The sequence below is a fragment of the Apium graveolens genome, chromosome 10, assembly GCF_009905375.1.
Source record: "Apium graveolens cultivar Ventura chromosome 10, ASM990537v1, whole genome shotgun sequence".
In the NCBI taxonomy this organism is placed as follows: domain Eukaryota; kingdom Viridiplantae; phylum Streptophyta; class Magnoliopsida; order Apiales; family Apiaceae; genus Apium; species Apium graveolens.
In genome coordinates, this window is record NC_133656.1 from 188,333,896 (window position 1) to 188,405,984 (window position 72,089).

At 35.8% G+C, this 72,089-nt stretch overlaps 2 long non-coding RNA genes and 1 other non-coding gene across 4 annotated transcripts; all 3 read right to left on the minus strand.

Moving 5' to 3' along the window:
* Positions 1-8,870: 8,870 nt before the first annotated feature.
* On the minus strand, positions 8,871-21,634 carry LOC141693826 (uncharacterized). 2 transcript variants are annotated; one of them, XR_012563288.1, is made up of 5 exons: positions 20,785-21,634; positions 20,090-20,229; positions 19,931-19,996; positions 9,081-9,220; positions 8,871-8,987 (listed from the first exon to the last, which is right to left on the minus strand). It is a non-coding gene; the product is annotated as an uncharacterized LOC141693826 (long non-coding RNA). The 2 variants fall into 2 exon arrangements; XR_012563287.1 differs by lacking the exons at positions 8,871-8,987; positions 9,081-9,220 and having other exon boundaries at positions 19,747-19,996; positions 20,785-21,439.
* Positions 21,635-30,680: 9,046 nt separating this feature from the next.
* On the minus strand, positions 30,681-32,764 carry LOC141693462 (uncharacterized). Its single transcript, XR_012563128.1, has 2 exons — positions 32,366-32,764; positions 30,681-30,795 (listed from the first exon to the last, which is right to left on the minus strand). It is a non-coding gene; the product is annotated as an uncharacterized LOC141693462 (long non-coding RNA).
* A 4,524-nt stretch (positions 32,765-37,288) lies between these two features.
* On the minus strand, positions 37,289-37,395 carry LOC141694212 (small nucleolar RNA R71). The gene has a single exon (XR_012563537.1). It is a non-coding gene; the product is annotated as a small nucleolar RNA R71 (small nucleolar RNA).
* Positions 37,396-72,089: the final 34,694 nt, after the last annotated feature.

Genomic DNA, 72,089 nt, shown 5'->3' on the forward strand with positions numbered 1-72,089 from the left:
TAAGATTCAAGGTGCAATATTCCATCTGAATCCGGTAGCCATTGAAGTAGAGAACTTAGGAGGGTTCAAACCCGGAAGGGTACCGACTCTGAAAAACAAGTCATGATGAGAAACCTGAAACGCATTTCTGTATGGATTTGTGGGGGATTGTTAGAAAATGGAGTTATTAAGTTCATAATTTTATTATGTTCTTGTTGTTAATTCCATAATCTAATGATTGGAAGTTGGTTCTAGATATCGGGACTTAAACTTTCATGTATGGGTTTAAGAATTTTCTTAATGAAATCCATAAGAGAAATGAAGTTGAAGTTAGTAGCTTGGAAAAGCTTGTTTTGAGAATGTGTTTGTCCCACATAGAAAGAAATAAAAGGGGTGTTGGCTTTATATAGTATAACACACATGGGTAGTGCATAACTACTAAGGTGTGTTATGGTGCGTGGTGTTCTCACGAGCCCACGCGCGCGCCGCCGCCGCCGCCCCGCCCCGCCACGGCTCGGCTCGGCTCGGCACGTCACGTCACGTCACGTCACGGGACGGGTCGGGTCGGGTCGAAGGGCGATTTGGGCGAATGTCTCGGCGTCTCGCGTACGCGAGGCGACCTGGGCGGGGAATTTTATTTCGTATCGATTTAATATAATATTTTAATTAGAATTTATTTATCAGTTGGGCTGGGTTGTGTCTGTTGGGCTCAATTGGACTGGGTCGGATTGCATAATTGGGCTAAGTCAGATACAATGAACCTGGACTTGTAACTGATGATATATATTCAGAAATTAAAGTATATATATATAAAACGGATGGTTTAATGTGTGGATTAATATATATCAGCTGTTACATTATAATAAATCAGCTGTTACGATTTATTTTAAATGTGCAGTTTAAATTCATATATTAAATTTGGGGTGGTCAGTTACACTTAGCCTCTAGTATAAATAAAGGACTAAGCTGCTGAGTTTCACACACCACACCCTACATTCTCTTCTCCTCTTCCTCTCTGCTCTCTCTCCCAAACACAAGTCAGTCAGCAGTTGGTTTTCCGGCGAGTGAGGAGCTAGTCGTGGTTGAGCTTCGAAGGTGCTGTAATTCAAAGCTCTGAGCTGTTTTATCCTGGAGGAGGTGTTGCAAGCATCCCCAGTGCAGCAGGTGGGGGCAATAATCTCTTCAAGAGCAGTCATGTCTTCGTATAAGGCCTGACGACTCAGCTGTTCTTGTAATTTTCTTGTTGTACATGTTTTGCCTCAAGCTATGGCTACTGGTACAACTTCTTTCCTTCCTCTAGTTTTACAGTCACTGACATGCATGTATTTTACCTTCACGTTTTGTTTCAACTTGCTTGGCCTTGGCTTGTTTAATATGATATATAACTGCCTCTATGTTGCTATAATAATCAGTATTTCCAACAACAACTCAGGGCTAGATAACAAGGAACCAGCATCAGACGTGAGCTTGAGATTTAATGGCAAGGGTGTAGAAGCTTTCCGTGGTAGATCATATGGGCAGTCGAGCAAAAGTTCCTTAGTGAACTTATTTTGACTAAGAGTAATACCATTCGTGTAATAACCAACTTGGAGCCCTAGAAATAGTGTAAAAGACCAAGGTCCTTAATGCTAAACACACGATGAAGATGATTTTTGATAGCAGTAATAGAAGAAAGATCATCACGTGTAACTATGAAGTCATCGACGTAAACAACCATAATTGTAACCAAAGAACCAGACTGTTTAGTGAATAAATTGTAATCATTTTTAGATTATATAAACCCCTGAGTTGTAAGGTTAGAAATGAGCTTTGGAAACCATTCACGGGAGGCTTATTTAAGCCCATAGAGGGACTTTATCAAACGATAAATCAGACCAGGTGAGACATGTAAGCCATGTGGTGGCCTCATATAAACCTCCTCTTTGAGATCACTATGGAGGAAGGCGTTGTTAACGTCTAGTTGAAATAAATCCCACTTACGACTAGCTGCTAAAGCAATTAAACAACGAATTGTGACCAATTTCACAACAGGAGAGAATATCTCTTCGTAATCTATACCGAATTTTTGATTGAACCCTTTGGCGACAAGAAGATCTTTGTAGCGTTCTAAATAGCCATCTGATTTAAGCTTAACTTTGTAAACCCATTTATATTTGATGAGTCGTTTACCAGGTGGAAGAGGTACCAGATTCCACGTATGATTGTTATTCAGAGCAAGCAGTTCTTTATCCATCACTTCGATCCATAATGGACCAGTAGAAGCCCCTTGAAAAGATGTAGGTTCAGTAATATTACAAAGTTGAGAAATATGAGCCTTATGAGCAGTATTATAAGATTCAGATGAGACAAAATTACAGTGATGAGATTGAGCAAAAATAGTAGCAATATGACAGTGATAATCCTTTAAGTAAGAAGGAGGAAGACGGTGTCTAGTAGAAACACGAATTGGTGCTGAAGGTTGGAAAACAATGCTAGAGGTCGAGGATGTATTAGAAGGAACACTTGAAGACCGGGTACTAGAAGAGCGAATAGACTGTATAGGTGATGGAAAAGGATGAACATTTATGGAGAGATTATCATGTTGGATAGAATTATTTAGTGAAGGAGGTGGAAGGATTATGGGTATAACAGGTAAAGAGTCGAAATCGACTGAAGAAATAGTAACATCAGGGAGAAAAATAGAATCCAAGTACATCTGTGAAGAATATGGTGATGAAATAATAGGAAATGGGAAATGTAACTCGTGAAAATGAACATCTCGTGAAACCAAGACTTGATTATTGATCAAACTCAGTATCTTATAACACTTCTGAGTATAAGGATAACCAAGAAAAATGCCAGGATTAGCTCGTGGTTGAAATTTAGAACGATTAACGTTGGATGTGGAAAAATAACATAGACAACCAAAGTTTCTTAGATTGTCAAGAGATGGAACAGATTAATATAATTGAAAGTAAGGAGAAGTGTTACCAATACTATGTAGTGGCATACGGTTTATGATATAAGTTGCACAAAGAATGCCATCTCCCCAGTATTGAGGTGGAAGTTTGGACTGCAAAAATAAGGCACGAGCTGTTTCGATAAGTGACGATGTTTGCGTTCAACAACCTCGTTCTGTTGAGGGGTATGCACGTAACTGGTTTAATTAATAATTCCTTTAGACAAATAAAATTGCTTTAAAGCACCTGTTGTAATTCAATGGCATTATCTGATTGAACATAAAGAACTTTTGCTTTAAATTAAGTTTCAGCATAGTAAACAAAAGACTCTAGGATAAAAGGCACTTCGGATTTGTGCTTCATCAAGTGAACCCATGTGTAACGGCTTAAATCATCGATAATTGTCAAGAAAAAGGTACAATTTCTCAATATTTTAGTCTGATAGGGATCCTAGATATCAATGTGTAACAATTGAAGTACATTTGTTAATTTAATAGAGCTGTGAGGAAATGATTGTCTGCATTGTCTAGCGACTGACAAATCTGGAATATTACAGAACTTGAAATAGTAGTAGTATGAAGCTCATGTAATGACATCTTGATCTGGGAAAAAGTTAGGTGACCAGGCCTCATGTGCCACAATTTGAGTGTTTCTGAATTCGGAGACAAAGAAGCGGTGTAGAGAACATGAGTCTCTAATTCTTATTGCTGATTGTTGGGGTATACAGTATATAGTCCATCACCTAGTTTACCAAGAAGCATCAGAGGTTCTTTCTGAGAATGAACCTGTAAAACACATTGCTGATCAGAAAATATCAGTTTGCAGTTCAGGTCCTTGCAAAGTTTGATGACAGAAATAAGATAGAATTTGAAGCACTACGCCATAAGTGGGCTATTGTAATGCAAGTGTTACAAGGAGCGTTGCATTAGTTAAGAAATTTTTATCCTATTGTAACACATCTTTATTAATATTACAATAGCTATAAAGTTAGTGTTACAGAGAAATGTCGGTTGCACAATATATAACATCAATACCTGGTGTTACATTCGTTACCTTTTTAATTTTTAAAAAATTAAAGTGAAAATAATATCATTAATTAGAATTAAAATTATATTCCGATTTATTTGTGAATGAGAAACATAATTAAATTTATAAAAGTAAATTATATATAAATACAGAAGTTACTTGTTTGTTTTAATTTAATAAATAATTTTTAATAATTAAAATTTAAAAGTAAAATAAAAAAATGAAAAAATGATGCACGGTTTACTAGGTGAATTATTGGGAGGAATTCTTTCCCCGAGTGAATTATTTGAGTTAGACCTAACTCACTCACACAAACACCCTCTCTTTTGCAAAATAAAACATTCTCTCTGGTCGACACTCTTTTTTTACTCTCTCTAACCTCACCAAACTCATTGCGCTCTCTACAACCTCGTCGTATGTTTAAGAGCTCAACTAATTAATGGGCTGATGATTATTTTTCATATTAGGGTTTTGATTTGAATTCAAAACAGGGTTTTCTTCAATTTTGAGTTCAAAATAGGGTTTTGTTCTATTTACTTGAACTTCAACTATTTTTTTGTAGGGTTTCTTCAGATCTTTGATTTCAGTTACTATACATCTCTTTTTTATTTCAATTTTGATTTAATATGTGTAATTCCATTCTAAATATGTCATATTTAGTTATTCAATTTGATTTAGTTCTCTCTCTCTCATCACAATATAGCTCGCTATAATGGAGAGTGACAAAGATGAAAGAGTCACCCCATTTCAACTTCAATTTGACAAACCAATTGCTCCTCAGGTCTTTCTCTCTCTCTCTCTCTATCTATATATCTCTCTCTCTCTATCTCTCTCTCTCTCCATGTACTTTTTATGTAATGTTGGTGGTTGTAATGTGCAGTGATAATTACTAATTACTTAGCTATCTACAATATTGGAAGTTAAATCTAGTTTAGGGCAGAGGTAGTTAAATCTAATTTATAATATTAGGTTGTATTTATGTGGTTATGATGTAAATAATGTCATTGGTCCTTGTCGTTATTTGTTCTAGTGATGTAGCGGCGTATTTTAGTCATCAGAACATCTTAGTTGATCCGTTTATTAGGCATGATTCTCATTTCTTGTTATGTTGGAAGCTCTATTTTGTGTATGGCCTCACAAGAGACTAAGTGAGAGGCCAATCAGAGAAAATGAATAAGTGGACTAAATTAAATAATTGTTAATTTTCCACCTTGTAGATCTTACGTGTCTTGTTACTTGTTATTTGTTTTTAGAATTGACACACATGAAACCTATATAGTTTGTTTTCATTTTTATTGTCTAGGTTAATAGTCCTCAGCTTAATCATTATTTAAACATTAAAAGTATAAACTATAAGGATTAAATGAGGGCGCGACTGAAAAAAGAGAAACAGAGAACCAAAGTTTTGCATTGGTATGATTAAAGTTCTGTCATGTACCTGTAAATACTTGTAAATATATATATATATATATATATATATTGATTTAAATCTTTTGCGACCACTATTTCTTTTTTTAGATTATCGATCACAATAGTTTAATTTTATGATATATATTGCATCCCTAAATGGTTGCAAAGGTTCAACAGTAAGAACTTCGCTTCTGCCTATTTTCAAATTGTTCTAAATCTTTTAGGTTTCACAATATGAATTTCATAACTCCTGACTTAGAACTCTATATAATCGCTATCCTTTTTGATTACTTTATCTGTAGCTATGTAATCCAGAATTGTATCTTGTTGTTTAAATATCAGGAAAGTGATCTTGTAATCCAGAAATTTATCCAGAAACACAATCGACAATGCAGAGTACCTCCAATCATAACAACTCCCTGGCTTAATATTTTGAAACTCCCAATCTATTTGTTATGATATACATGCAATGTAAGATAAAAATCATAGGTAAGTCACAGGCCACATCAGCAACCTAATAGCTGCTGATTATAAACAAAAACAGACCACCTGTTCCTTTCAACTATTATTAAACACAATTTCAAAGCATAGTTAAATGATTTTTTTACTACAAAATTTAGTTTCAAATGAATCATTTGTAATCTATTCAAATTCATGAAAATGTGGGGGATTGAGTATGTATTTTATTTTATATTTTCATGAAAATAAAATCACCTTCAACCTCTAAAAATAAAATAAAATTAGATGTTTTACTGTGAAAGAAAAGTAAGAAATAATTAGATGAAATAATTTTTTATCTTTTATTTTACAAGGAGTTGTTATGGTTGTTTTATCTTGCTGTTTTGATTTATTTGCATACATATCTGTTAATCAGAATTGTCCATCTGGTCTGATTTGTGACGAACTTGTGCTCCACCTGAGGTGCAGCTTAGTCATGTCAAAATTACTTATGCTGCAATATTTTGCACTTACATTTTGACTATAAGATTGCTTTTACCTTTGTTTAATATTTTTTCGTTTCTTATTTTTCAGACTGCAGCAAGTTACCATACTATAGCAATTGCACTCTCCTTGATGGAAGCTTATCCTTTGAGTTTTCAACACGAGCAAACAACCTTGCAGATACTAAAAACAAAGTTGGGCCAGATGAGCTGCGCTCACAGGTACCTGCCATTCTTTTAGGTTCATTGATATATGCACATCTAGTAACCATTGATGTATCCCTCTTCCTTCCTGTCAATGGTTATACGTGATCATACATAAATATGACTTCCTTATATAATCTAATGACTTCCTTATATAATCTATGGATATATATAAAAGTTAGTAACTGTGGATACACTACACCATAGAATGCATATAACAACAACAAAAATTTATTGCCTAAAGGGCTTATGTTGCAGTAGAAAATATGGCAACAAATATGGAAAATTTTGGTGTTGCATCCGGTGGTGATGCAATAGAGGTCTTATCGCAACGTCTTAAGCCATGTATAGCAAAACACAACCTCATTGCAGTAGACAATATTTAGCAACACAATTTATTTTACAGCAACACAATTAAATCATTGCAATAGCTGTTTTTGTCAATAAAATAATCACCTTAAGGCAACATTATTTGGTCCAATTGCAATGAAGTTTAAGGTAAAATTTGTCAAATATTGTAACATTTTTGAACCAATTGCAACATTTTATAGTTCATTTAATTGTTAATGGCAACATATTTGGATACAATTGCAACAGTATTTTAAAAAAAAATAGGATCTTATTGTAAGTAAGCAAGCCAGGCATTTTTTATGCCATAAAACCAAGCAATTTCATTTAAAGGTATCATGACCAATTCAAAAGCTGCTCTCAGGTTATCCCAACATCATCAAACAAACATCATAATTTAAGTCTAATAGAAAATGACAATAGCTAGCTAAACCAAATTCGCAAGTGAATTTAGTCGCATACATGAAGAAGTAAACCAAATTCGCATTCAAATTTAAACAAAGGTAATCTAGCTAGCTAGCAAACTGCGGATAACTTAAACATAAAACATCAGTCGGCCCCTGCAACTTCATCTCCATCTCGCTTGCATCTTCGTTCACTTTTTCTCCATCCTCTGAATAATCTTCATTTCAAAAGCGAAGTAAATCCAGAGTTAGCCCAAAGGAGACACCAATATAATGGAGCTTTTCAAGTCTTCATTCACGAAGATGCACAAGCAGAGGAGGAAGGTCTGTCCTAGGTTTAATATTTTCTTCTAGTAATGAAACCTGCATGGACACAACAGTTGGCATCATATCCAAGATGCGAATTCACAACATTTAGAAACATACCAAATAATTCATATAAAAGGAATCATTAAAAGCAATCTAAAGAAATTAAAAGAATACCCAAAAGAGAACATAGGTAATAGAGTGAACCTGCTGTGCAACATCAGTAACTCTCATATCTGAAGGTTCAGAGGCAAATTCATCATCAACTTCATATATACTAGTGAATTGTCCCTCAAAATACCTACAAACAAAAAATTGGTCAATGTTATCCTTAAATACATCAGCCTACAAGTACTGAAAGGATGTGTCAGCCCTTAAGGCATATGAAAGCATCTAGACTGCACAATTTCAACAGCATTTGGACATGATTTAAGAGAATAGAATAACAATTGAAACTAACAAATATAAGATACATAGAATGGTGTCATTATATATGATCAACTTGTTAAAAGAACTTGCAACTTGTTAAAAGAACTTGCAACACAATTTAGATGTGCCAGCCCTTAAGGCATATGAAAGCATCTAGAACTTTCTATTCCATGTTAATAAAACTAAGAAAGCCCCCACATATTGAGCATATGTATCACAGAGTGATCTAGCATATGTATCACAGAGTGACTTGAAAGCCAAGTGGGAAACAGAGAAGCTGATGCTAGATGACAGAGTGAATGCAAAATAGGTTAATAACTAATAGCTCCAATCAACAAGTAAAATAAGGAAAGCATTGCAAGCACTATAAATTTCCCATTTAGCTGCTAGCCTGCTTCAATTTACTTTTTATTATGTACTCTTTACCATGTACTTTATTTCCCTACTGAATGTAACTGGTAGAACCAAATGAACACTTCAGCCCCTGTAATTTTAAACTTTAGAGTTTCCAGTTATAAACTATCGCCTTGTTTGGTTGAAGAGAATGCAGTGAGGAAGGAAGGGAATGGAACATGGTGAACAATATTGTAGGAGAAAGAACTGATGATAGAGGGAAAAACGACAAAAGTGATGGAGTCATATTTTATTATGATAAAGTTTGTATGGAAATAAATAAGTAGCATGAAGCATTCCTATTCAAATCAGTGGGTTTGAGCTCTAGTTTAGATAACTAGAAACATAATACACAGAGGGATGGAAATTATATATATATTTTACCCATAAGAAAAAAAATAGCATTCACCCCAACCAAGCAAAAAAATTGCCAAATTTGGATATCACATCCTCTACAGAGCATAATTAAACATTCCAACAATGAGTTGAGTAGCGAAAGATAAGGCCAAAAGAAAAGAAATTGAATTTCAAAAGTTACTTATATCTCGCACAATCTCCATCGTGTCTTTAATTTCTTTTTTATGGGCCGCAATCAGGGCCGCTTTTTCCTAGATTGCAAAAGAGGATTAAAACATTTGACATAGTTTGTGATGAATCCTTAAACATTTTTATTAAAGGAAAGTCCCATAAATATAACTAACCTCAATTATTTCATTATTATTCCATCTGTAGGGGGTTCAGTTTCAAGCTACCCGCATGTTACATTAGTTGTGTATGCTGTGTTCTGCTGCTGGTAAGGTGCATTGGATTGATCAAAACTGGTGCCATCTTTTCTTAGCAGCTTATCAGGTTTACAAAAATTAACAAAAAAAATGTAAACATCAAAATACTTGAGCATAAAAACATTAACAACAATATAGAATAGCCAAACATACCCATACATATAAATATATATGTAGACACATGAATTGAGATTAGAGTAAAAACAAGTTTCAAGATTGAGCAGAAGATGAATCCGAATGGAAATTTGAACCAGTCAGATGTGAAGATTGAAACTTTATGATAAGGCGACGTAGAGGACAACAAGGGGGGTTAATCATCAGACGCAAGGAGAGTTGAGGGACAAGGACAAAACAAAAATGTAAGGGAGCACAATTCTAAACATGTCACTTCAATAACACATCCAACACAAAGGCACCGTCAAAACAATATACAATCATAATTAGAACAAATGTAGTTATAAACCATAAGAACCCTAATTATGAATTAAAATAGTAATTTGAGAACAAGATAGAAGATTTGAACATATACAAAGTAATTAAGATTTTAAAATTGTTATTCGAACAAAGAAGAACATATTTATATATACAATCAATTTGGGGGAAAAGGATTTGGGGTAAGATGTTTTACCCTTTTGTAGCTTAAATCTTCTTTTTGATCTCAATAATAGATCTTGATTGCTTGAATCTTCTTACTGTCTCTCGTTCTTTTGAGCTTACGTTGTTCCTGCGTGATGGTGTCTGGGCCTGTGTTGTATTTTGTGTTTACTTATTTTTTTATTTTTTGATAGCCCGACAAAACTTTTTAAGTCAAATAATTTAGAAGCCCGCCAAGATTTTGGGCCCAAATTTCCGATATACCGCAACGCCTCTAAAAATTCATTGCAATAGAATGCTAGTTTTTAATTCCTTCCACTTTTTATACTTCATTTGCAACGCTTTTAAAAGTTCTTGCAATACATGTAATGTATTCTCTCATTTGCAACATTTTTTGACAAAATTTTAGAAAGGCGGTTGCCATAGCCAATATATGGTGTAGTGATAATCCCAATTATTTCCACTGCTTATGTACAATATGTTAGTGTATACTGAAAATATTTATTTGAAGTATATACATTTATTTCTGGCCAGTTTATTTGAGAATCATTTGAATGTTTACATGTTGTCTAATATTATATATTGTGAACAATCTAGTATCAAATGGGATACATAATATTAGATTGTTAAATACGGTTATATAATATAATAAGGTTCACAGCACATGTGGTGTTGGACAATCCACTGGTATGGCTGTAGTATTATTTAGATTAGTTTATATTGACTAATAAATAATACTAGTATACTTTGTGTATATTGAACAGGATCAAATTTAGAATTGTTCCCTTAATACTGATTAAGAAGGAGAAATAAGATTCTATGTTATTATTAATGCTTAGGTTCTTAATCCGGAAATAGTAATTGACACGTGTATATTATTTACATGCTTTGATTTATATATGAAATAATTCTTTTGAATTATATCATTATATTTTGGGTGATGAAATTATATACATGGTGGATATTATTTATTGAAGGAATCCATGTCCTGATAATATTCGGGTTAATAATGTCCCCTTTAAAACTCAAAAAGATTTAATTATGTGAAAACCCTGCAGGTGGAATTTATTCTGGCATAATTAAATAAAGGTTGAGTGGATGATCAAGGATAAAAGATATTAATTAAATAAATTATCAGTAATTTATTTAATTAATGGACATATGATATTTTAAACATGGGGAATTTAATAAGCAAATAATATTGGAACCGAATTAATTAAATTACGGTATTAGGAAAGGTAGTGCAAATATTAATTCTTTGGTGGATTGAATTAATATTTAATTACATTGGGCTAGGCTCAAGTTTAATTAGAAGGCCCAACCTAATTATCCATGGTCCCTATTGTAGCCTATATATATTCTTATTCTCTTCTTGCTTGGAATTGTGTGAAAATATATTGTAGCCACCAAGGAGCAAGAAGAGAGGATAACTTGAGAAGACGGAGGCCACACTTCGCTCAAGGGAATTTGGGAATACAATAGAAGAGCGTGGAATCAACCATTAACAAAGTAATCCTCTTTTCGTAATCTTTATCGTAAAACGTAGTAACACCCTAAGTCCGTGGTTCCCAACAATTGGTATCAAGAGCCTGGTAATGGGTTCTATGTTTTATGATATAATGTCCATGTCGTAATTATATATGCGTGTATATAGTGTTTTGCTTGTATTGGTTTTGATGCAGGTTGTTAATCCACTATTATGGCCATGTATATATTAATTATTTGTTTGGATCCCACGTGGTTTAATCGTGGTTAATTTTTGTTTTGGTTTCCACGTGGTTTAATCGTGGTTGTAATTTACACGAGGGTTGATCGTGCTAGAATAGATTTTACAAAATTAATTTTGTATTAGATCTATTTTTTTGTAATTGTTCCGGGTATTTTGTAATAGTTATGTGCGATCGGAAATCAATTCCGGTAGTTTTTTTGTTCCGCTGTGCGATTACATGGGGCTGCTGGGGTGCTGGGGCTGCTGCGGCAGCGGGGGCTGCTGGGGCTGCTGGGGGCGTCGGGGCGCGCTTGGGGCAGATTTTTTTTGAGAGCTGGATTTTTTTTCAAGGGCCATAATAGTGGAAAATTTATTTTAATTTTTTCCATTAAATTTTAATTATTGCTTTAATTTATTGATTATGTGTGTCGTTAATTATGTGTGTAATTCTTTTAAAATTTCATGTTTAACTTAATTAGGATGACATGGACATAAATTTTATTTATTGCTTTAATTAAATGTTATATGTTGCTAAAATTATGTGTGTATTTTGACTGCATGTTTAGACATAATTATAACAATATAGGGTCCCATTTAATTTTAAAATTCCTCAATTTTAATAAAAAAATTCTAAGTGGGAGAGTGAATTAATATGAAATTAAATCTCATGGTCTCCATTATTGGTTGTAGGTAATTTAACGTAAAGACGAATATAAATTATATATACGTCACCCACCGTGGCATGTAATTTATGGTGTCTAGAATGTTATAGAAATTACTAGAACAAACTTCTTAAATTAATAAATTTTAAAAGGAATAAATACCGATTTTCTTTATTTCTGATTTGGGGCGATTTTGTCAAAAATGGGTTCATCGAACTTGTAAGGCTGTGGGTTTTAAGCGAGACCGATGTGACTCCTCCACTACTTGGAAATCAAACCATTGATGAATATTGAATTGAAGTATTCTATTCAAGGCAAAATTACGAATATTGGAAGGTATACACGCCACCCATCGTGGCGTACCAAGTTCCATAGATTTCGAATAATTTAAGATTTGATGATGGTATACACTTAGCTATGAAAAATAATATAGTCCACCCCAACGTGGCATATTGTTTAGTAATAGGACCGAAGTAACATTTAAACAAAATTTGGTGGTATACATGTCACACATCGTGGCGTACCAGAAACTTATGTTGTTTAGATGTTAGTGCATTTAATTTTTAATAATTGTTAGAGGAATCAATAGATCTTAATAATTAATGCACCCTTATTTATGTGATGTTTTATGCATGATTCTCAGGATAAAATGGGCTTTAATCCACTATTCACCATACTTAAGGATAACAAACTTACCGGACCTAACTATATTGAATGGAAACGAAATTTGGACATTGTGTTGACTGCTGAGAAGTACAAGTTTTGCATTTATGAACCCAAGCCTGAACAGCCTGCTGCTGATGCTCCTGAAGATGAGATAGAGTATTATAAACGGTGGATTAAGGCTGATGAGATGTCGCGATGTTACATTCTAGCAGCAATGTCGGGTGTTTTGCAGCATCAGCATCAGTCTATGGCCACTGCTTCGGATATGCTCTTTAATCTCAAGGAACTTTTTGGAGATCAGAATAGGGCTGCTAGGCAAGTAGCCATGAAGGCTTTAATGAACACTCAGATGGCTGAAGGCACACTTGTAAGGGATCATGTTCTCAAGATGATGTCGCATCTGAATGAGATAGAGATCCTTGGTGCTGAACTTGACGGGGAAACCCAGATTGACATTATCCTTATGAGCTTGTCCAAGAGTTTTGAGCAGTTCCGCTTGAATTACAACATGAACAAGAGGCAGTATAGTCTCGCGGAACTGCTGACAGAACTTCAGGCAGCTGAAGGATTATTTCGGCAGAGTGTTCAAGTGAATGTGGCTGAGAAATGTTCTTCCTCTAAACCGAAAGGTATTAAGAAGAAGAAAAAGGCTCAGACACAGAAAGCTGTGAAGGCAGTGGGAGTTCAGGGTGGTGTGAAAAAGTCTAAGGGAAAGTGCTTCAGATGCAAACAGTCAGGTCACTGGAAACAGGATTGTCCTCTTCCTAAGAAGATAAACAATACTGGTATGTCTCTTTCTCTAGTTACAGAAACATTTATAGCGGCTATATCTACGAGCACTTGGTGTGTAGATACAGGAGCCACTGATCATGTTTGTAATTCTATGCAGGGGTTCCAACTATCCAGAATGCTTAGAGATGGTGAGATATACGTGTTCATGGAAGATGCTACGAAAGTAGCAGTAGTTGCAGTAGGAGTTATTCATTTATCTGGATTTTGGTTTTGAACAATTGTCTTTATGTACCTTCTTTTAGAAGGAATTTAATTTCGGTTACTAAACTTGCTTTGGATGGTTATAATGTTTGTTTGGATCGTAATGTTTCTATTATGATGAATAAACGAATTATATGTTCTGGTACATTGCAAGACAATTTGTATATAATTAATCCTAGTCAACCTGCACTGCAACTGCAATTTAGGGAATTGAACAACACATCTTCTAACTCTACTAAAAGAAAGGAACCTTCTAGTTTGAACCAAACATATCTTTGGCACTTGAGATTAGGTCATATTAACTTGAGGAGGATTCAAAGACTGGTAGTAGACGGGCCTTTAAGCTCATTGGCAGTGGAGCCATTTCCAGTTTGTGAATCCTGCTTGGAAGGTAAAATGACTAATAGGCCTTTCAAGGCAAAAGGGAACAGAGCCAAACAACTGTTAGAATTGGTTCACTCTGATTTATGTGGACCCATGAATATCCAAGCAAGAGGTGGTTATGAATATTTCGTCACTTTCATTGATGATTATTCTAGATATGGGTACGTTTATTTGTTGCACCGTAAGTCTGAGTGCTTTGATAAGTTCAAAGAGTACAAAGCTAAAATAAAGAAGCGACTTAATAAAGTATCAAGTCACTACGATCAGATCGTGGTGGCGAATACTTGCTTGGAGAATTTAGGGAATATTTATCAGAAAATGGGATAGAATCCCAGTTAACTGCACCAGGCACACCCCAGCAGAACGGTGTAACAGAGAGAAGAAACCGGACTCTTTTAGAGAGTGTTAGATCGATGATGAGTTATTCGGATTTTCCCAAGTCGTTTTGGGGACATGCCTTAGAGACAGCAGCTTATCTTCTGAACTTAGTACCTTCTAAGTCGGTTCCTAAAACCCTCTTAGAATTGTGGACCGGGGATAAACCGAGTCTAAGACATATTCGAATATGGGGTTGTCCAGCACATGTGCTGAACAAGAACGCGACTAAGTTAGAATCTCGTACAGAAATAAGGTTGTTTGTAGGCTACCCCATGGGAACGAAAGGATATTTATTTTATAGTCCGAAGAATCGGGATGTCATTGTTAGCACCAATGCAAGATTCTTAGAGGAGGAATATATAATGAATCACAAACTCATGAGTAGTGTCGTTTTAAGAGGAACTAGCGGGAGGGACAAATAATACCCATGAAGCTGTAGTACAAGTAGAACAACCACAACATAATGTACAACCTGTCACTAATACCGCACCAGTGCCTCGTCGTAGTGGGAGGGTTGTTCAACAGCCTGATAGATTCATGTTTTTGGGTGAGTCTTCAGACTTGGTCTCTGGTGAACATGATGATGATCCCCGTACATACGAAGAGGCAGCACAAGACAAAGATGCAGATCTTTGGCAAAAGGCGATGGAATCTGAGATAGAATCAATGTATTCTAATCAGGTCTGGGAGCTCGTGGAACCACCCAAAGGTATAAAACCTATTGGATGTAAGTGGATCTACAAGAAAAAGAGGGGATTAGATAAAAAGGTGAAAGCCTGGAAAGCAAGACTTGTTGCGAAAGGGTATACTCAGAAAGAAGGTATCGATTATGAGGAAATCTTTTCACCGGTAGTCATTCTTAAGTCAATCCGTATTCTTTTATCTATAACAGCTCATCTCGATTATGAGATTTGACAAATGGATGTCAAGACAGCTTTTCTTAATGGAAGTCTTGAAGAAACCATCTATATGCAGCAACCAAAAGGATTTATTAAGGAAGGCCAAGAGCATCTGGTATGTAAGCTTAAGAGGTCTATTTATGGACTTAAACAAGCTTCTAGAGACTGGAATATTCATTTTGATCAGGCAGTCCAGTCATATGGATTTGATCAAAGTCCAAGCGAATCGTGCGTGTATAAGAGAAGTGAAGGTAATACAGTGGTTTTTCTAGTACTATATGTAGATGATATTTTACTCATTGGAAACAATGTTGAGATGTTGTCATCGGTAAAGGCATGGTTGTTCAAACAATTTGACATGAAGGGCTTAGGTGAAGCGGCATACATCCTTGGGATCAAAGTTATAAGGGATCGCAAGAAAAGGATGTTGGCTTTATCTCAAGAGCCCTACATTGATGAAGTATTAGCTCGTTTTAACATGCAGAACTCCAAGAAAGGTTTTCTACCTTTTAAGCAGGGAGTTGCTCTATCTAAGAAGCAGTGTCCTTCGACACCTAAGGATATAAAGAGCATGAAAGCAGTTCCTTATGCTTCAGCATGTGGAAGCTTAATGTATGCTATGTTATGTACGAGGCCTGACATCTGCTTTGCTGTAGGCATGGTTAGTAGATATCAGTCGAACCCAGGTCAGGAACATTGGAGTGCAGTAAAAACTATACTCAAGTACCTGAGAAGGACTAAGGAGTATATGTTAATTTACAAGGCCTCAGATCTATTTCCTTTGGGATATACTGATTCAGATTTCCAATCAGATAGGGATAAGAGGAAATCAACCTCGGGATATGTTTTTACTTTGGGAGGTGGAGTCGTTATATGGAGGAGTGTAAAGCAGAATTGCATTGCAGACTCCACCATGGAGGTCGAGTACGTGGCGGCCTCTGAGGCTGCCAAGGAGGCTGTATGGTTCAGGAACTTCCTTTTGGACTTAGATGTGGTACCTAATTTGCCTAGGAGCTTGACGGTGTATTGTGATAACACTGGTGCTGTGGCAAATTCAAAGGAACCGCGAGACCACAAAGCAGCTAAACATATTGAACGTAAGTATCATCTCATACGAGGAATCGTAAAGCGTGGGGATATAGTTGTGGCTCACATATCATCAGAAGACAACCGAGCAGATCCTTTCACAAAGAGCTTGCCAACCAAGGTTTTTGACAAGCATGTGGAAGCGATAGGAGTCAGATGGATGGACACATAGATTTTTATGTAATATTGGATTAAATAAACACTGATGTACACATAGAATATTTTGAGTATAAGTGGGAGATTGTTAGTGTATACTGAAAATATTTATTTGAAGTATATACATTTATTTCTGGCCAGTTTATTTGAGAATCATTTGAATATTTACATGTTGTCTAATATTATATATTGTGAACCATCTAGTATCAAATGGGATACATAATATTAGATTGTTAAATACAGTTATATAATATAATAAGGTTCACAGCACATGTGGTGTTGGACAATCCACTGGTATGGCTGTAGTATTATTTAGATTAGTTTATATTGACTAATAAATAATACTAGTATACTTTGTGTATATTGAACAGGATCAAATTTAGAATTGTTCCCTTAATACTGATTAAGAAGGAGAACTAAGATTCTATGTTATTATTAATGCTTAGGTTCTTAATCCGGAAATAGTAATTGACACGTGTATATTATTTACATGCTTTGATTTATATATGAAATAATTCTTTTGAATTATATCATTATATTTTGGGTGATGAAATTATATACATGGTGGATATTATTTATTGAAGGAATCCATGTCCTGATAATATTCGGGTTAATGATGTCCCCTTGAAAGCTCAAAAAGATTTAATTATGTGAAAACCCTGCAGGTGGAATTTATTCTGGCATAATTAAATAAAGGTTGAGTGGATGATCAAGGATAAAAGATATTAATTAAATAAATTATCAGTAATTTATTTAATTAATGGACATATGATATTTTAAACATGGGGAATTTAATAAGCAAATAATATTGGAACCGAATTAATTAAATTACGGTATTAGGAAAGGTAGTGCAAATATTAATTCTTTAGTGGATTGAGTTAATATTTAATTACATTGGGCTAGGCTCAAGATGTAATTAGAAGGCCCAACCTAATTATCCATGGTCCCTATTGTAGCCTATATATATTCTTATTCTGTTCTTGCTTGGAATTGTGTGAAAACATATTGTAGCCACCAAGGAGCAAGAAGAGAGGATAACTTGAGAAGACGGAGGCCACACTTCGCTCAAGGGAATTTGGGAATACAATAGAAGAGCGTGGAATCAACCATTAACAAGGTAATCCTCTTTTCGTAATCTTTATCGTAAAACGTAGTAACACCCTAAGTCCGTGGTTCCCAACACAATAAGCATCGCCAGTCAATGGCTTTGTGTAGTTCTGATTGCGAAAACCTATTGTGCAGGATGCTGCTGCTTGGCTTGAGTACTTCGAGTCAAAGCCTTTTTAGAGATGTTTAATAATACATTTGTTAAGCGAGAACAAGTAAAAAAATTATAGTTGATAAATAATTTTCTAGAACTGCAATAACTTAATAGTAGCATTATACAAACAAACCTCTAATTTTTTAAATTGTGCAGATACTTAACAAATGAGTTTTTGACATGTGACATGGCCGTTTTTTGTACTAAATGGGGGAGGCGGATGCAAGGAAAACTGACCTGGACGTAAATAGAGCATTGTATGAGCTAGCTAGTAGTTTGATGCCAGAAGAACTGGATAACAAAATTAAGGATGTATTTCAAGACATTACATTGTGGCTGGAGGTCTGAAGGTGATGGTAGAGTACTGATGGCCGAGACTTGTTAACAAAATTTTAGTTCAGAAAGTAACAACTGGAAAATGGTCGGGAAGTATAACAGGACATAAGCAACATAAAAAAAACTTGGATGGGAGATATTTGTATAGGTGGAAAGGAAGTCAAATGCAGCAAAGAAATATAGACGTAGCAAGGCTTTTCTTTTTCTTTTTCTTCTTATTTTCTTTAAATCATAGAAAACTTATGTAAAACATCTGAATATGTAATTTTACTTGTTGGGTTGTTCTTAGTTGTGTTCAATTAATTTCATTTGCTTTTCTTATCAATACATAAAATTTCAATAAAATCTAAAGATAGGATACCGAGAATAAGATTTAAAAATAATAATAATAAATAAAATTAATATACCCCATTATTCGTGGGCCCCATTTATGCAATCTTGATCAAACTATTGTATCACTCATTTTGTGTTATATTTGGTCTTTTAAGTGTTACAGTAGTTGCCTATTGTAACATTTTCTTCTCTGTTATAATAGATCAGTGAAGTGTTACATTAGGGTGTCTATTGTAATGCTCATAAACGTAACGCCCCTTGGTGTTATAATAGACCTAATATAACGATTATTGGGCCTATTGTAACACCATTTAGGCAATACAATAGTCCACTTATGGCGCAGTGAAGTCAGGTACATGTAGTACATCTGTCAAACTGATTTTATCATTAAAAATAATTGTTCCTCTATGTAGAACTGTAATTTTACTTGTGTCATTATATATGATCAACTTGTTAAAAGAACTTGCAACTTGTTAAAAGAACTTGCAACACAATTTAGATGTGTCAGCCCTTAAGGCATATGAAAGCATCTAGAACTTTCTGTTCCATGTTAATAAAACTAAAAAAGCCCCCACATATTGAGCATATGTATCACAGAGTGATCTAGCATATGTATCACAGAGTGACTTGAAAGCCAAGTGGGAAACAGAGAAGCTGATGCTAGATGACAGAGTGAATGCAAAATAGGTTAATAACTAATAGCTCCAATCAACAAGTAAAATAAGGAAAGCATTGCAAGCACTATAAATTTCCCATTTAGCTGCTAGCCTACTTCAGTTTACTTTTTATTATGTACTCTTTACCATGTACTTTATTTCCCTACTGAATGTAACTGGTAGAACCAAATGAACACTTCAGCCCCTATAATTTTAAACTTTAGAGTTTCCAGTTATAAACTATCGCCTTGTTTGGTTGAAGAGAATGCAGTGAGGAAGGAAGGGAATGGAACATGGTGAACAATATTGTAGGAGAAAGAACTGATGATAGAGGGAAAAGCGACAAAAGTGATGGAGTCATATTTTATTATGATAAAGTTTGTATGGAAATAAATAAGTAGCATGAAGCATTCCTATTCAAATCGGTGGGTTTGAGCTCTAGTTTAGATAACTAGAAACATAATACACAGAGGGATGCAAATTATATATATATTTTACCCATAAGAAAAAAAAATAGAATTCACCCCAACCAAGCAAAAAAATTGCCAAATTTGGATATCACATCCTCTACAGAGCATAATTAAACATTCCAACAATGAGTTGAGTAGCGAAAGATAAGGCCAAAAGAAAAGAAATTGAATTTCAAAAGTTACTTACATCTCGCACAATCTCCATCGTGTCTTTAATTTCTTTTTTATGGGCCGCAATCAGGGCCGCTTTTTCCTAGATTGCAAAAGAGGATTAAAACATTTGACATAGTTTGTGATGAATCCTTAAACATTTTTATTAAAGGAAAGTCCCATAAATATAACTAACCTCAATTATTTCATTATTATTCCATCTGTAGGGGGTTCAGTTTCAAGCTACCCGCATGTTACATTAGTTGTGTATGCTGTGTTCTGCTGCTGGTAAGGTGCATTGGATTGATCAAAACTGGTGCCATCTTTTCTTAGCAGCTTATCAGGTTTACAAAAATTAACAAAAAAAATGTAAACATCAAAATACTTGAGCATAAAAACATTAACAGCTATTCTACCCATACATATAAATATATATGTAGACACATGAATTGAGATTAGAGTAAAAACAAGTTTCAAGATTGAGCAGAAGATGAATCCAAATGGAAATTTGAACCAGTCAGATGTGAAAATTGAAACTTTATGATAAGGCGACGTAGAGGACAACAAGGGGGGTTAATCATCAGACTCAAGGAGAGTTGAGGGACGAGGACAAAACAAAAATATAATGGAGCACAATTCTAAACATGTCACTTCATTAACACATCCAACACAAAGGCACCGTCAAAACAATATACAATCACAATTAGAACAAATGTAGTTATAAACCATAAGAACCCTAATTATGAATTAAAATAGTAATTTGAGAACAAGATAGAAGATTTGAACATATACAAAGTAATTAAGATTTTAAAATTGTTATTCGAACAAAGAAGAACATATTTATATATACAATCAATTTGGGGGAAAAGGATTTGGGGTAAGATGTTTTACCCTTTTGTAGCTTAAATCTTCTTTTTGATCTCAATAATAGATCTTGATTGCTTGAATCTTCTTACTGTCTCTCGTTCTCTTGAGCTTGCGTTGTTCCTGAGTGATGGTGTCTGGGTCTGTGTTGTATTTTGTGTTTACTTATTTTTTTATTTTTTGATAGCCCGACAAAACTTTTTAAGTCAAATAATTTAGAAGCCCGCCAAGATTTTGGGCCCAAATTTCCGATATACCGCAACGCCTCTAAAATTTCATTGCAATAGAATGCTAGTTTTTAATTCTTTCCACTTTTTATACTTCATTTGCAACGCTTTTAAAAGTCCTTGTAATACATGTAATGTATTCTCTCATTTGCAACATTTTTTGATAAAATTTTAGAAAGGTGGTTGCCATAGCCGATCTATGGTGTAGTGATAATCCCAATTATTTCCACTGCTTATGTACAATAAGCATCGCCAGTCAATGGCTTTGTGTAGTTCTGATTGCGAAAACCTATTGTGCAGGATGATGCTGCTTGGCTTGAGTACTTCGAGTCAAAGCCTTTTTAGAGATGTTTAATAATACATTTGTTAAGCGAGAACCAGTAAAAAAATTATAGTTGATAAATAATTTTCTAGAACTGCAATAACTTAATAGTAGCATTATACAAACAGACCTCTAATTTTTTTAAATTGTGCAGATACTTGACAAATGAGTTTTTAACAAGTGACATGGCCGTTTTTTGTATTAAATGGGGGAGACGGATGCAAGGAAAACTGACCTGGACGTAAATAGAGCATTGTATGAGCTAGCTAGTAGTTTGATGCCAGAAGAACTCGATAACAACATTAAGGATGTATTTGAAGACATTACATTGTGGCTGGAGGTCTGAAGGTGATGGTAGAGTACTGATGGCCGAGACTTGTTAACAAAATTTTAGTTCAGAAAGTAACAACTGGAAAATGGTCGGGAAGTATAACAGGACATAAGCAACATGAAAAAAACTTGGATGGAAGATATTTGTATAGGTGGAAAGGAAGTCAAATGCAGCAAAGAAATATAGACGTAGCAAGACTTTTCTTTTTCTTCTTGTTTTCTTTAAATCATAGAAAACTTATGTAAAACATCTGAATATGTAATTTTACTTGTTGGGTTGTTCTTAGTTGTGTTTAATTAATTTCACTTGCTTTTCTTATCAATACATAAAATTCCAATAAAATCTAAAGATAGGATACCGAGAATAAGATTTAAAAATAATAATAATAAATAAAATTAATATACCCCATTATTTGTGGGCCCCATTTATGCAATCTTGATCAAACTATTGTATCACTCATTTTGTGTTATATTTGGTCTTTTAAGTGTTACAGTAGTTGCCTATTGTAACATTTTCTTCTCTGTTATAATAGATCAGTGAAGTGTTACATTAGGGTGTCTATTGTAATGCTCGTAAACGTAACGCCCCTTGGTGTTATAATAGACCTTGTATAACGATTATTGGGCCTATTGTAACACCATTTAGGCAATACAATAGTCCACTTATGGCGCAGTGAAGTCAGGTACATGTAGTACATCTGTCAAACTGATTTTGTCATTAAGAATATTTGTTCCTCTATGTAGAACTGTAATTTTACTTCCATATGGTATTGTTATATGAACATCAGAAATATATGTGTAATTCATAAAATGTCCTATATCTGGACAAATATGGCCGGTGGCACCACTGTCCACTATGGAATCTGGAAGAAGTCATTAGACGGATACCTGAAAAAAGTGCATGACCAGAAGTAATCTCTTTGTGTTGATCAATAGAAGGAAACTGCTTATTGAGCAAATCCAAAAGTTGAGTGTATTGTTCATCTGTGAGATTACCATGATGAGTGTCAGGATTAGAGGCCTGTAAAGAATTAGAAACATTAGCAATACTTTGATCACAAGCATTGGAATCTTGATTCTGATTCTGAGAAAGGGTTGTAGCAACAGTAGGGGACATCCTTTTGTCCTTGAATCCTTTAAATCCTGGTGAAAACCCATGAACCTAGAAGCACCTATCAATATTATGTCCCTGCACCTTGCAATGAGTATAAAAATAATTAGCACCCAGCTTAGATGGCCTTCTAAGTGTGAAGGCTGGATTATGGGGTGTGAATGTTGGATTCTGAGGCCTTAAATTATACTTGGAGTTAGTCTGTGGTTGTCTCTGAAAATATTTATTGATACTAGAACCAAAAAACTTATGAGCATTGACATAGATGGCCTATAATGTCTCATGTCAGCAACAAAAGCCACATTTTTAATGTGTGAACTCTGGGAAATGTCTTTATGATTCTCCTCCTGAGCTATCAGCCTATAAGCTTGAGATACAGATGGCAATGGATGTATCATCATAATATAACCTCTGACTACACTATACTTGTCATTCAATTTAAGCAAAAACTGCAATATCCTCTGTTCTTTTTGTTTCTGTATGAACTTATGCCCCAATTCACAGGTACACTTTTCACAAGTGCAAGTCGGAACAGGTTCACATCATCAATGCTATCTCACACAGTTTTGATCTTAGTGTAGAATTCCGAAACTGTTTGATTATTCTGAGATATATCTATCAATCCTAACTTTTTCTTCGCTGATAAAATCAACATCATAGATCTCTTCCAGTTATTAAAATTGTTTTCATTAAATTTGACTGAAACTAGCTGAGTTATATTTGCATCAGAATGATGGATGTAATATATGCTTGAAGGATCTAAGTTAGAAAGAGGCTGAGTTCTTGTATTATCAGTTTAAGTCGACATTTTTGCATAGCTAAATGATACGTATGAACTCGAAAAGTAATTAACAACCAGATCAATCAACTAATTAGCCGAATCGAAATATATCACAATATCGCAGCAACAACAAACAAATCAACAGTTTTCAACAATCAAATCACAATCTCGCAATCGAGCTGAACGTATTAATTGCAATATAAAGAAGATAAAACCTCACAAAAATGCAGATTCCAATGAAAAAATGAAGATTCCAGCGAAAAAGTGCAAATTCAGGTGAAGTCGACGATGAACATCGTGAAATCAGTCGTTGATGAAGATCGTAATCATTATAACCTGCTCTGATATCATGTTATCTTTGTTGAAATCAATCTCTATTCAGTAAAGAAATTAGATCAATGGGGTTTTTCTTAATTGAGAAGATAAAAGTGTATATTCACTCAAATAGTTTGTTACAAGAGAGAGAAAGTGTGCTAAAGTCTTTCAATGGAGAAATGTTCATCTACCTCTAGACTATATACTGCTATCTAACTTCTATATTTCTAAATCTATCTATCTAACCATATGCAGTTAGTTACATTACTATAAATGGAATGTTTGGTTGGTGTCAAGTGGGATATTTAAATCGACTATTCTGATTGCTAAAATATTGTGAATGATCTATGCATGTACTCTGTTCCTCTGCAGTGTTAGTGATGGATGATTGAAATGAGGTATGCTCAGTATGTTTCGCAGAGAAGAATGAACTTTCTTTTATGGGATGAGGGGCATGTATATGTTCAAATAAACAATACTTTTTATATTGTACCCAACAATTCTCATTTATCTGCTACTTGTAACAGTATACTATAAATATGGAGTATTTATAGGAAGATATCATATATGGTATAAACATAATAATTTTTTACACGAGCAAAACAAAATTACGGTTGTTAGGTTGATAATAGGGTTGAGTAAAATCGAACCGAAACCGAAAAATCGAACTAAACTGACAAAATTCGGTTCAGTTCGGTTTGAGTTTTTTTTAAATTTCGGTTTTTCGGTTTTTCAGTTTGAACCAAAATAAAATCGGTTCGGTTAGTTTTACAAACTATTAGTTCGGTTTTAACCGAATTATATGCACATATATAATCATAATATATATATAATATAATATAGAGTAATAATATAATATAATTCAGTAAATATATATAAAATTGAAAATACAGTCGACCAAAACCAGAAAACCCAGATTAAGAATAGAGTAGCTAATCTTAAATTACAAACACGACCAGTACATAGACCCGTTGCCGTCGCTAACTTGCTGCACATTCAATTTCAACACCAATTTGATTGTTTTATCCAAGTATCAATCCAACAACTTCACTTTTGTGTTGAATTTATGTGAATTGATAACCGCATGCATGTTATAATCTGTAAAATTATTAGGATATTTAAGTTTGTAATTTTGTGCGGATGGTGGAGGTGTACTAAAAGAACAATCTGCATTATTTTATTACATCTTGTAAATGTTTGAGTTTATCTTGCCTTTTATTTACTTTCAATTTCAAAGTTGTAAATGTAACTTCATTTATAATGGTAAAAATAGGTTTTTTAAAAATTTCGGTTTTTAAAACCGAGCAGGATAAACCAAAATAATTCGGTTCGGTTTATAAATAAGTTCGGTTCGGTTTGGTTTGAAAAAAAAATAATATTTCGGTTTTCGGTTAATTCGGTTCAGTTCGGTTTCTGACCGAACCGACCGAACGCTCAACCCTAGTTGATAATATAAACTTGTTCAGATTGATATGTATAAAATTTTCCCTTAACCTTCTTTGTTTAAACTACTGTTAGTTGTTAGGCACTTCACACTACAATGGCCATTCTATATCACCTGCGATATTTGTTTCGAAACTAGAGAGCCTCGAAACATTTCATATAGCTCTTGAATTTAATTAGGATGGTAAAAAGCCTGAAGTGTTCAGTTTGGCTGATCGTTATGACAGATCAGATGGTATTCATATGGAAGATAATGCTTGCATTGCAGGTGAGGACGGGGAGTATCTGGTCTTTGTATCCACCAAGGATCCTGCTAAACGTCGTCGTCAACCATGGACTGTCGTTTACAGAACTAATCTCATTACGGGGACAACTGATCGCCTTACCCTTTCACGCAAGTAAAAACGAATTTCAAATTTAAGTTAGGTATAACTTCAATTTTGCACTCTTTGAATTTTTATACTGGACTTGATCAAATGAAAATCATGTTATATGTTAATATTTGGGGTAGGAGGGACCGAACTTGAGTTCTACTACAACTAGTCTTGTCATACCATGTTAATTTAACATTTTTCCTAAAAATCTCAACGTGTTAGGTATTGGACTTGCATGGATCATATTCTATCACCAACATAGAAAACAATAAACTGATCTGATTATGATGATCAACGATTTGCATTACCATGACTACTGATTTACACTAGTTTAACTGCTGCTAATATTTATAGGCTAAGAAGATTATAAATTTATAGTGAACATGACATTTCGTATGATTTACACCCTGTAATTTACAGTTCAGGCTAATTTGAGTCCCTGGGCCTCGGTTTCACCATGTGGAAAAAAGATAGCAGTGGCATCGTGATAGTTTCTGTATCTTAGATCAATTTCTCATGAATGTGTCTTATGTATTAAGAATGAAATGATATTATCTAACTTTACATGTTTGTTGTGTACAAGATGAACAATAATGAAAATTAACTAACTAACTGACTGATTGTTTCTCTCTGATCTACTATATATTAGTATTGGAATGTTTAGTTTATTATGACAGCTGGTGGTTTTAGAATGACAGCTGGATAGTATTGTCTTGAATGACACATCAGCATTCTGTATTACCAATAGCCTCCCTCAAGTTGGAGGATGGAAGAGAAGCAATATCTGACATTCCCAACTTGGATATAAGTTCTTTGAAATGAGGAGAATGAACCACCTTAGTGGGCAAGTCATCAAGCTGGCGACGAGTAGGCAAATATGATAGCTGAAGAAGACCTTCCAGGACTTTGTCACGAGTAAAGTGGCAAACTATTTCAATATATTTAGTCCTCTCGTGATAGACGGGGTTCTTAGCAATGTACAAGGCATAAATATTGCCACAATGAAGAGTAATAGGAGTTATATCAGTTACACCAACTTTTTGTAATAATCGAACTAACCACGTAATTTCAGAAGCTGTTGAGGCCATAGCCCGATATTCAGCCTCAGACGAAGAACGAGAGATTGTGCCTTGTTTCTTTGATTTCCATGACACAATTGAATTTCCAACTAAGATAACATAGCCAGTTAAAAGAACGTCGTGTGTCAGGACACGATCCCCAATCAGAATCAGAAAAAGCTTGGACTTTGAGTGTACTCGAACCTTTAAGAAAAATGCCCTGGCCTAATGAATGAGAAACATACCGTAATGTATGATGTAAAGCTTGCAAATGAGGAAGTCGAGGCTGCTGTATAAACTAACTTAAAGTTTGCACAGCGTAAGATAAATCAGGGCGTGTATTTGTAAGGTAGTTAAGCTTCCCGACTAAAGATCTGCAATGTTCAGGAACATCAAGTAAAGAGCCGTCAGTCATATTGAGTTTTAGGTTCAAAGGTAGAGGAGTAACAACTATCTTTGATAGCTCAAGATGACAATCTTTAAGCAAATCTCTAGTAAACTTTTGTTGTGTTAACAAAATGCCTTCCTGAAAATATCCTACCTCAATGCCTAAAAAATAGTGAAGAATGCCCTGATCTTTAATACTGAAAACACGATCTAAATGAGATTTTAAGGCATCAATCTCAATTAAATCATCTCCGGTGACAATAATGTCATCAACATAAAAAGCTACAATCGTTGTGTGCATACCAGTAGTCTTTAAAAATAAACAGTAGTCATTTTTGGACTACTTATAACCCTGAAAAATAAGCTCATGTAATAGCTTGGTAAACCATTCTCGTGAAGCTTGTTTGAGACCATACAAAGACTTTTTTAAACGACATACTTGATTAGGTTTATGTGGCGCACCATCTGGAACTTTCATGTAGACTTCTTCTAGTAAATCACCATGAAGAAATGCCTTATTAACGTCCAGCTGAAACAATTTCCAGTTACGACTAGCTGCTAAAGAAATTAAGCACCTAACTGTTGTCATTTTAATGACTGGTGAGAAGGTTTCACCGTCATCCACTCCAAACTGTTGATTAAACCCTTTTGCAACTAATCAGGCTTTGCATCGTTCCAATGAGCCATCTGCCTTTAGTTTTACCTTAAAAACCCATTTGTTACCAATTGGTTTCTTGCCTGCAGATAAATCAATTAAATCCCAGGTATTATTATATGCCAATGCCTTTAATTCTTTATTAACCGCTTCAAGCCACAGAGGATGTTGAGAAGCTTCTTTGTAATTCTTTGGCTCAATGAGAACACCGGTTTGAGATAAGAAGACTTTATGTAAAGTGGGAAAAGATTCATATCTGACCAGATTGCACCAGTGTGGTGGTGATGCCAGGGGGGACACATTACATTTGTAAGATTCTAAATAAGATGGAGGTTTTCTAATTCTGGTTGATGTCCTAACATGAACAATTATAGAAGAATTAGTGGAACGTGAAATGTGATCAGATGAATCAGAGTGGTGTGAAAAATCAGAATCATTCTGAGAATTAGAAAAATCATGAATTTGTGAGTGTTGAGATTGTTGAATGGTGGAAGAAGTATGATTTTGAAAATCAGAATTAGTAGTGAAATCAACAAACTGCTGACTATCAGTATCATCATCAAAATAACCATTAGGAGAAGAGATTTTTAGAAGAAAAATAGCAGTTTTATAAGGATGAGAACTAGTTTTTGAAATCAGATAAAAAGGAAAATGATGTTCATGAAATGAAACATCTCTTGACACTGTAATTTGTCTAGTCTGTGAGTCAAGAACTTTATAAGCCTTTTGAGAAGGTGGATACCCTAGAAAGATACAAGGGGTAGACCTAGGATCAAATTTAGATCTAGAGTGTTTGAGAGTGGACAAATAACATAAACATCCAAAGACTCTAAGGTGACTTAAATCTGAAGGTTTATTGTATAGCCTCTGAAAGGGAGTCATGTTATCAATGCTTTTAAGTGGAATTCTATTAATTAGATAACATGCACATAAAACACATTCACCTAATTAACTAGAAGGTAATTGAGATTGAAAAGCTAATGACCTGGCTATTTCCAAAAGATGTCTATGTTTACGTTCCACCACCCCGTTTTGTTGGGGAGTATACCTGCAACTTGTTTGATGGATAATCCCTTTTGCTTGATAAAGAATCTGCAAATCTCCTTCTGTTAATTCTTTTACATTTTCAGACCTGATCCACTCAACCTTAGTATGAAACTACACTTCAACATAGTTAACAAACTTGCTAAGTACATAAATCACATAATATTTAAACTTGATTAAATGAATCCAAGTGTATCGGCTAAAATCATCAACTATAGTCACAAATTGAGTACAACCATTATGGTTTTTAGTCCTATAAGGACCCCAAATATCAACATGAATCATTTGAAATACAACTGTAGTCTTGATAGAACTTATAGGAAAAGAGCATCTAGTTTTTTTAGCTTTTGGACATATTCACTACTAGAAAAAGTAGGATATACATCGCCTCTTTTACATCGGTTGCTTATTTCAACGATGTAAAAAGTATTTTAGACATCGGTTTTGAGCAAGCGATGTCTTTTGTGCTTATAAACATCAGTTTGTTAGAAGAACTGATGTTAAATGTCTGTTAAAAAAAATTCAGCAGCGCGCCTTCCCCATTCCCCCTAGCCAAAATTTCATTCCCTCTTAAATTTCCCCCGTTTTGCCTTAGTTTATTTTCGACTCTTCCCCCTCTTTTCAACTTTATCCTCAAATATACATTTAAAAAAACACAAAATCAAAAATCAAAGCTATCAAAACTCTCTCTGATGGAAGAACATCTCTCTCTCTCTCTCCATCACTCTTACTTCCCCTCTCCACCCATCTTTCTGAACTCTCAACATAGAACCCTAAATTCAAAACCTAACTTTCCAAATTAAAACCAAGAACTAACAATTAAGATCCCTAATTTGAATTATATCTTTCAATTACATGAACCCTAACTCTTGTTTTCAATAAATCGTTAGATTTGTGTTAACTAGGTGCAAATTTGTTGAGGAGATATAATCCTGGTGTTGATTTTAATGCAGGGAGAGGAATTGTTTATGTTCCTGGCAAAGGTGATCTTTCAGTTTTTGTGAGCTTGAATTTTGTTTTATGTTAATGTTGATAGAATTAAGCATCTGGTTTAGAATTATAGTGCTTTGTGTAAAGATTGATTTGGTAGTAATTAGTCTATATGTATGTCGTATTTTTCCTTAGAAGCTGGTAATTTAGTCTTTATAATTACTGATAGTTTTAAAGATATTTGCAAGTGCAAATGAATTCTTGGTAATTATTTTTTTTTGTTTATCTTGAATGTGTATTTCTAAAGTTGTCTTTTCGCTTTTACAGATCAAAATGAAACTTTTGTACCCTTCAAATCCAGGTAGCTTATCTATATTTCTGATTTGAGAGTGCTATATATTATAACTAGCTTTGTCATGGTGAAGTTTCCGTTAAATTGACATCTGATTCAGTTTTGTTTGTTTTCCTTTTTGCAGCAAAGGAGGTCTAACCCTTATGCTGGCTTTTGTTCATTTACTACATATGAGATTTAAGGTAGCATGGAGTCTTTATGATGTTTGAGCTAATGTTTGATTTTACGGAACCGGGGCTTTCCACCGGGGGCATAGCTGGCATTGCTGTAGCAGCAGTAGGATTGCTGTTACTTGTAGGTTATTTCGGATTTTACAGGAAGAAAAAAGCTGAAAAAATCAGACTCTCAACAGCAAGTGAAGATCCTTTTACCCATGGTATTCTCAAGTTTTTTGTTCTCTTTTTTCCACTCGTGTTTGTCTATTAACATTAAATTACGGGTTACCAAACTGGTAAACAAATTCTAATTCTGCACACTCTTTGGCTAAACAAACTGGTTGAACAAATTTGAGTTGTGGAAACGATAAATGACCAAGCCTTAAATGCCATAATTTGGCCTCTTATGTAATACCAAGACAAGCTTTAGATTGCTGAGTAGACATCTGAAAGAATTGTAAATGAGCACCATCAGTAGATTCAACAGCAAGTACAGTGTATAAACCACTCTGCAAGTCACCAAGATGAAGTGGAGACCGACTCTGAGAAAGGTCCTGTAAATAGCATTTTGTGTCAGAAAAGTAAAGATTAGATTGCATATCTTTACAAAGCTTGTGGACTGATATCATCTTATACTTGAATTCACGAACCAACAACACATTATGAAGTGTGATCTTGTCATTTAGTCTAACAGTTCCTTTATGTGTAACCTTAATTTGTCTACCATCCGGTATAGTAATGTGACTACCTGCATCACCCACTACTGTAAATTCTTTAAAATCAGATATGAAATTACTGATATGATCTGTTGCCCCACTATCAAGAAGCCATTCAGAAGAAAAATGTGACATTAAACACACTTTACCTGCAAGTAAAGCATGTCCTGCAATATCAAGAGAATTTGTGTTTTGATCCATATAACCAATGTTCTGCTTGTTGATGAGTTCAAGAAGTTGATTGTATTGTAACATAGAAATGGGAGCAGAAAGATCTTGTTTGGTAGAATTTTCTGAGTCTTGAGTAGTAGAAGTAACATTAGCAGTAAATTTTCTCTCTCTGTTATTCTTGAAACCAGGTGGATAACCATGTAGCTTAAAACACCTGTCATTGCTATGCCCAACCATCTTGCAGTGAGTGCAAAAATAGGTGTTTCCAGATTTATGAACATGTTTTTTAGTAAAAGAGTTAACATTTTGATTTTGCTTCTGAAAATTTCCTGGTCCATGACCTGGTCCATGAAATTTAGAATTTTGAGAAAACCTCTTATCTGCAACAAATGCAAGATTTTCAATCTGAGAATTTGAAACTTGACAGAATTCTTAATGGTTCTCTTCCTGAGCAACCATTCTGTATATCTGATTTAGACCAGGAAGAGGAATCATCATCAAAATGTTAGCTCTAATCATAGAATACTGATCATTTAGCTTCATCAAAAACTGCAGAACCCTGCCATTTTGTTGCATTTGCCTAAATCTCTCAGATAAAACACATGTGCACTTTTCACGATTACAAGTTGGCAGTGGATTAACATCATCAATGGATCCCAAAGAGTTTTAATATGAGTATAGAATTCAGATACAGATTGATCTCCTTGCTTCAGTTCTGATAACTTCTGTTCTAGTGAAAACACCTGAGTAACATATGTGTATCCAAAGCGATTTTCAAGATCTAACCAAATTGATCTTGTTGTCTTTAGAAACAACACACTCCCGGCGATACATTCATCCAGATTGAACAATAACCAAGATATTACCAAATCGTTACATCGCTCCCATAACTTGTAATCATCATGTGTCACATTTGGAGTTTCAATTGTACAGTTAACGAATCCTAGCTTATTTTAGCAGATAACGTAAGCATCATACTTCATTTCCAATTATTGAAACCCGCACCATTGAATTTAACGGAAAGTAATTGATTCGAGTTTGAATCAGACGGATGTCTGAAGTAAATGTTTGAAGGATCTTGTGCAATACGAGTAGACATTATAACAAACAGATTGAAGACAATCAACAATATCTATAGAGATTGATGAAATCGAAGTGTTTAACTATGAATTTTCACATGAAATTTGCATAAATTGCAGAAAACAGAAGAGTTTCAGTAAACGAGATCAGAAAACACCTGAATCTCAAGAAAATTGACTGAAATTTGCGGTTGCGATCTAAATTTAGCAAAACTGAGCCATCTCAATACGTGAATTTGCGGAATGTTGATCGATCATGCTCTGATACCATGATAGTTTATGTATCTTAGATCAATTTCTCATGAATGTGTATTGTGTATTATGAAGGAAATGATATTATCTAACTTTACATGTTTGCTGTGTACAAGATGAACAAGAATGAAAATTAACTAACTGACTGACTGCTTCTCTCTGATCTACTATATATATAAGCATTGCAATGTTTAGTTTGTTATGACAGCTGGTGGTTTTAGAATGACAGCTGGATAATATTGTCTTGAATGACACATCAACATTCTGTATTACCAATACATCGTTCCAGAAAAAGACGGGTTGGATTAATGGGGAGATTGATGATCTGCAGACGGACATTTTCGTGATGAATGTCCAGAAGCCTTATAAACGACATTTGGTTGTTGATAATGGTGGCTGACCAACACGGGGAAGTGACAATATTATATTTTTTCACTGGAAGGTTGGAAAATTTTGGGACATATTTCGTGCTGATATCGGAAATGGTATTAATAACGAATAAATTTGTTTTAATTTAGGATTTATTCAGTAACTTAATTGCAGATGCTTGTATCTTATTTGTGATAAGAGTGACGCGAGTAACATGGAAAAGCGTTTCCACAAGGTAAACTCTCCACAACCAGATGTAGGATTGTTTAGACTGTCAGGTGCATTTCCAACATTTTCTAAAGATGGCAGCAAGCTTGCATTTGTTGGCAATGATTTCAGAGCTGTGTGGCTAGTTGACTTGGAAGGATCAGCGAGAACCGCGGGAAGTTTTCACGGTACTGTAAGACATGAGTACGCAGAGACACAGACACTATTACACATCCTTTAAAGTGACTAGTTTTTACTCGCGCAAGCACACATCAACCCTACATTGGGATCGGTTAAAGCAAGGTTAATTTTGAGTTTACTATATACATAGGTGCCTAAAGAGCTGGACACAATATTGGCACCAGTTTGGAACCAAAATAAAGCGAAAGATATTCTGTATGTTTGCATTGGATCTTCTTTCAAGAATCAAGAACCATTGCACATCTACCACGTCTCCAAAGAAAGAGCACATCATATGCAGCTCACCGACCGCGGCAACAATGCCTTCCCTTCCACCAATCCTGAAGGTATGCACCTTTCTATAAACCATAATTGTTGTTACCTATGTGCTTTGTAGTAAGATATATAAATATACCAAAAACATATAAAACTACCACTTTGGTTTATAATTATAACACAGGCACTAGATTAGTTTTTCGATCTACAAGAGGCTATGTAGGGGACGAGGGATATAAGAATTTATACATAATGGAGGATTTAGCTAAGGGGACTATGGGGAAGGAGATATAACAAGGCTAACAGAGGGGGACTGGGTAGACACACATTGCCAATGGTCTCCAACTGGAAATTGGATTATATTCACTTCAACTCGTGATAAAGCCTAAAACTGCTGCAAAGGACCACATGCTTGATGCCGGATATTTTGCTATATATCTGGTAGACCCTAACCATAAAGACGTGGTGGTATGAGTGCTGGGAAGTGCAGATGATCTTGCAGGGCATGTGAACCATCCATTCTTTAGTCCAGATGGACAGAGCATTGTTGTCATTGCAGATCTTGCTGCAGTTTCTGTTGATCCAATCTCTTTGCCTCTTATCGAGCATTCTGCAAGGCCTTATGGAGATATATTCACGGTAGACATTGATCCAAACGACATTCAGAAAAACAAGAATGTGAAGAAGTTCAATCGGATGACACATACTAGATATGAGAATTCAACTGGTACTTGGACCGCATTCTCAACTCATAGCACCAATGCAGTATGGAATCGGCTTCTAAGAGGCGATAGAGCTTGGGGCACGTCTGGACACCCTTGCCTTCCCAAGCGATGTCCATGATTAGCCTACAGGCATGCTCCAGTACTCTACATTTATATCTCCAATAATTTCTTGCAGTACACCTTCCTTGATGTTGTATACTTGCTTTATATTCTTTACGATAAAGGATCTTGATGTTGTAGAGCTAAAAAGCATAGATAATGTGAAACAGAAATCTGGATATCAAAATTTTCTTCTTGACGATTGGTTTGCTAAATGAGTACTAGGCTAATGTTACAATTCCGGAAAAATTTCCAAATATCATTTTAAGCTATTTCATTAATTCCATATAATATATGTGCTCAATGTGTCTGCTAACTTCTAGTGATCTTCAAGAAATGGGTCTTTAAAGGAAAATAATGGCTGAACCTTTTTTAAACTATACCAAGCTTAAGTAAAGTGTAAAAGTTAAGTTTTTTTTTTGCCAAGTAATCCAAAAACTTACAAAAACATTTACAAGTTAAATTTTACCAAGCAACTACAAGGAAATTGAACATCATGTACAAGACAAGATTATACTCCCCGGTTGGTGAGCTCTACATATTTTAGAAAAAAAAATGTTTATTAATCAACTATATAACCAAAAATGTTAGGTAGTATTGGTCAACCCTAAGTTAAGTACAACCAAAAATCTTAGGTAACTCCGATTTCAACTATACCTAATATATTATTTAAAAAGAAGTTTCGTTTATTAAAAAAAATTGTAAATTAATTATAATTTATATATCATTATAAAATCTCAATCTTCTTAACTCCTAAGCATACTTTACCTTATTAAACTAAAACGTAGCCGGTCGGCCCTAAGATTTTTTGTCTAGTCGGCCATATATAACTGAATTTGTAATCTTGTTGCACGATAAAACACTCATATATTTGTAGTCTACTACAGAGTGTTGAGTGACATTTATAATACTTTTTATACTCTAATAAATTTTGAATTTGTGTATTTGTACTCAAGTTGTTATGTGTTTTAATGTGTTTTCTAGTATTTTTGCATTTCATGCACTATTCAGGTAATCAAGTGAATTAGCATTATTTTGGTGCTAATTTAGTGTCCAGGTGGTGTTGGAATAAAAACTCATGGAAAGCCGGTTCGAAGCAGAAAGTTTTAAGAAGAAATCTGAATTTTTCCTAGAAGGACGGCGCGCCTCTCTGTGATAGCGCGCGGCCGCGCCGGGGTTCCAGCCGCGCCGAGGCCGAATTTCAGAATCCTGTTTCTACTACAATTCTAAAAGGGAAGCTTCCAGATTGTTGAGGGCTGCTATATATATTCATATTAGGTCGTTTTTAATAGATAACAAGTCAGAGACGGACCAGAGCACAAGGAGAAGACGGCAAGACACCTTTAGCACAATTCAACAAAGGCGAAGACGATCTACTTTATTCTTGAGAATCTTTATTTTGAGTTATAATTTGGATGCTTGTTTCTTGTTTTACTGAACCTATACTCTTGTTTGTACTTGGTTTTATTTATTCGTATAAAGAATACGTTTATTATATCATATTTTCATCGAAACCCACGTTGATAATGAGTCCGATTATTGGCTAATCGTTATCGTGGGGTTCTAGTGGATTTATTTATGAATTTCTTTAGTTAAATTGTTTGATGTCTTAGTAAGTGGTGATTGTATGATATCCTAGTATTGGTTGTGCGTATTCGTCTTATGATTGTCGCGAACTTATAAGATAGCGTGTTAATTCTTAATGAAGCAAAAGTGAATTTAAGGATTTAGAACTTGCCATGCTAGCATAGGTTCATGTATTTGTTATGCATGATTCGTAGGTAATTTCAACCATCTTACTTGCCCTATGTAATCAAGATAGATAACTTGTGCTTAAACCGTTATGTTGTCAAATTCTAAAGACATATAGGGTCTCAATATAATTGGTGCCTATTCAGCTTCTATCTCTTTTGTGGATATTTGGTAGAATGGTACTCGTGCAACGAAAGTTGGCGTTTATCAGTTTCGTGTTATCTTATTAGTGTCATCACCATTGCATGCTAAGGTTAAGAAAAATAAGGCTATTGAATGAAGTATTTAATGAAGTTAGAATCCCATGTTTGTCATATATATCAATTCAGTCAATCTTATTCTCGTAGTTATAATTGTTAGCGTAATTCTTAGTTATAAACAATCTCAATTTGTTATCATCTTAGCATTGGATAATAATCATACAATGTTGCTTAGGTGCATAAATTAGATAGTTAACCAATACAGTCTCTGTGGGAATGAACTAGAAAAGATTCTATACTACTTGCGAACTCATATACTTGCGTGTATTATTAGCGCGTATTTAGCGACTAACAAGTTTTTGGCGTCGCTGCCGGGGACTGTAATGTTAATTTATAGTTTATGTGCTTTCCCTCAGTGGTCGTTAAAGTTCATTGACTCGGACATTATTACTTAATTGTTTCTTGTCTGGTTTCAGGTACTCTAGCGAGGGTGTATGTATACGCGTTCGCGTACTCGTAAGAGAACACTGGATAAAGCCGAGGAAGAACTTGTGGTAGTTCGTAGGGAAGTTTTTGAGGAAGAAAAGAAGGTAGAAGACGAAGAGAAAGTTGAAGAACCAATTGTAGTAGCTATGGTTGATCAAGCAGAAAATCTGAAGGCTTTGATGGACTATTCTAAGCCTAAGATTAATGATATCAGTCTACCATCATCAGACCAGCCATCAGGGATAACACTTTTGAGATCAAGTCAAGCACGATCCAGATGATACATAACTCAGTTCAATTTGGAGGTTCTCCTACTAAAGACCCCAACATGCACATCAGGGATTTCATCGAGATCTGCGACACTTTCAAATTCAATGAAGTGACTGAAGATGCTATCAAGCTATGACTCTTCCCATTCTCTCTGAGGGACAAAGCTAAGTGCTGGTTACACTCTCTACTAGCAGGGTCTATCACAACTTGGGAAGATCTTGCTCAAAAGTTTCTCACTAAATTCTTCCCCATGGTGAAGACTGCAACAATCAGGAAAGCTCTTACCCAGTTCGCGCAGCAAACTGGAGAATATCTGTTTGAGGCTTGGGATCAATATAAGGAGATGCTAAGGAAGTTTCCATACCATGGCATACCTGATTGGATGATTATTAACGGCTTTTACAATGGATTGGGTCCTACTTCTAGGCCCATGGTTGATGCAGCATCAGGAGGAGCCTTATGGGCTAAGAGCTACGATGAAGCCTATGAACTTATTGAACTGACGGCTGCTAATGAGTACCAGAATCCTTCCCAGAGACTGACTCAGGGAAAAGTAGCAGGAATTCTGGAGTTGGACACAGCAACTGCTATCGCTGCCCAACTTAAGGCTTTGACAATGAAGGTGGACACTTTGGCTAATTATAGAATTAATCAAATCACTAGTATCTGTGAGCTTTGTGATGGTGCCCATGAGACTAATCAGTGCACAATTTCTAGTGAATCAGCTCAGTTCGTGAGCAAATTCCAGCGATCGCAGCAATCTGTGCCAACCACCTATCATCCTAACAACCGCAATCATCCTAATTTCAGCTGGAGCAACGCTCAAAATGCGGTTCAACAGACTTATCAGCAATATCCAGCTAAGCAGTACAACCCCCTGGTTTTCAGCAACCGCAGTATGCACCAAGACAACAACTTCAACTGCAACCAACTAATGAAAAATCTGAATTGGAGGAGTTAAAGCTTTTGTGCAAGAGTCAAGCTGTTTCTATCAAGACCTTGGAAAATTAAATTGGGCAAATTACCAATGCCTTGCTAAATCGTCAACCTGGTACATTTCCAAGTGACACTAAAGTGCCAGGAAAGAAGGAAGCTAAGGAGCAGGTAAAGGCAATTACTTTGAGGTCTGGGAAGGTTGCGAATCCCGAACAAACTCAAGAGTTGACTGAAGAAGCTGGGGCTGAGAAAGAAGCAAAGCAGCAGGATGGAGAAGTGAAACCAAGGAAGACTACTGTTGAGAACACTCCGCCTGAGGGTAATACAGGGGAGAAACAGATCTATCCTCCACTGCCTTTTCCTAATCGGCTGCAGAAGAAAAAGCTAGACAAGCAATTTGAGAAGTTTCTGGAGGTGTTCAAGAAACTTCATATCAACATACCTTTCGCCGAGGCTCTCGAGCAGATGCCTAGTTATGCAAAGTTTATGAAAGGTATTTTATCTCGTAAGGTGAAGCTAGATGATTTAGAGACTGTCGCTCTCACGGAGGAATGCCGTGTTGTGTTGCAGCAGAAGTTGCCTCCAAAGCTTAAAGATCCAGGAAGCTTCACTATTCCATGTACTATTAGAAAAGTATCTTTTGACAGATGCTTATGTGACTTGGGAGCTAGCATCAATCTGATGCCCTTGTCAATTTTCAAGCAGTTGGACTTACCTGATCCCAAACCAACTTATATGACTTTGCAGTTGGCCGACCATTCTATTACATATCCGCGAGGTATTGTGGAAGATTTCTTGGATAAGGTTGATAAACTCATCTTTCCTGTTGATTTAGTAATTCTTGATTTCGAGGAGGATAAGAAGATTCCCATAATCTTGGGAAGACCTTTCTTGGCAACTAGCCGAACCTTGATTGATGTGCAGAAGGGTGAGCTTATAATGCGAGTGCTGGATCAGGATGTTACTTTTAATGTGTTCAATGCTATGAAATTTCCTACTGATAATGAGGAGTGCTTAAAAGTGGAGTTGGTCGATTCAGTGGTCACATCGGAACTTGATCAATTGCTAAGGTCTGATGCCTTAGAAAAAGCCTTATTGGGGAATTCAGACAGTGAAGATGACGAAGATGAAGAGCAATTGCAGTATTTGAATGTTTCTCCCTGGAAAAGGAAGATTGATATGCCTTTCGAATCTCTTGGAATGGAGGAATTGAACAAAGCTCCTAAACGCCTCAAGCCTTCTATTGAGGAACCTCCATCTCTTGAGCTTAAGCCTTTACCTGACCATTTGAGGTATGCATTTTTAGGTGATGCATCTACTCTGCCTGTTATTATTGCATCTGACCTTTCAGGTAGTGATGAGGAAAAGTTTTTGAAGATTCTGAGATAGTTCAAGTCGACAATTGGAGGGACTATAGCAGACATCAAGGGGATTAGCCCTTCTTACTGTATGCATAAAATTCTGCTAGAGGAAGGTAGGAAGCCTATAGTCGAGCATCAAAGAAGACTTAATCCTATCATGAAGGAGGTAGTGAAGAAGGAAATTCTGAAGTGGCTAGATGCAAGGATCATCTATCCTATCTCTGAAAGTTCATGGGTAAGCCCGGTTCAATGTGTGCCAAAGAAAAGTGAAATTACTGTGGAAGCAAATGAGAAAAATGAGCTTATTCCTACACGGACAGTCACGGGTGGAGAGTCTGCATGGACTATCGGAAGCTAAACAAAGCCACTAGGAAGGACCATTTTCCATTGCCCTTCATTGATCAGATGCTTGACAGGTTGGCTGGTCATGAGTATTACTGTCTTCTGGACGGCTATTCGGGTTACAATCAGATTTGTATCGCTCCAGAAGATCAGAAGAAGACTACCTTCACTTGTCCATTTGGTACTGTTGTGAATATGTTGTGGACTTGATGATTTCGTTAACAAAACACCTTAGTAGATTTAACTTAGTAAAAAATATAGCACTCGATGGATAAGGAATATAGTCCCGACGGATGATGATTTGTTATCCATCGAGTGAGTAGCTTATGTAATAATAAGTCATGAAGCACACTTCTGCAGACAACTTTATTTAGATTCTGTAGTAGCATATAAGTCATGTTAACTTTGATTAGATATGCATAATAGGTTAATTAATTGTACACAGTGTTCTGAAAATCCCCGATTTTTAAAAAAATCCCCGATTAATCCCCGATTAATCACCTACAAAGTATCCGACCGATTCGATCTTTGAAATCCGATTTATTTTTACGAATTTTTCTTTATTGCAGTATATATAATTATTTATTAAAATTAAAATACTATATTAATTTAAATATGAATAATTATAGAAATTATGATATAATAAATATATATTTGTTAATAAATAACTAATATAATCATAATAATATATAAATATAATTTAATATTATAATACATCCGATTTTTACCCCGATTAATCCCCGATTTTCAATTAATCCTAAATCGGTAGCTCGACCGATCTTCCCCGATTCCCGATTTTTACAACACTGATTGTACATAAATGATGTCTTGCAATTCTGCATAAATGAAATGAAGTCAAGTGCCAAATAGCTACCCGACAGATAAACAACAATGCTACTCGACGGATGATCAATAAGGCAACCTGACGGATGATCATGTACCCGACGAATTATCAATTCAAACCTCTGTTGACAGTGACAACACAGTCACATGCATCGAGTGTATGATAAAGGAATGTGGAAGCCTATTCAACTGGGTTTTTGAGAACAAAGCAGCATTGCCATTTCAATGCTATTATGAAGATATTCAAAGATGCTGGAATAAAGTAATGAAGTAGCAAAGTATTAGACTTGATAGGTTTAGTTTTATTATCTTGTCTTATTACTGTGTAATCTTGGTAATATATAAACCAAGAGTAGCAATTAGAACAAAACGAGACTAAGCAAATAAATTCTCAGAGAAACATTTGTAAGCTGTATCCTTAGCATTTCTCTGTAAGTTTAGTTGTTCTTATTTGTAAGCAGCTGTGAGCTATTCAAACTTTACAGAGTTCTCTCAATATATATATATATATATATATATATATATATATATATATCTGGTGGATACTATCTAATCCACCAGAATGTTTTAAAGACTTGTGTTTTTATTACTTTGTGTTTTGATTCATATTTAACCTGTTATTCCGCACTTTGCAAATCAAAACACTGTCATATATATTTTGAGTTAGAACATTTTATATTTTTGAAAAAGGTTCAAGAATTCCATTCAACCCCCATTCTGTAATTTTTATTGCATTGTTAGGGACTAAAAATTGGTATGAGAGCAAGCTCTTAAAGAACAAAGAGTTTAAAGATCACAACAAACAGCAAGATGAACAAGAAGGATGTTGGAGTCAAGATTCCTTTTCTGGACAAAGACAATTACCATCACTGGAAGGTAAAGATGCATTTTTATTTACTTTCTCAAGATGAGGCCTATGTAGATTGCATAGAGAGAGGCCCTCATGTACCAATGAGAGCTGCAACTAGAAATGAGCCATCAGTTCCCAAGCCAGGCATGAATGGTCAGATCCTGATATTGAACAAGTCAGGAAGGACAAGAAGGCCATGAATATTTTATTCAATGGAGTTGATGGTGACATGTTTGACAACGTCATCAATTGCAAAACTGCCAAGGAAGTCTGGGATACTGTTCTAATTATATGTGATGGCACTGAACAAGTTAGAGAAAATAAGATGCAGCTACTAATTCAACAATATGAGCATTTCCATTTTGAAGAAGGTGAAACTCTCACTGATATCTTTAGTAGATTTCAAAACTACTAAATGCTCTAAAGCTGCTTGGAAGAGTCTACCAAACCAAAGATTCTAACCTCAAATTTCTGAGATCCATACCAAAAGAATGGAAACCAATGACAGTCTCCTTAAGAAACTCACAAGAATATAAGGAGTTTACATTAGAGAGACTGTATGGCATTCTAAAGACTTATGAGCTTGAAATGGAGCAAGATGAAAGAATGGAGAAAGGGAGAAAGAAAGGAGGGTCCATTGCACTAGTTGCTGAGTTAGAGAAAGAGAAGGAGATGAAGATAGAAGCTATTGACTCTACTTCAAAGGTCTGTGAAAACAAGGGCAAGGGGCTGGCAGCAGAAAATGAAGATTCTTTGAGCCAAGATGACATGGAAGATATTGATGAACATCTAGCATTTCTAAGTGAGAGGAATAATGTGCTAGAATCTCAGTTTATTGAATTTAATAAATTGAGAATTGAGTGTAAAATTGCTAAGGATGAATTAACTAAGTCCTTGAAGAAATAAGAGATCTTGAAGAAGCAGCTTGAACGAGAACATGAGGTGATTAAGGCATGGAAAACATCTAGGGATGTTCATGCTCAAATCACCAAAGTTCAAGGTATTGAGTCCTTTTGTGATGCAGCCTGGAAGAAGAATAAGGAGAAGCTGGAATCCAATTTGGTTGAAGGATTGCTAACAGATGTGGACTCGACGGATGATGAGAGTCATCCGTCGGATAACCAAAAGGATTATCCGTCGAGTGATATAAATCCTCATCCGTCGGCTTTGAGCAAACCTGTAAGTAAATCCAAACTTGCCGAGTTAAATGAAAAGTATGGATCAGTTTCCAAAAACTTTATTTCAGGAGAATCTAGTCAAGTGAAGAAGGAGAAGAAAGTGAATGTTAGTCATCTGTCTATCAAGTAATTGAATGACAGACTAGAAAAGATTGAGGTTAAAACAGAGGCTAAAAGGAAAAACAATAGAAATGGTAAAGTAGGGATTAACAAGCATAACAACTACACACCTGATAAGTATGCTCCTATAAAAATCTGTGCTAAGTGTGGTAGTGTAAATCATTTGTTTGTTAATTACAAAACTGTCATGCCTACTTCCATATCTGTGTCACCTCTTTTTCCCAACATGAATGCCATGCCTTCTATGCCTATGAATGCTATGTCTACACAGAATATGAATGCACAATTTGCTAATATGCCATTTACACATAATCTTTATTATGCTGCATTTAGTATGCCTCAAATGCCATTTAGCATGCCCTACTGGAATAACATGTTTACTAATAGCATGCCATTTCCTATTAATCAAAATATGCATGATAATTCTGTTGTAATGAATGGTTTCAAAGGTCCAACTCAAATGACTAAGGATGAATCTGATATCCCCAAGTCAAATGAGATCAAACCTAAGAAACAGAAAAAAAAAGATAACAAGGCAGGACCCAAGGAAACTTGGGTAGCAAAATCAACTTGATTTGATTTTAATGTATGCAGGGAAACAGAAAGAATCTATGGTACTTGGATAGTGGTTTTTCAAGACACATGACTGGTGATTCTACCCTGCTCACAGAGTTCAAGGAGAGAGCTGGCCCAAGTATCACTTTTGGAGATGACAACAAGGGTTATACTGTGGGATATGGCTTGATATCTAAAGATAATGTCATCATTGAGGAGGTTGCTTTAGTGGATGGTCTCAAGCATAATTTGTTGAGCATCAGCCAGTTGTGTGAGAAAGGCAATTCAGTAACCTTTACCTCAGAAGCCTGTGTTGTGACTAACAAGAGGAGCAACAAAGTGGTTCTCAATGGTGTGAGAAAAAGAAATGTGTACTTAGCTGACTTCAACTCATCAAATGCAGAATCTGTTACTTGTCTTCTCAGTAAAGCAAGTCAGGATGAAAGTTGGTTATGGCACAAGAAGCTATCCCATCTAAACTTTAAGACCATGAATGAACTTGTAAAGAAAGAACTGGTTAGAGGCATTCCTCAAGTGGAGTTTTCTAAGGATGGACTGTGTGATGCTTTCCAGAAGGGAAAGTAAATTAAAGCATCATTCAGAAAGAAGCTTGATTCAACAATTGAAGAACCTTTGTAACTGCTACACATGGATTTGTTTGGACCAGTCAATGTGTTGTCCATCTCAAGGAAAAGATTTTGCCTAGTAATTGTAGATGATTTCTCAAAGTTCTCTTGGACATATTTCCTTAAGTCTAAAGATGAGGCTAGTGAAATCATCATCAATCACATAAGGCAAGTCAACAATCATCCTGATTTCAAAGTTAGAAGAATCAGGAGTGACAATGGAACTGAGTTCAAGAATTCTGTCATGAGAGTATTTTGTGAAGAAAATGGGATTTTGCATGAATTTTCAGCAGCAAGAACTCCACAACAAAATGGAGTATTAGAAAGAAAAAACAGATCACTTATTGAAGCTGTAAGGACAATGCTTGATGAGTCTAAGTTACCAACATATTTCTGGGCTGAAGCTATAAATACTGCATTCTACACTCAGAATATTTCTCTGGTTAATCAAGAAAAATGCATGACTCCCTATCAATTGTTCAAGAATAAGAAGCAAACTCTAAATTTTCTTCATGTCTTTGGCTGCAAATGTTACATCTTAAGAAATCAAACTGATCAGAATGGGAAGTTCGTTGCTAAAGCAGATGAAGGAATTTTTGTTGGATATGCTGTTGGTAAAGCATATAGAGTCTACAATCTAAGAACCAACATTGTTGTGGAATCAATTCATGTTGTGTTTGATGATAGAAAGATTGAAGGACTTCAAGATAAAGATTACCATGAGAGCCTCAAATTTGACAATGTGGAGATGGTTAGTGATGATGAAAGTGATCAAGAAACAGTATCAAAGGATAATGCAGAAAAATCCACTACCAATGAAGCACAAAATTTAACATCTGTCGAGTTTCAAAATGCTTCATCCGTCGGGAGACAATCTGCTTTATCTGTCGGGAAACAACCAGCTTCATCTGTCGGTACTCAAAATTCACCATCCGTCGGGTCATCAAAAGAAGCTGGAAGTCAGAATAGATCACTTACAGAAAGTTCCCCTTTCTCAAATCAAAGATCCATTAACTCAGGGGGAGTTTCTAATAATCAAAACTCAATCACACATCAAGACAACAATGAGGTCTCTTCATCTAGAGCTAATCTACCTCAACAAAGGAAATGGACAAAAGATCACCCCTTTGAGCTCATCATTGGTGATGTATCTTCTAGAGTTCAAACAAGGAGAGCAACTCAAGAAGAATATCTATATAGCATCTTCCTCTCTAAGGAAGAACCAAAGAAGGTAGAAGAAGCTTTGTTGGATCCTGATTGGATTTTAGCTATGCAGGAGAAGCTAAACCAATTTGAAAGGAATAAAGTATGGAAGCTGGTACCCAAGACTAAAGGAAAGAATCCAATAGACACCAAATGGGTATTCAGAAATAAAATGGATGAAAATGGCATAGTAGTCAGGAACAAAGTTAGATTGGTTGCTAAGGGCTATTGTCAACAAGAAGGAATAGATTTTGATGAAATATTTGCTCCTGTTGCAAGACTTGAAGCCATCAGAATCTTCTTAGCCTATGCAGCCCATGCCGATTTCAAGGTCTATCAAATAGATGTCAAAAATGCCTTTCTGAATGGAGATTTGGAGGAGGAAGTCTATGTCAGTCAGCCTCCTGGTTTTGAAGATCCAAAATTTCCAGAATATGTTTACTATCTTTTGAAAGCACTTTATGGACTGAAGCAAGCACCTAGAGCCTGGTATGACACTTTGTCAAAGTTTTTTTTAGAGAATCACTTCACTAGAAGTACTGTAGACAAAACTTTATTCTTTAGAAATGTTAATGGCTCTAGTATACTTGTTCAAATTTATGTAGATGACATTATTTTTGGCTCTACAGATGAAAAACTTTGCAAAAAGTTTGCCAAATTGATGCAAAGTAAGTATGAAATGAGCATGATGGGAGAACTAACTTTCTTTCTTGGTTTTCAAGTTAAGCAAGTTAGTGATGGAATATTCATTAGTCAAACTAAATACATTTATGATATTTTAAAGAAGTTTGATCTAATGGATTGCACATCTACAAAAACTCCCATGGCCACTGCAACTAAGCTTGAATTAAACACTACTAAAAAGTCTGTGGATATCTCAAGTTATAGGGGCATGGTTGGCTCACTTCTGTACTTAACAACTAGTAGGCCAGATATAATATTTGCTACATGTCTTTGTGCCAGATTTCAGGCTGATCCTAGAGAATCTCACTTAGTAACTATTAAGAGAATCTTCAGATATCTCAAGGGAACACCAAAACTTGGCATTTGGTACCTAGAGATTCTGGTTTTGATCTAACTGGTTATTCAGATGCAGATTATGCAGGTTGTAGAATTGATAGAAAAAGTACAACAGGAATCTGTCAATTTCTAGGAAACAAGCTTGTGTCCTGGTTCAGTAAAAAGCAAAATTCAGTTTCTACTTTTACAACTGAAACTGAGTATATTGCTGCTGGCAGTTACTGTGCACAGATTTTGTGGATGAGAAATTAATTGCTAGACTATGGTCTGCAAGTGGAAAAAATTCCTATTTTCTGTGATAACACAAGTGCAATTGTCATCACTGAAAATCCAGTACAACATTCAAGAACAAAGCACATAGACATCAAGTACCACTTCATAAGGGAACATATGATGAATGGTACTGTGGAACTACATTTTGTTCCAAGTGAAAAGCAGCTTGCAGATATATTTATCAAGCCACTGGATGAATCCACCTTTTCAAGGTTGGTAAGTGAGTTAGGTATGTTAAATTACTCTTGATTTCTTCTTAATAATTTGCAGGTTGTAATGCAGCCAGGGATTTAATTGGTTTTTCAGTCTTGGATGAAATTTTGGCTAAGTCAAAATTTACATCTCGACGGATGATCATTATCCATCGAGTTTGATCATCCGTCGGTATACGTTTTATTAATAAAATCAATTATCTTTCTGGAATACTTTATGAATCGACGGATAACTATTTATTCTCATCCGTCGAATTGTCAGAATCCTAGCCGTTAATTCCCTGAACATTATCCGTCGAGTATACTTACAGTTTGCAAGTATAACACAACGGATAATTGATGGAATTTTTACAGTTTATTTTTAAAACGGCTATTTTGGGCAATTCTTATTGTTTACCTTATTTTACTTTATTATTTTTGACAGTTATTTTTGAGATAGTATAAAAGCATAATTCATTTTCAATGGTTTTCTTTTATCATTCTCAAATCTTCTGCTCTAATTTCTTTCTTTCTCAAAAGCAATTATCATCTCTCTCTCTCTCTGCAACTTTCACTCTCTAACAATGGCACCGGTCGTCAAGATCATGTCTCAAACTGGATTTATCTATGAGAAGAACAACTTCACTGCTCTTGTGAACAAGGGGATTCAACAGTCTGGCGACTAACACAAAATGATTGATTTTGTGAAGAACTGCAAACTCAACTATGCCATGCTGGAATCACCCCCCATCTACTGTGAGGTTGTTGAAGAGATGTGGACGACTGCAACATACAACTCAACTGATAAGACTATCACATTCACTATTAAAGGTAAGGAATTCTGTGTTAATAGTGATATTGTTAAAGCATGTTTCAAAATTCCTGATAATACTGTAACTTTACCACACACAGACACTGACATTGTTAACATGCTTAACTCCATGGGCTATGCATTTCCTACTTCTAAATTTAGTGAAATTCGGAGGTTGAGTCTTAGGAAGGAATGGAGTTATCTGTGTGATGTAGTTACTAAGGTCTTTTCTGGTAAAATCAGTAATTTTGATTCTGTCAATATCTCTATGCTTAACATGCTTTACATGCTAGTCACTGATAAATTTTTCAACTTTAGTGATCTTGTCATATTTGAGTTGGGGTTTAAATTAGGGGAGCTAAATAAGAGGGGTAAAAATGTTTACTATGCTAGATATTTAATGATGATTGCTAACCACCTCTCTGAGGATATTGTGCTTGAGAACTCAACCAACAAATTAGATTATTGGGTTCAAGAAAGAAGAATCATTGCAGATTTGAACAGGTTAAACCATCACAAAGAGGTGCCACTCTTCTATTTTCCTGTTATGGAGACACCTCAGGTAAGTGAGGTAAGTTCAACTGTCTCTACTCTTCCAGCCTCACAAACTTCTTTGCATTCAAGTGTAGCTATGGCAACTGTTGAAAGGAATATGTCCTAAGTCCAATCATGTATTAGGATTTAGGAATAACTCTTTATGTATTTTGTTTTGATTTCATTGATATTAATAAAAGACTTGTTATGTTTTTATTACGGGCTCTATCTATTTAAGTGTTTAAATAAGATATACCATAGTTTAGAGTAAAGCTTTTTATGGATTATGATGAGATCATAATAGTGAGACCTAAAAAGATGATAACTTTAAACTTAAATAGTTCCTGATCATAGAATTACTAAGTGGTAATTAATAATCCGCAGAGATCGGTACATACTATGCTTGCTTCATTATGAAGGATGTCTGTTCTCATAGACATTTGTGTGGTGACACTATAGCTAGTATGTAGGTGCTTATTATGGAATAAGTTCACTGAACATGACTCGCACAGCTGAATAACTGATGGAGTTCACTCACGTGTCAGCAGTTGTTCACATAGTGATAGTTGTACAAGTATCCTTAGACTTGAGGTCATCATAGTCATCTTGTGTACACTGAACTGTGCTTTGGTTTAGTTCTTAGTCTCCAGGGACAATTATTAGGGCTCTTCTGGGTATAGGAATTTGTACACGAAGATAGTGTATGATCAATAAAGGATCTACCCCTTCCAGTGAAGGAAGCGAATGTTCAAGGCTGATCCACTTATGCTAGTTCAGGAATCTCTGGCTAGAGTGAATGAAATTAGAAAGGAGTTTCTAATTTGCATAGAACTACGCATAGTAAATGGTAAGCAAGTGATTGAATTAGATAGGCTTGACACGAGATCTATGCCTTGTATTTAATCGGGACATTGTAGGGTAGAAGGAGTTTATTGTACGGTAACTATTCACTTACAGGTTCTTGGTATTCTAAGCAGTGAATTCATATTATCCGGATAGTCGCGATATGTTGAGAAGCATCACTCACGATGTAGAATAAATGTGATTAATTAATTAATCATATTTAATAAATTAGAGAATTTATATAAATAATGATAAAATAGTTTTATTATTATTTATTTCTACTACCGGCTTAATATTGAACCTACAGGGTCACACCATAAAAGGAGAATGATGTAATGGTGGAGGAATTAATTAATAATGGCTAATAATTATTTATTTATGAAATAAATAATTAATTGGCAAATTTAATAATTGATTAAATGAGATTTAATTGATTATAAATTAATTAAGAAAAGTTCTTAATATTATTAATTAAGGATTTAATTTTTGGAAATTAAATCAAGAGAGAGAATTATTTATAAAGTGTTTAGAAAAAAGATTAATAATTAAAAGGTGTTTTAATTATTAATGAGAATAATAATTGGGATAATAATAATATTATTTATGGGAAAATTTCAGCTGAAAATTTTGCCTATAAATACACTATTATAGACCCTATTTTATTCTAACCCCATTAGAACCCGAAAACCCAAAAAGTTTGGAAAACCCAATTCTCTCCACCTCCTTCCTCCTCCTTAACATCGTTTTCTTGGTGGATACCGGTGGAGTGCTTCACACTTGAGGAGCAACTGCTAAGGATCTCTGATCGTTGTCTCCGAATTATTTTTAAAGGTTAGATTCAATCCCTCGAATTTTTATTCACGATTTATATGCTTTTATTTGGATTTTGTATGTGTAAAAGTGTTTTGCCACACCCCGCTGCGTTAAAAATCCAAGAACTGTGTCATTGACCCAACAATCAATGACACAGTTGCCTACCCAAGCTACCAAATCCAAAATTTCAAAAAACCAAGTCAAAGAAAGCCCCCTCTGGTGTCTCTCAAAAGATGCCAGTTGTAAAATCTACCAAACTAAAAGAGGGGAGTGTGAAGGTGGGTAAGAAAGGTGAGGGACAGGGTGAACATCAAAGAAATCCTAAGGATAAGTTTGGAGAGGTGAGTGTTTCCCAGCCTAGCCATACTGCAGTTTCCCAACAAACTGTAGTGCTTAATAAGGATATAAGCTCATTGCTAGTTGCATCCTCCCAAAAGGATGTGACTATTGAACAAAGCTCTCAGCCAAGAGCACAGGCCAAAAGGGTAAGGGACACAAGCTCACCCCAAACCTATACTAGAAAGAAGAAACCAAAGACCTTTGGGGATACACAGGGTTCACACACTGTGCAAACTGGTGCTAAAGACACAGTCACTGCAGCTTCTCAAAGTCAGCTTGATGTGGCTCCAACAAATGTGGAGTCACAGCCAAAATCTCTCACAATTGAAGCCCCTGAAACACCAAACTCTCCCACACACTCCTTGGATGTTGACATGATAAACACATCACTTCCGAATTCTCCATCTTTAACTCTCTTGGAGAAGCTAAAAATCCAAGCAAGTGAGCATCATCTTTTAGATGATTTGTTGGCTCAGTTGCCATTTCTTTCTGAAACTGTTGAGATATCTGTGCCAAAATTCTCATCAATCTACACAGAGTCCACAATAGTTTCCACTCCAAACACATTCATTTCTACTCACTCGATGGATATTGTTCTTCCGTCGAGTAGTGATTGTATCCCGACGGATAAGCTTAACAACAGTTATTCGTCGGATAGTCAAACCACTAACCCGACGGATATCCCTTATATGTCGAGTGTCTCTGCACAGCTTCAAATTTCATCAATTATCACAAGTACAGAAGACTTAGTGGTAGTACAATCACTCCTAGGATTGAAGGAAGGGAGTGAAATAAGTGAGAGTCTGGGTTGTTCCCAGGAAAAAGGAGAGGAAAAGAGTGCACAAATGCAATCCATTTCTTCAGGATTGGCAAAAGTGAATGTAAGGAGTCCCATCTTAGATGGTGAAGGTGAGGGTGTGAGGGTGGGGAGCCAAGGTGAGACCTTGATGCAACAAAAGAGAGATCAAGAGAGAAATGCAGGTACAGAAGTGATAAGGGTGGAAACCATTGCAAGTGAGTCAATGAGTGTCAATGATGTAGAAAGGAAAAGGCTATTTCAGCAAGAATATCAAGTTGTTATAGATTCCATTTCCCTGGATGCTGAGACATTTACTCACCCTGTGACAGCTTATCAAACTCTAGCTGTACATGGCAATGAGGAGGCTGAAAGATTGCTGAATTTGGTGCATACAACACAATCTTTACAAAGAGCAAAGGATGCAATCACTGCTATGTCTTCCAACATTGGCAGTGATTTGGAACTGGATGAGACTTATTTTGGGGATGATGGTGGTGATGATGAGGAAGGTAGCATGGACATAGGGGGAGATGGAGATATTCCTGCCTGGATGCTCACAAAATAATGCTCCTACTCACATCTCCAATCAACACTTTTCAAGCTGATTCATGACACCCAAGCAGCCATTCAGGCATCTTCCAATGCTAGCACAAAGCAACTACTCAAAGCACATCTTGAAGCACTCCAGCTGCATCAGATTCAAGCCCTCCAACACAATCAGAGTGTGGATGCCATCAAGCAGGAAATTTCTGAAGTCAAGCAGGATGTTATAGAAAGGATGTATGCTAGACTCCCTGCAACCACTATGACTGAAATTGCTCACAAACTAAGGAAGAAGGCTGATCTAAACAGGAAAGTTGAGGCCATGGACTCAAGACTATCTGCTGTAGAGAAGTCAATGGCCAATATATTAGACAATCAAGAAGCTCAAACTGCATTACTCCAACAATTGGTGGCAGCTCAACTCCCTCCTACACAATTTGATGATAACAAAAAGGGGGAGAAAAGATCAAGTGAGGGGGAGAAACAGCTTAACATTCAAGTCAGTAAAGTAATTGTGCCTACAATTACTTTCACCAAGCCACCAACAACAAACAGTATTGATCTAATAAATGAAGCAACAGCCACATTGAGAGTAGCTGAGAAGAAGCATTTAAGTCCAATTAACTGGGAGAAAATTGATGAGGATATACAAAAGAGATTTGGGTTATTAAAGAAGCCAGAAAAATCAAACATTCATCACTCTCAAGTCAGACAAATATCTGTGAATGAAATGAGCATGAAGAATCTGGAAAAAGGACAATCATCCTGCATCAAGTCTCCAAAGGCTAAGCTAATTTTGAAGCCAAGGGTGAACTATCCAAAATCTTCACTAAAGAACCCCTTGGACATAATGTATGAGACACCAAAGGCTGATGAAAAGAAACTGTTGGCCAGGTCCATAGCATTTTACAAGGATCCAGCTGATTCAGCATTGAAAAGAAGAATTGCTAAAGTTTTCAGGAATGGTAAAAAAATTTGTGTGGTGGCTGGACACCCTCAAATTGCTGAAGCAAAGAGAGAAGAAAAGGAAATATTGAAGCAAGAAAAGAAGCAAGCTGCTCTAAATGCTAAAAAGGTTAAACAAAAGAAGGAGCAAGTTGTTATCTTGGCCAAGCTACAAGCTGTGAACCTACACAACAAGTTTCTGCACAACCATCTGAAACAGTTGAATCTCAAGATTAAGTAATGCAAAATAAATCTCCATAGACAAAGAAGCCAAGGTACAAGTAAAGAATAAAGAGAAAGTTGGATTTTAGTGATGAGGAGATAGAAGGGTACTTTCCCAAAGAGTCTATTTCTACAATAACTCAAACATCCATGCCCTCTATGGCACATGAAAAATTCAAGATAGATCCAACCAAGAATTTCCATGGTGAACCTATCATTCCAAAGGATGAACCAATAGACTGGGATAGTCTATCAATACCTGAAATCAATCTACCTCACTTCAAGAAGCCAAAGAAGACAAAGACAAGAGCAGTCAAGAAAGTGAAGCCCTCAACTCTCAGATCCAAGACCCTAACCAAAGCTCAAACCAAAGTCAACAAGGGAGACATCATGTACATCTGTGACATCAAGGAATTCTCAGATTTAAACCTCTATCTAGATGAACTGGAAGAAGTTAGAGGGATTGATGCTTACAGGAATCTACCTAAAAGATTAGTATTCAAGTACAAGGAGGAAAAGAGATTCAGTGGCCATTTCACAGGATCCTTCAGGAAAGCCAATCTATGCTGATAAAGGTTTATTCATCCTTCAAGAAGAACTTTGGATTTAATGTGATAGCTAGAAGACTTGTTCTAAAGAAGATTGAAGAACTGAGGAGTATTAGAGCCAAAGATGCACTCCCAAAGACTTTAACTATTCCTTACACAGGAAGTAGAGTGCATCTAAGGCCCTACTGGCTGATGGAGTTCATGGATGATAAAGGAGTTAGAAGATTTTTCAGATTAGAAGACCAATTGAACATCTCTAGCAATGAGACTCTTTTGGAAATGCAAGAACTGTTAAATCTCTCAGAGTCTAATGAACTGGAATTCCACAGATAGCTCCAAAATCAGATAGAAGAAAATAACAGAAAGCTTGGAAAGAGATCCAGATCTTGAAGGAAATAGATTAATCTGCTCAGGCTAGAGGAGCACCTTGAAAATGACTGTGAGCAAATCTTTGTATATTTTGATAATTGAAGCACTTTACAGTTTTATCTACTTCCATTTAAATTTGTATTTTTAGGGTGTTTTGTTATCATCAAGTTTCTCTTAATTTATGGCTATAATTCTAGTAGACATAAATTGGGGGAGATTGTTATGGATATATTGTGGACTTGATGATTTCGTTAACAAAACACCTTAGTAGATTTAACTTAGTGAAAAATATAGCACTCGATGGATAAGGAATATAGTCCTAACAGATGACTCAATATAGTCCCAACGGATGATGATTTGTTATTCATCGAGTGAGTAGCTTATGTAATAATAAGTCATGAAGCACACTTCTGCAAATAACTTTATTTAGATTATGTAGTAGCATATAATTCATGTTGACTTTGATTAGATATGCAGAATAGGTTGATTAATTGTACATAAATGATGTCTTGTAATTCTGCATAAATGAAATGAAGTCAAGTGCCAAATAGCTACCCGACGGATAAACAACAATGCTACTCGACGGATGATCAACAAGGCAACCCGACGTATGATCATGTACCCGACGGATAATCAATTCAAACATCTGTTGACAGTGACAACTCAGTTATATGAGTCGAGTGTATGATAAAGGAATATGGAAGCCTATTCAACTGGGTTTTTGAGAATAAAGCAGCATTGGCATTTCCATGCTATTATGAAGATATTCAAAGATGCTGGAATAGAGTAATGAAGTAGCACAATATTAGACTTGATAGGTTTTGTTTTATTATCTTGCCTTATTACTGTGTAATCTTGATGATATATAAACCAAGAGTAGCAATTAGAACAAAACGAGACTAAGCAAGTAAATTCTCAGAGAAACATTTGTAAGCTGTATCCTTAGCATTTCTCTGTAAGTTTAGTTGTTCTTATTTGTAAGCAGCTGTGAGCTATTCAAGCTTCATAGAGTTCTCTCAATATATATATATATATATATATCTGGTGGATACTTTATAATCCACCTGAAAGTTTTAAAGACTTGTGTTTTTATTACTTTGTGTTTTGATCCATATTTAACCTGTTATTCCGCACTTTACAAATCAAAACACTGTCATATATATTTTGAGTTAGAACATTTTATATTTTTGAAAAAGGTTCAAGAATTCCATTCAACCCCCTTCTGTAATTCTTGTTGCATTGTTAGGGACTAACAGGTACTTTTGCCTTCAGACGAGTGTCTTTTGGTCTGTGTGGTGCACCAGCCACATTTCAGAGATGTATGATGGCCATCTTTTCTGATATAATTGGCCAGAATCTGGAAGTGTTCATGGACGACTTCTCAGTCTTTGGCGATTTTTTTGATGAATGCTTGCAGAATCTCGGACACGTTCTCAAGAGGTGTGTTGAGACCAATCTGGTTCTCAATTGGGAGAAATATCATTTTATGGTGCGTCAAGGCATTATTCTGGGCACAAGGTTTCTAATAAGGGTCTAGAGGTGGACAAGGCCAAGGTGGGGGTCATTGAGAATCTTCCTCCACCTATTTTTGTCAAGGGGATTCAAAGTTTTCTTGGTCATGTGGGTTTCTACAGGCGTTTCATCAAGGACTTCTCGAAAATTTCAAAGCCTTTGTGCAGTCTGTTAGAGAAAGATGATCCTTTTAAATTCGATGATGAGTGTCTTGCAGCTTTTGAGACATTGAAGAAGAGTTTAATCACAGCACCTGTCATAACTACACCTGGTTGGAATGAGCCTTTTGAGATGATGTGTGATGCAAGTGACTATGTAGTTGGAGCAGTTCTTGGGCAGAGAAAGAATAATATATTTCATGTAGTCTACTACACTAGTAAGACTCTAAATTGTGGCGCCCTCCAAACCCGGGTCAGAAGTTTGGGGTCCACACACACCTTAATTATAACCTGCTTATAACAATAATAAAGATAATAATAATATGCAGTGACCCTACTTACCAACTACCATGGATCGCAACAGGTTAAAGTATGCACACAATCCAAACACATCTACTTATATTACAAACCGTTCAAATCCCATCCATTCAAACTCAAACTGAGTATTAAACATTATTACAAATTTTAACAAACTTAAATTATTCCAAAAGAAGCCTGCTAGCTTAACTCGATCAACCTGAACCCCTAGCTCTCGCGCTGGACTGGGGATCCTCGCTATCAACTTGTTCCTTTTTAACTGGAAAGAATATAAACAACATCGCACAAATGAGCTAACTAGCTCAGCAAGTCATAATGACAAAACTGAGAATAATGATCATCAGGTAAATATGGTTATGATATCAAGTGAACAATGGATTATGATTTAGAATTGGATATTATACTTTAATTTTAAAAACCAAGGTTAGGCTGCTGATCAGTCACGCACTAACCCCGAGCAAAGCACACAGCATTGCTCTAACTACTGGATCCAAGGCACATATTGGCCTAACTTGACCATTATATGGTCTGACCACGAATCTGGTCCACAATTTTATAAAAACAATCCAATTCTAGCATAATAACAGAATAAGCAATAATAAACAATAAACAGAATCATTAACAACATTGGATGTTTCATAATGAAATGGTTTCAGAGTTCATGAGGATCAATATGGCATTTTCAAAGCTTAGTTGTTGGGTAATGAAAGAATTGGATAACAAAGGAATCAGTGTTTCAAGGTTTCAAGGGTTTTGCCTTTCAAAGCATAGGATACAATGGTTTGAGTGTGTGGGTAATTCGATTCAGTGTTCGGTATTTAGTTTGTATGTATTTGTGGAGTAATATCGTATACTTGAGGTTCGTATTTGGGTATGCAATAATCAATGGCTTAGAAAGAATAGGGTTTACAGCTCAAGAGCAATAACTGGAATCAGGGTTTGGGTTTCAGTGCTTCAAAGCACTTGCAATATCAACAGGACTACTAAGTACTACAATATCTCGAGAAAGTTCAGAACACTTGCCTGGTGTTAGCTTACTACACTATACTCGCTTCCAATCTCAACCGTCTCACTCCTCAACTACCTGTTTCCCTTTCCTACGTCTTGCTTCTTCTGCTCACATATCAAAAACATCTATCAATGTTCAACTCATATGATTCTATTCAACACATACTTCTATCTACCCTTCGTTTCACCCAAATTCGATTAACGGATTGAAAGTTATGTAATGAACAAGTAAATATCGAATATACAGACCGAAAGTCAACCAACAAGTCACATATAACACATAATACGTCACATACTCAATGATATATTATTTATAAAGAAGTTTCGGGTCATAAATAGGCTTTCTGGTATTTAAAATGATTTTTAAAACATTTTTCGGAATTAAAACGGGTCGTTGGATCAATTTCGGGGAAATAAACAGGGTTCGGTTGGCCAATTCTGGCTTCGAAACAATTTTATAATAATTATCGAGCTTGGAAATAATTCAGAATAATATTTTAAAGCTCGAAACTATTTTTTCGGAATTTTTAAATCATTTTTAAATAATTAAATCTAATTAAATAATTAAATAAAATCAATTAATAATTAATTAAAATCAATTAATAATTAATTAAATCAATTAATCAATTAATTTTCGAATTAATTGACCAATTAATCAATTAAAATTAACTGAAATTAATTAACTAATTAATTCAGCTTTATTTTTGAATTAAAAGTAATTTTCGGAATTAAAATAATAACTTTTAGAATTTTCAGAAATTAAAAACGAATTTTATAATAAAAATAAATAGGAAATATGATTTTTAAATATTTTTAAAACAGGAATCCTAAATTTGCAAAGTCTGGAAACTTCAGGGACCAAACTGCATCGTCCCCAAAAGTTCAGGTATCAAACTGCAATTTTACACCCCCGTCGCCGGAAAATGCAGGGGTTGCCGGAGAACACGATTTCGGCCTCCTCACCTTACCACAAGCTCCAGACCACATCTACAAACTACCAGGAACACAACCATGCAATCAAAACAACCTAACAATCCCTGAGTTGGCCGGAATTTGGCCGTGAAGTTTGCCAGTTTCCGGCGAACTTCGAAAATATTCAAAACACAACTCCCTTCTCTACAGACCTCGTTGATTCATGAAACTTATACGACTAAATTGCAAATTTCACAGAGAACACAATCCACTATATCACAACATCTATCTATTCCAGAATAAGAAACCCCCAAATTTCAATTAAGTACATTCATACGGGTTATAAACCCTAATTTTGAAATTCGAAAATTAAACTCAAATTTGAACATGTTATTGAAATCCAAATCAGACGTATAATATATCAAAATCATCAGGAAAACAAGCTCTACAACATGCAATCATCAAATCATACAAACAATCATCCTAACAAAAATTCATATTTTTAATAAAATTAATTCAAAAATAAAAAATATATATAGAAAATAAACCTTGATTTCTGCAGTAAAACAAAACTCAGAATCTGACAGAACACTTCAAATCCTTTGGATTGAGTACTCGAGCTTTGAAAACAGAGATCGGTAACGCCTTCGTTTTGCTGTTGATTCTTAGAACAGTTTATGAAATTAGGATTTTTCTCTGAAAATTATATAATTATCTGTCTGCAAATAATTTTGATACGAAATAAAATATAGTAAAAGGTTATTTATATTTACGGAAAATTAGTATCCCGTTGGATCATTCCGGATTTAAAACGGTACGTTTATTTATAAAAACTGATCCAAACGGTATCGGTTTTCGGGATAATTATCCAAATCAGTACAATTTGTACTGCGGTCTTGGTCTCAGCGCCTGGTTACACGTATTATGAAGTGATAATTGTGATAGTTTAATAAAAAGCTCCCGTTTTTCGAAAATACGAGTTTTATTGATTTACCGAAACGAATATTGTATCGAAAATGTTGCGCCGGGACCCGCGCAGGACAAACCGTACGCCGGATCAAAAAAGTCAAAACATGGAAAATGCTCGGAATATTACAATTGGTTTAGGAAGGAGTTCTCGGAAGAGTTTCGGGTTCCAAAAACGTAACAATGGATGACATCGGTTGGTTCCCGTTTTTATAAAATAGATTTCAAATACCCGGAAAAAGATTTTATAAATTTCATATGATTCTTATAAATTCATAAATCATCATAAAAATAATTTGGAAGATATGACAATTATCTATATTTTATTTTGGATATATAAAAATTAAAATATTCAATTAATATTATTTTTGAATATCCAAATACAGATAACACTTAACAATTAATTCGCAGGATAGATAGTGAACACATTGATTAATTATTTAATAACAAATAATTACACGATATATCCCGGATATTACATCCTTCACCCCTTAAAAGGATTCTGTCCTCAGAATCTCCTAAGAAAACAAATGAGGGTACTTTTCTCTCATATCACTTTCTAACTCCCAGGTTGACTCTTCAACCTTTGGGTTTCTCCAAAATACTCTTACTAACTTTACCACTTTATTCCTCAATACTTTCTCTCTTTCCTCTAGAATCTCTATCGAGCTCTCTACATATGACAAATCTGCCTGAATCTCTATTGGCTCATATTCTATTACACGCTTGGAGTCTAGATTGTACTTCTTAAGCATCGATACGTGAAAAACATTGTGAATGTGCTCCATGTGCGGTGGTAACGCCAATTCGTAAGCTACTTTGCCAATGCGCTTTAGGATCTCAAAAGGTCCGACATATCTTGGGCTTAGCTTCCCTTTCTTCCCAAACCTTGTTAATCCTTTCCATGGTGATACTTTCAGTAATACCAAGCTTCCTTCTTCAAATTCCATGTCCTTCCTTGACTGGTCTGCATATTTCCTCTGACGATTTTGTGCGGCTATCAATCTTTTCTGGATAATTTCAACAATTTCCTTTGTCTGCTGTACCAGTTCAGGTCCAAGTATCTTGCGTTCTCCTACTTCGTCACAGTACACTGGAGATCTACATTTACATCCATAAAGGGCTTTATAGGGTGGCATCCCAATGCTGGCGTGATAACTGTTGTTATAAGCAAACTCTACCAGAGGTAAATGCTCGTCCCAACTTCCTTTGAAATTAATAGCACAAACACGTAACATATCCTCGATTGTCTGGATCATTCTTTCACTTTGGCCGTCTGTCTGGGGGTGATAGGCTGTACTCATATTCAGTCTTGTTCCTAAACATTCTTGAAAACTCCTCCAAAATCTTGAATTAAATCTTGGATCTCGATCAGATACGATAGACACAGGAACTCCATGACGAACTACAATTTTCTTTGGGTACATATGGACCAACTTGTCGAGCGAAAATCTTTCATTTATAGGTAGAAAATGAGCTGACTTGGTAAGTCTATCCACTATAACCCAAATGGCATCATGATTAGCCCTTGTCCTTAGTAATCCAACTATAAAATCCATGGCGATATGTTCCACATTCCACTCTGGAATCTCCAATGGTTGTAGCAATCCGCTTGGTCTCTGATGCTCTACTTTAACTCTCTGACAGGTATAACATTTGCTAACCCATTCCGCAATTTCCCTCTTCATATCTGGCCACCAATAATTTTCCTTTAAATCCCTGTACATTTTGGTACTCCCCGGATGGATGGAATATCTTGAACTATGCGCTTCCTGCAAAATTTCATTCTTCAGCTCCGTTACTGGTGGAATCCAAATTCTAGAAGAAAACCTCAAAATACCTTGATCATCCTTTTGTGTGCATAATTCTTCACCTACCAAATGATTTATGTATTGATCCATTATATCTTCCTGACATTTCTTTATTTTCTCCAACAATTCCGGCTGAAAAGTCATACTGTACACTTTAGCTTCCTCAGGCTTGCAAACTCTAATCTCCAATTCCAAAATTCTGAAATTCCTTATATATCGCTTCAGGTACTGATAGCACATTCAACCTTTCCTTTCGACTTAACGCGTCTGCTACAACGTTCGCTTTACCGGGATGATAATTAATCGAGCAATCATAATCTTTGATCAATTCTAACCATCTCCTTTGCCTCATATTAAGTTTCTTTTGGGTGAATATATACTTCAAACTCTTGTGATCTGTATAAATCTCACACTTTTCTCCGTAAAGGTAATGTCTCCAAATCTTTAAAGCAAACACTATGGCTGCTAGCTCCAAATCATGAGTAGGATACTTCTGTTCGTGTGGTTTCAATTGCCTTGACGCATACGCAATCACCTTGTCGTGCTGCATTAGCACACATCCTAATCCTTTGTGAGAAGCATCACTATAAATTATGAAATTTCCTTGATCGTCTGGAAGTGACAAAACAGGTGCCGTAATTAATCTTCGCTTCAACTCCTGAAAACTTCCCTTGCACTTATCATTCCATATAAACTTTTTGTTTTTTCGGGTAAGCTTTGTCAATGGTGTCGCAATCCTTGAGAAATTCTGGACGAATCGACGATAATATCCCGCTAATCCCAAGAAACTTCTTACCTCAGTTGGTGTTCTCGGTCTCTCCCAATTCGTAATTGCTTCGATCTTTGCCGGGTCCACTTTGATCCCTTCGTTACTGACTATGTGTCCTAAAAACTGAACTTCTTGTAGCCAAAATTCACACTTCGAGAATTTAGCATATAACTTCTTTTTCCTTAAAATCTCTAAAGTTGTCCTCAAATGTTCCGCATGATCCTCTTCCGTCTTCGAATAAATTAAAATATCATCTATAAACACAATAACGAACTTATCCAAATACTCCTTGAAAATTATGTTCATGAGGTCCATAAACGCTGCCGGGGCATTGGTCAATCCAAAAGACATTACTAAAAATTCATAATGTCCATACCTCGTTATGAAAGCTGTCTTTGGTATATCTTCTGGCTTGATCTTTAGTTGATGATATCCCGATCTTAAATCAATTTTGGAGAAGTACTTGGCTCCCTTCAATTGGTCAAACAAATCGTCAATTCTAGGTAACAGATACTTGTTGAGCTCCCTGTAGTCGATACACAGTCTCATGCTTCCATCTTTCTTCTTGACAAATAATACCGGTGCACCCCACGGGGACATACTGGGTCTGATTACTCCTTTTTCCAATAGCTCTTGCAATTGCTTCGCTAACTCTTTCATCTCAACAGGCGCCATTCTATACGGGGCCTTGGATACTGGTTCTGTTCCAGGTGCTAAGTCGATTGCAAATTCAATTTCTCTATCTGGAGGAAGTCCTGGCAATTCGTCGGGAAACAAGTCTGGAAATTCATTCACTACTGGAATATCTTCAAGTTTTGCTGGCTCCTGACTTTTGTCAATCACATATGCTACGAAATGCTCGCATCCTTGCCGTAATAACTTCTTGGCTTGAATCATTGTTAAGAACTTCTTTACTTGCTTCTGGCTCTTGAACGTTACTATCCTTTCGTCTGGTGTTTTTACCATTACCTTCTTATTTCGACAATCTATCTGGGCATCATGCTTAGATAACCAATACATCCCTAATATAACGTCGAATTCTCCTAACTTAAATGGTATCAAATCTACACAAAACGTACTACCAGAGATCTCAATTTCATAATTCCCACAAACTTGATTAACAGATATACGTTCTTGATTTGCTAATTCCACAGTCATTATTTCATTTAAATACTCAGCTGGACAATTTAACTTACTAACAAAATCTTGTGAAATAAACGATCGAGTTGCTCCCGAATCTATTAACACTTTGGCACATAAAGAATTCACATTAAGCGTACCTGCCACGACATCCGTATCCTGGATAGCATCTTTCACAGACATATCAAAAACTCTAGCCCTTGGAGTCTCATTCACTGTTGGTGTAGATCCCATAATCCTCAATGCATTACTGACTGGGGCTGGTGTCTTGCAATCCCTGACCATATATCCTGGCTTTCCACATTTGAAGCACATAAATCCAATGGCTGGAACCTTCACTGCTGGATTCCGGAAAGGCTGATCCTTATTTGTTGGCTCTCTTGCTGGCTGATTTCGGCACTCCCTCGAATAGTGCCCTTTCTGGTTGCATTTGAAACATACCACATTCAACTTATTACAAACTCCTCCATGCTTATTTCCACATACTTGACAATCTGGAAAAGTTAGTCTCAAATGATTCGGCTGATTCGTATTAACTGGACGGTTACCCTGGCCTCCGTCGCCTGCATTTTGTCTCTTGAAATTAAAATTTCTCCCTGGCTGAAACTTGCCTTTCTTAACATTTGGAAACTTCCCTGGTTGTGACTGACCTTCATTCCCTTCAAATCTCCTTTTCTTACTTTCCTTCTCCTTCTGTGATATCTCATTTTCTGTCTCCACGATAATGGCCTTCTGTACCACCCCTGCATAGGTTTCCAACTCAAAAATAGCTACCTTCCCTCTGATCCATGGCTTCAAGCCTTGCTGGAATCTCTTAGCTTTCTTCCTGTCAGTATCCACATACGACGGCACATACCTTGACAATTCTTCAAACTTACTTTCATAATCTGCCACCGACATATTCCCTTGCTTCAATTCTAAAAACTTCAGCTCCATCTGATCTTGGACAAACTGAGGAAAATACTTTTCTAGAAACAATTCCTTAAACCTCTCCCAAGTAATAGCATCTGTACCTTCCAATGTCTTCACCATCTCCCACCAATAGGTGGCCTCATTCTTCAGATAGTAACTTGCAAACTCAACTTTCTGCTCTTCATTCACTTTCACTAAGGCAAACGCCTTCTCTATTTCCTTTAACCAAACATTTGCTTCAATCGGCTCTAAGGAACCCTTGAATTCTGGCGGGTTTATCGCCTGAAAAGTTTCGAAGGTTACCTGGGGATTGGTCTGCCTTTGTTGTTGTTGTGCCAGGTGAACTGTTTGTTGGGCCAAGATTTGAAGAATCTGGGCTATTGCTGGGTCTATGGGTCCTGGGTTCACATTCGGGTTTATATCATCTTGGTTGTTATTGTTATTGTTGTTGGTTTCTTCATTCTGGGTGTTGGTGCGGGTATTTCTTCTGGGAGGCATTTTCTGTAAAGAATCAAACAACTTATGTAGCTTTTGAATCAAATCTTTTGCATAAAAGAAAAGTTTTGTAAAACAGAAATATCTCTTTTTTGAAAATAGTTGTAACTAAGTAAATTGCATGCTTCTTTACAGAATATAAACAGTTATGGAAAACAGGGTACATGGTATCACATGGTATAACTGGTGCAATAAATAAGGTAAATTAAAACAGGTGCAGTAAGGTAAATGATAGTGCTGGAAAAGGAAAAGGTACTGATATATATAGATCAAAAGTTTTGGATAGTACAAGCGTAAAGACGCTTCGAAAGTAAAAGCAAAAGGGTACAATAACCTACTCACTAGTCAACATAGCTAGTCTATAAATACAACTCAAAAGCTTACTGATACACACTACACACTATTGTACATACTCTATAACCACAACAACACTGCTCTGCATCTCTATCTCTGGATCTCTGACTCATGGCAGGTCTGGACCTCCAATCTCCTTAAGCTCTTCTAGAACCCACTTAGCCCACTCCACTAAGAAATCAGGGGTGATGTCCTCATGTGTAGCCTCAGCAATCTTCACTGCAGTTGTCCTACGAAATGCCTGTAGCCTCTCTCTGAGTTGCCTTTCACCACTCCCAACCTCTCTGGTACGCATAATATGTGGTAACTCCTGAATCTGACCCTGAAGGAATCGCTGCTCCATAAGGCAAGCCTCAAACTGATAATATGGGACAAGGTAGGAAGAGAACTGGAAAGGTACTCCTGTGGCTGAATGACCAGTAAAGCCTGAATCAGCAGGTGGGGGTCCTCTGACAGGTGGCCTCATGCCTGGAGGTGGAATAGCCTGTAGTGGTACGGGCTGCAACACAGGTGGAGGTAGAATAGCCAATGCTGGTGGAATAACAGGACGTGGATCCGATGATGGCGCTCCAACTGAAGGCTTTGAGTGATCATCTGATACGGGAATAAAAGAGTCGGCCATCGCTGCTATCTGAAATCATATCGCAATATAAAAATCTCGAACCACGACGTGAATTATACTAATACCGGTTATACCGTAACACTCAACCTCTCGACGTTCTATCATTCTATTCCTTATTTCTAATCCTAACCCTCTACCAATTCCCGTCAACCTAGGCTTGTGTCGGTGACTTATAACCTGTAGCTCTGATACCAAACTTATGGCGCCCTTCAAACCCGGGTCAGAAGTTTGGGGTCCACACACACACCTTAATTATAACCTGCTTATAACAATAATAAAGATAATAATAATATGCAGTGACCCTACTTACCAACTACCATGGATCGTAACAGGTTAAAGTATGCACACAAGCCAAACACATCTACTTATATTACAAACCGTTCAAATCCCAACCATTCAAACTCAAACTGAGTATTAAACATTATTACAAATTTTTACAAACTTAAATTATTCCAAAAGAAGCCTGCTAGCTTAACTCGATCAACCTGAACCCCTAGCTCTCGCGCTGGACTGGGGATCCTCACTACCAACTTGTTCCTTTTTAACTGGAAAGAATATAAACAACATCGCACAAATGAGCTAACTAGCTCAGCAAGTCACAATGATAAAACTGAGAATAATGATCATCAGGTAAATATGGTTATGATATCAAGTGAACAATGGATTATGATTTAGAATTGGATATTATACTTTTATTTTAAAAACCAAGGTTAGGCTGCTGAACAGTCACGCACTAACCCCGAGCAAAGCACACAGCATTGCTCTAACTACTGGATCCAAGGCACATATTGGCCTAACTTGACCATTATATGGTCTGACCACGAATCTGGTCCACAATTTTATAAAAACAATCCAATTCTAGCATAATAACAAAATAAGCAATAATAAACAATAAACAGAATCATTAACAACATTGGATATTTCATAATGAAATGGTTTCAGAGTTCATGAGGATCAATATGGCATTTTCAAAGCTTAGCTGTTGGGTAATGAAAGAATTGGATAACAAAGGAATCAGTGTTTCAAGGTTTCAAGGGTTTTGCCTTTCAAAGCATATGATACAATGGTTTGAGTGTGTGGGTAATTCGATTCAGTGTTCGGTATTTAGTTTGTATGTATTTGTGGAGTAGTATCGTATACTTGAGGTTCGTATTTTGGTATGCAATAATCAATGGCTTAGAAAGAATAGGGTTTACAGCTCAAGAGCAATAACTGGAATCAGGGTTTGGGTTTCAGTGCTTCAAAGCACTTGCAATATCAACAGGACTACTAAGTACTACAATATCTCGAGAAAGTTCAGTACACTTGCCTGGTGTTAGCTTACTATACTGTACTCGCTTCCAATCTCAACCGTCCCACTCCTCAACTACTTGTTTCCCTTTCCTACGTCTTGCCTCTTCTGCTCATATATCAAAAACATCTATCAATGTTCAACTCATATGATTCTATTCAACACATACTTCTATCTACCCTTCGTTTCACCCAAATCCGATTAACGGATTGAAAGTTATGTAATGAACAAGTAAACATCAAATATACAGACCGACAATCAACCAACAAGTCACATATAACACATAATACGTCACATAATCAATGATATATCATTTATAAAGAAGTTTTGGGACATAAATAGGCTATCTGGTATTTAAAATAATTTTTAAAATATTTTTCAGAATTAATACGGGTCGTTGGATCAATTTCGGGGCAATAAACAGGGTTCGGTTGGCCAATTCTGGCTTCGAAACAATTTTATAATAATTATCGAGCCTTGGAAATAATTCAGAATAATATTTTAAAGCTCGAAACTATTTTTTCGGAATTTTTAAATCATTTTTAAATAATTAAATCTAATTAAATAATTAATTAAAATCAATTAATAATTAATTAAAATCAATTAATAATTAATTAAATTAATTAATCAATTAATTTTCGAATTAATTGACCAATTAATCAATTAAAATTAACTGAAATTAATTAACTAATTAATTCAGATTTATTTTTGAATTAAAAGTAATTTTCGGAATTAAAATAATAATTTTTAGAATTTTCAGAAATTAAAAACGAATTTTTATAATAAAAATAAATAGAAAATATGATTTTTAAACATTTTTAAAACAGGAATCCTAAATTTGCAAAGTCTGGAAATTTCAGGAACCAAACTGCATCGTCCCCAAAAGTTCAGGTATCAAACTGCAATTTTACACCCCCGTCGCCGGAAAATGCAGGGGTTGCCGGAGAACACGATTCCGGCCTCCTCACCTTACCACAAGCTCCAGAACACATCTACAAACTACCAGGAACACAACCATGCAATCAAAACAACCTAACAATCCCTGAGTTGGCCGGAATTTGGCCGTGAAGTTTGCCGGTTTCCGGCGAACTTCGAAAATATTCAAAACACAACTCTCTTCTCTACAGACCTCGTTGATTCATGAAACTTATACGACTAGATTGCAAATTTCACAGAGAACACAATCCACTATACTACAACATCTATCTATTCCAGAATAAGAAACCCCCAAATTTCAATTAAGAACATTTATACGGGTTATAAACCCTAATTTTTAAATTCGAAAATTAAACTCAAATTTGAACATGTTATTGAACTCCAAATCAGACGTATAATATATCAAAATCACCAGGAAAACAAGCTCTACAACATGCAATCATCAAATCATACAAACAATCATCCGAAAAAATTCATATTTTTAATAAAATTAATTCGAAAATAAATAAAAATATATAAAATAAACCTTGATTTCTGCAGTAAAACGAAACTCAGAATCTGAGAGAACACTTCAAATCCTTTGGATTGAGTACTCGAGCTTTGAAAACAGAGTTCGGTAACGCCTTCATTTTGCTGTTTGATTCTTAGAACAGTTTATGAAATTAGGGTTTTTCTCTGAAAATTATATAATTATATGTCTGCAAATGATTTTGATACGAAATAAAATACAGTAAAAGGCTATTTATATTTACGGAAAATTAGTATTCCGTTGGATCATTCCGGATATAAAACGGTACGTTTATTTATAAAAACTGATCCAAATGGTATCGGTTTTTGGGATAATTATCCAAATCAGTACAATTTGTACTGCGGTCTTGGTTTCAGTGCCTGGTTACACGTATTACGAAGTGATAATTGTGATAGTTTAATAAAAAGCTCTCGTTTTTCGAAAATACGAGTTTTATTGATTTACCGAAACGAATATTGTATCGAAAATGTTGCGCCGGGACCCGCGCAGGACAAACCGTACGCCGGATCAAAAAAAGTCAAAACCTGGAAAATGCTCGGAATATTAGAATTAGGTTAGGAAGGAGTTCTCGAAAGAGTTTCGGGTTCCAAAAATGTAACAACGGATGACGTCGGTTGGTTCCCGTTTTTATAAAATAGATTTCAAATACCCGGAAAAAGATTTTATAAATTTCATATGATTCTTATAAATTCATATATCATCATAAAAATAATTAGGAAGATAAGACAATTATCTATATTTTATTTTGGACATATAAAAATTAAAATATTCAATTAATATTATTTTTGAATATCCAAATACAGATAATACTTAACAATTAATTCGCAGAATAGATATTGAACACATAGATTAATTATTTAATAACAAATAACTACACGATATATCCCGGATATTACATAAATGGTGCTCAACTGAATTACATTATTATGGAGAAAGAACTTTTAGCTATTGTCTACGGTTTTGAGAAATTTCGATCTTATCTACTTGGGACTAAGGTGACAGTTTTCACTGATCACGCCGCCATTCGATATCTCGTATCAAAGAAGGACTCGAAGCCTAGATTGATTCGATGGGTTCTTTTGCTCCAAGAATTTGAACTAGAGATCAAGGACAGAAAATGAACTGAAAATCAAGTTGCTGATCATCTCTCGCGTTTAGAGAATCCTAATGCTACTTCATTGGATAAGACATTGATAAATGAGTCTTTTCCCGATGAGCAGCTGTTTGGAGTGCAAGAAGAAGAACTGTGGTTTGCAGACATTGTGAACTATCTTGTGAGTAATATCATTCCTCCCGACTTATCTTATGCTCAAAGGAAGAAGTTTCTTCATGAGGTGAAGTGGTATATGTGGGATGAGCCGTTTCTTTTTCGCCAAGTAGCTGACCAAATCATCAGGAGATGTATTCCTTACAGCGAAATGGGGGGGATCTTGCGAGATTGCCACTCAACGGCTTATGGAGGACATTATGGTGGAGAAAAGACAGCAGCTCGTGTTCTTCAAGCAGGGTTTTTTTTGCCAACATTATTTAAAGATGCTCATTAGTTCGTTTTGAAATGTGATCGATGTCAACATGTGGGTAATATGTCTAAAAAGGATGAGATGCCTCTTAATGTGCTTCTCGAGGTTGAGGTCTTCGATGTTTAGGAAATTGACTTCATAGGGCCATTTATCTCATCTTGTAACAATCAATATATCTTGTTGGCAGTTAATTATGTGTCAAAATGGGTTGAGGTTAAGGAGTTGCCAACAAACGATGCAAAAGTGGTTCTTAATTTTCTGCACAAGCAAATATTCACAAGGTTTGGAACTCCAAGAGTCATAATCAGTAATGAGGGGTCGCATTTTTGCAATCGCAAGTCCACTGCTAAGATTAAAAGGTATAATATGAATCATCACATTGTTACGGCTTATCATCCTTAGACAAATGGTCAAGCTGAGGTATCTAACATAGAGATCAAGCGCATTTTGGAGAAAGTGGTATGTCCATCAAGGAAGGATTGGCCTTTAAAGCTTGATGAAGTTATTTGGGCGTATAAAATAGCATATAAGACTCCATTGGGAATGTCGCCGTTTCAGTTGGTTTATGGTAAGGGGTGTCATTTTCCTGTGGAGCTCGAGCATAAAGCATATTGGGCTTTGAAGAAATTGAATCTGGACTTGGATGCTGCTGGAAAGAAGAAGATGCTTTAGTTAAATGAACTTGACGAGTTTCGACTTCAAGCTTATGAAAACAACAAGATGTATAAGGAGAAAGTCAAGAGGTGGCACGATCGGGGTCTAGTGCTCAAGAAATTTGTGCCAGTGCAACAAGTTCTTTTATTCAACTCTCGTCTCCGTCTTTTACCTGGAAAGTTGAAGTCAAGATGGTCAGGGCCCTTCATAATCAAAACTGTGTTTCCACATGGAGCGGTGGAAATTTTTGAGAATGATCTGGGCCAAGTATTCAAGGTAAATGGTCAAAGGTTGAAGCATTATTATGGTGATACGGCAAATCGCGACGTGGTTAGTGCCGTTTTATTATCCACTTGATCTCAAGATTTTACGTCGAGCTAGCGACGTAAAAGAAGCTGTTAGTCCTTTAACAATATAACAAGAATTACAGAAGGGGGGTTGAATGGAATTCTTGAACCTTTTTCTTGAAATAAAAATGTTCAACTCGATTATGGATATATTTGTTTTGATTAGCACAATGCGGAATGTAAACTTGAATGAATCAAAACATAAGTAATTAAAAACAAGAGTCTTTAAAAACTTTCTGGTGGATTTAAACAATTCCACCAGAGATATATTTAATATATCGAGAGGACTCTGTGTGCAGAAATGCTCACAGCTGCTTACACAAATAGAACTGCTAAGAACAGAGGAAATGCTAAAGATAGTGCTTACAAAGATTTCTCTGTTGTTGTTTCTTAGCTATCTAAGTTATTTTTCTATTTGCTACTCTCTTGGTTTATATATTACCAAGATTACAAAGTCAAAAGAACTGAACAAATATAAAATCTAACAGTCTTGATCTTTGCTGCTTTTTCGTCCTCTATTACCCAGTTAATGGGCTTCCACAGTGTACTTGTATCCAACTCAACGGCTGTGTGTCAGCTTTCACTGTTCAACTGATGTTTGAATCTTGATATGATCATCTGTCGACTTTCAGATCATCCGTCGATGACTTAATTGATCATCCGTTGACTGCTATGTTAAACATCCGTTGATAGTCATTTGATCATCCGTCGAAGCTTTTTTAAGCATCCGTTGGTAGCTATTTTGGTACTTGACTTCATTTCACTTATACAGAATTACAAGACATTGCTTATGTACAGTTAATCAACCTATTCTGCATATCTAGTTAAAGTCAACATGACTTATATGCTACTCCAGATTCTATACAAAGGTGCATACAACACTGTGCTACAAACTTATTATTACATAAGCTACTCACTCGATGGATAATAAGTTAATCATCCGTCGGGACTATAATGAGTTATCCGTCGGGACTATAATTCTTATCCGTCGAGTGCTACATTATTTCACTAAGTAAAATCTACTTAGATGTTTTGTTTAGGTAATCATCAAGTACACAACATATTCACAACAATCTCCCCCAATTTATGTCTACTGGAATTGTAGCCATAAATTAAGAGATACTTGATGATAACAAAATATCCTAAACATATATCTTTAAAGATAAGTAGATAAAACTGAAAGTGCTTCAATTTAAACAAAAATGTACAAGGTTTGGCTCACAGTCAGTTCAAGATGCTCCTCTAGTCTGAGCAGATTTTTCTAGATTCTTGAAGGTCTGGATCTTCTTCCAAGCTTTCTGTTGTTTTCTTCAATTTGATTCTGGAGCTGTCTGTGGAATTCTAATTCATCAGATTCTGAGAGATCTAACATTTCTTGCATTTCCAAGAGAGTCTCATTGCTAGAGATACTCAATTGGTCTTCTAATCTGAAGAATCTTCTCACACCCTTGTCATCCATGAATTCCATCAGCCAGTAGGGCCTTAGATACACTTTTCTCCCTGTGTATGGGATGATAAGAGTTTTGGGTAGTGCATCTTTGGCTCTAACACTCCTTAGCTCTTCAATCTTCTTCAATACTAATCTTCTTGCAGTTACATTGAACCCAAAGTTTTTCTTGAAGGATGAATAGACTTTGATCAACACAGCTTGGCTTTCTTGAAGTATCCTGTGAAGAGGCCACTGAATCTCCCTTCCCCCTTTGTACTTGAACACCAACCTTTCAGGTAGGTTTCTGTATGCATCAATTGCCCTTACCTCATCCAGCTCCTCCAGATAAAGGTTTAGATCTGAGAATTCTTTGATGTCACACAAGTATAAGTAGTCTCCCATGTTGACCTTGGGTTGAGCTTTGACTACTGACTTGGATTTGAGAGGTGACAGCTTCACTTTCATGACTGCCCTTGATTTTGTCCTTCTTGGCTTAGTAAGAATTGGCAAGTTAAAGTCAGGAATTGGTAATTTATCCCACTCTATTGGCTCATCCTTTGGCACAATAGGCTCTCCATGTATGTTCCTGTAGGGGTCCACCACCCTTATGTCTTCAAACACCACAGATGGCTTTGATGCTTGAGTTTCAGCTTGAGTGGATTCCTTTGGAAATTGATCTTCCAATTCCTTGTCAACAACATCCAACTTTCTTTTTGTCCTTTTAGCCAGTTCTTTCTTTCTTGGGGATTTCTTCTGTTCTTCAATCTTCTTCTCTGATTCAGTAGCTTGAGATGGTTGAGAGGGAATTTGTTGAAAAGAATTCACAGCCTGTAGCTTGGCCAAGATAGCAAACTGTTCTTTCTTTTGTTTAGACTTCTTTGCATCTAGAGCAGCTTGCCTCTTTTCCTGCTTCAATCTGGCTTTTTCTTCTTCCTTTGCATGAGCAAATTGTGGATGTCCAGCTACCACACAAATTTCCTTCCCATTTCTGAATATCTTTGCAATTCTCTTTCTTGAGGCTAAATCAGCTGGATCTTTGTAGAGGAGAATAGATCTTGACAGAAGCTTCTTTTCATCAGGCTTGGGTGTCTCATACACAAAATCCATAGGGTTCTTCAG